The sequence below is a fragment of the Lonchura striata genome, chromosome 7, assembly GCF_050655825.1.
Source record: "Lonchura striata isolate lonStrDom1 chromosome 7, ASM5065582v1, whole genome shotgun sequence".
NCBI classification, from domain to species: Eukaryota; Metazoa; Chordata; class Aves; order Passeriformes; family Estrildidae; genus Lonchura; species Lonchura striata.
This window is the reverse complement of record NC_140709.1, coordinates 21998429-22070517: the sequence shown is the minus strand read 5'-3', so window position 1 is coordinate 22070517 and position 72089 is coordinate 21998429. Positions and strand designations below refer to the sequence as shown.

Here is a 72089-nt window from a genome sequence, read left to right as displayed (position 1 = left end):
TTGGGTTGGAAGGGACCTTAAAGATCATTGAGTTCCTTGCCTTGGGCAGGGACCTTCCACTAGACCAGGCTGATCAGGGCCCCCCCAACCTGGTCTTGAACACTGCCAGGGATGAGGCAAACTCAACTTCTCTGGGCAATCTGTTCCTGTGCCTCACCACCATCTGAGTACAGAATTTCTTCCTAAAGTCTAATCTAAATCTCTCATTTTTTAGTTTAAAGCCATTCCTCCCTGCCCAAGCACTTACCTGCCTGTGTAAAATTCCTACTTTACCTGCCTGTGTAAAATGTTGCTCTCCCTCTGCTTTATTAAGTCTGTTTTAGGTGTTGGAAGGACACAGTGAGGTGTTCCTCAAGCCTCTCTCCTCCAGGCTGAAACCCCCAGCTCTCTCAACCTCCCTGGGAATGCTTTACAACAAGTGCAGCTGGCCTGGGGGTGTTGGGCAGCTGCTCTGGGTGTTACAAAGGCATCGCATTCCAATAAGAGGTTCTTTGTGCCCTGAGATGTAGATACACCAGGTGTAACTGAAAAATGATTTAATGAAAAGTATTTCATGGATTGAAATAGTATTCTGTCCTCGCTGGGGAGGTGTTAAATATACATTTAGCTCTAGGCTAGCAGATGAAGCAAAATAATCTGGTTTACACTTGCTGCAAGTGCCTTCATCTGGAATTTTTTTTTTTTTTTTTTTGGTGTTAAGATCTTTTTGTCTCTGTCCTCTCACTTCTATCAAAGACAGGGTGGCCTTTTCCTTAGCTGATACTCCTAGAGGCCAAATCCACCTGCCCTGACAGCTGAAGCAAGACCACAGCTCACCACACCTTGCCTTGGTATGGTCTTGAAAAACTTAAAGGATATAACATGACATTTTGACTTTTTCTTGTTAGGCTGATTTTACCTTAATATTAAACAAATAATTTTCTTAGAATATATGCATTAAGCCCTCCTTTTTTTTTTTTTTTTTTTTTTTCCCATTAATAGCCCCTGGAGATCTTTTCCTGTTCAGCATGTTTCAGTATGGAAATAGCACGTGCCTGAGATTCCCTGAGATGAGTTTTCCTGGTGGAAAAGGAAGCACGCATTGTGTTGCTAAAAGACTGCCTGGGATGTCTTGTGAGGTTTTGAACAATTTCAGCCTTTGGGCTATTATTGCTTCTTTCAGAAGAGTAATTCAGAGTATTCACCATTTGGAAAAGACATTATGCTTCATATAATGTACCTACAGTACAAAATTAGAACAGGAAAGTCAAATTTAAGCAGAGTCCTTAAAGAATACAAAACATTAGAGGGAAGTTAGGAACTTCCTATTATACAATTCTTCAGTCAGTGACACAAAACTATTTCTGGAAAATCAGAAATTCTTGCAGAAATGGTTGAAAACAGGTAAGTTGTATTATTATTATCTGAGAAATGGAAAACCAGTGACCTGCCCTGGCTGACTAGGCAACAACAGAGATTTCACGGCAAAACCAGAAACAACCTTTGAATCTCAAGGGGGCTGAACTTTCTTCTACTAAACATCTTAAATCTTTTTCTGCCAAAGAATCATAGCAGGAAAAAAAGTAGAAGACAAGCTGTATGTACTGCTATGAAAATGTTCAACATTTTCATAATGTTTGAATGTTTTGTTCAAGATTTGCGAAATCTTGTTGGAGGTTTCATTTGTTTATGGCATAATCTGTTTCCATCACCTACCCAAAACACAAGAAAATGTAGCATGGCAAAACTACAATTGAATATAAATATTTGTTAATGTTATTTCTCTCCCTAGAATTGAACGTTACCTTTTACTAGTTTTATTTATCTCTCATTTTTGAGCCCTTTCACCCTCCCCTGTCAATTTTCTCTGCAGCAAGTGACTGAAGCAGCCAGCCCCTCCACGAGCCCCGTGGTGTTGTGTGAGCAGAAGTGAACCAGGAGAGAGAGGCCACTGCTTGCCAAGGGCCTGAGCTGCAGCCTGGTGAGAGCACAGGAATCTCACTACACATCCTCCTTTGCAGAATACTCACCCAAGGGTTAAACACAACCCAAAGCACCTAAAGAAAGCTTTAACATGTGTAAGCAAGGCACAGACATAGGTGAGTCCCTTGTTAAAGGTGGAAATTTCACTCCATGGAGAATCCTCCTATACTGTAACTCTTCCTAACTCAGAGGAAAAAATAAACCTGTTAGTGATTCCTAAAAATTTGCACTCGCACATGGGTAAAAATACAATGAATTTGGAATGAACCATCTGAAATTATTTTCGAGCCTGCTTGGCAAGCAAAGAGTGTTGTTTTTTTTTTTTCCAAGGCGCTTTATTGAAGGAAACATTCACTGGCCTTTTATCCTTTAAAGTCTGGTATTTACAAGGGAAGCTGCTGGCTGTCTAATTGCAGCTCACAAAAACATCACACAGTCTCATCTAATCTCTTTCAGTGGTTGCTATATTTAGTTTTCTGTGGGAGAATTTACATATACCTGAACTGAATTCTAACTTGGGTTAGAGGAAAGAAAGAAATGAAAAAGACTGAAAAAATCCCTAATATGATTTGAGTGCAATTATTTTCTGAGCAAAAAGGAAAAGAAAACACTTCCCTATGCAGAAAGAAGGACATCCATCCCTACTTTATATAGCAACAAATTAGATCTGGTGCCAGTGACGCCTGAAACAAGTGATAACTTTCCCTCAGAATGGACACTTTGATGGTACTTTGAGTGGGAAAAACTCCCAGTCACACAAAATTATCCTACATATGTAAAGGGCTTTAAGTCAGGACAGATGCATTTTGCAGACCTGCACGATGCTCTGATCCATGTGAGGCTGTGGCTCAGCTGGCCCCCCACAAGCTTCCCCTGCTTTCTGCCTTGCACCTTGATAGCAGCACACCCTGGTTTCTGTCTGGCTTTGGTCAGCAGGAACCTCAAACTTGGGTTGTCCAAAGGAGAGAAAGCTCACTGCTGGTAACAACTGTATAATAAAGTTGCAACAAACAGTCTTCAGTGGGTAAATGCAGGGATCAGTTCACCTCTTCACTGGCTGCTGGGAATTTTATTCACCAAGGTCACATCTTCAGCTCCATAAATGAAGAAAAGCTGTCTGGACTTGAATTTTTCTCTGTATAGAGGAAGATGATCACTATCAATATTTCAAACATTTTTCTGTCCTTACAGTTCTCAATCTGAGCAAATACACATGGTGGGAGAAGAGGGAGATGTCATGGCAGGGAAAGGATGGTTGTGGTATCTTCAGGGGATATGAACCCTGGGGTGTTTTCCTGTGGGGCAAATGTTTCCCCCCATAAGAACATCCCTGTGTGTGGCAACACTGGTAGGAAAGAGAATTTAAAATTCCACTAAGCAATCAAAAGACAGATGAAGATAAATAGCAATTGGAACCAAGAATCTGGCTTTTGCTCCATTTTGTAATGAAATATCTTATAGTAGAATCAACCAAGATGTAGATCAGAAGTAAGAATCTAACTCTGAGTGCTTTTTGCTTTCCAAGCTTCAAATACCATTCATTAGTATTAATAACCTTTTGAAACCAGGTGATTTCCTCTGGGTATCTCTTTACCAATAGACAGTTTAATTTGCAGAGTCAACACATGTCAGTAATACATGAGGAATGCAGGCTAGAAAAAGTATTTCACAAAACACAGTGACTTGTGCTTGCTTTTCCTTTCTAAATGTATGCTATCAGTTTGCTGCCTGGATGTCTGTGATATTTTCAGACTCTCTAACTGTGCATTAAAAATCTAGACAAGCCATGCATCCTTTTATCTTTCAGGTGCTGATTTTTTCCTGGTAATCTTCATGTCATTATTATTTACTTGCTTGTATTTCTTTAACAGTAAATTCTGATTTATTTGCTAACATAAATTAGGTGATGTATGATTATAAAGCACAATAAATTGGGATATTATATGTGCTACATGAAGACTTATTATAGACCTTCCATTTCCTGTAAGTTCATCTTTGACTATTATTATTTCTGTAATTAATACTTTAAAAGATTCTGGTTTATTTGCATTTACTACTGTCATAAGGCAGCATTTAAAAGCAAACTTTCTATTATTTTTTCGAACACAGTTGTGATGCATTGATGCCTTCCTGTGATAGCTATGAAATTTACTGTTCAGCATTTTGTCAGTGTTCCATTTCATGACACTTCAACATCTACCTATCCTTGTTTTATTGGCCTTTAACTCTTTCCCCAATAACATATATCCTAATTCTTTCAGCCAAAGCTTCTGACCCACCAGCTACTTTAACTGTTTTTTATAAAGACTAAACCTGAACTCTTACAATGGTCTCTAGTGTCATATGTTGTTAAAAATATTTTTCTCTGATAGTACCTGAAATGGAAATACAAATTCTAAATATGTACACTCGTCCTGAAATACTTCCCTGAGATACTAGTTCCCTTATAGAACACTGTGTTTCATAACTGCATTTTGAAATGATTTGGTAAACTTTCTCAGGAAATGCAGAAGGCCTAGTGCAGCTTTATTGCATAGGAGCTCAGTCTGTTGTCCATAACAGGAGTTTGGATTTATGGGCAAAAATGCTCTTAATGACACATATGATTTCAGCATACACATTTGCTTTTGATTAAACTCTGTAACACATTGGTACACCCATGTAGAACTGACATTTGTCTTTATGAATCTCATGTAAAATGACACTTTGAGTCATGCATAAGGAATTTACAAGAAGAACATGACAAAACAATGTCCTTTTTGTGAATAGAGCCCATATTGTAAGCTTTTATTGCTTTACCAGTAATACATAATTAAATATGTCTACAAAGTCTGGCTTTGATCCTGGGGCTTTCTTCCCTGGGTTTAAGCTAGATCCAGTTCCTGTGTCCATGATATGACTGCATAGTAGGTAAAGTTTATGCCCAGCCTGTACTTTTAAAACCAACTCTCTTGTGAATTCATTGTTCTCTAAACACAATCCCAAAGAACAGTTTAAAGCTACAATGACATTTAGATTTTGAGTCAAAAAGTCTAAAAAGAGATTAAGAGTGGAACATGATCACTGATGGATGGCAGAGCACACAGCAGCTCCCAGCTACTAAAAGTGTGTCCCATGGAGAATGTCCCTGCACAGCCAGGCTGAGATACCTGCTCAGAGCCACCAAACCAGCTTTGCTCCAGGGCTCCCTCCACTTACACCATAGCTGGAACTCATCCCCAGGGTAGTTGTGGAAAAGCTGAACTGGGGTAAAATAATGTGGAATTCTGTAGAAATAGAGCGAGGATGTATTGAAAATTGTTTGTGAATCTTCATCCCTTCCATGTCACCATATATGTTTTAAACTAAAAAAATTATGAATAACTGACACTTTGTTTTAACTCATCCTGAGCAATCTTTGCTGAGAAAATAAGAACACCTTTGAGAGATGGCAACTAAGTGTATTTTTTCACAGTGAGATGTAGTTTGATTTTCAAAGGTATTCAGCATCTTGAGTTCCCTTTATAAAACCTCTGAAGGAAATAAATACCTATTATATTCTTGACAAAATTTAGTCTCCATTGCCTCTATTATATTTTGCTTCATCATATTTACTTTCTTAGGGTAACTGATTATTACTATTTGATTCAGACTTCTTGAGCAATTAATGCCTCTTAAAAATTTTTGAGGTATCTGCATATGGAACCTGATCCTCACACATAAAATGACTGCAGGTACTTTGACATATTTGGAACAAATTCCCTGTATTGAAAATATTTATAGTAGGATAGGCAAGAGAGCAACTGAAAGAAAGGATTTAAGTGCTGCCAAGGAATGTGTCCAAGTACAAGAACATCTGAAAATTTCTGTTCCATACTTCCAAGGCTGTACTGTCTTACTTGTGACCTTAGAGACAGCCAGACTGTGTATGGCAAGGTGGGGAATAGGAAAGGTGGTGGCAGCAAAACTGAATGAGAGAGACATTAGTGTCACAGCTGAGACATCTGCATCAAACTGAGACATTTCTGTATCACTGTAGAGTTGTTTTTTCTCAGTCGGATGGATGGGAAGAACCAGAGGCTGGGAAATTCAGAAGTACAATCAGAAGCAAATTGATGAGTGTTCATAGTGCTCTTTCTCTTCTGGGGAGAGTGTGACAGCTCTTAACTAAGATCGCAGACTCCTCAGAGCAGCAACCTTCTTGCAGGAAACCATTGCCAGCATGGCCTCTTTGTACTGCAGGAAATTCAAGGGTGTTTGATGAAGTTAAAACATTAATTTATTTTTATGCTCAGGGTTCAATATTCAATTTTCTAATTTTCTCTAGAGAGACAGCCCATGGCACTAGCTCTATTGGACTATGGCTAAAGATAGAGCCTGAAATGGTGCTGATGGCTAAGCTTGATGGCAGAAGAAAAAAACCAAATAAACAAGTGAAAATTAATTCATGTCTCCAGGTAAACACCTGAATTTATGCAATTACAGACATCAAACTCTCTGCATATGAGTTTGAGTCTTCATTTTTGGTGCTGCAAATAGCACATTTTAGAGCCAATGTTTCTCACACCTCCTAGAAGATTGCACTGTCCATTGTCCCTGAAGCTCAGACTTACACTGTTCACACCTGATCATCCTGTATCTGCCTTTGACCAATGTAAGAAAATTTTAACACCAAAACTGAAGCTGTTGTATTAGCAAAAAATATATTGTTTTTTTCTAAAGTAGAAAAATAAACCCCAATCTTAAAGCCTTTTGTCAGACAAACAAGACTAGCAGAGTTGTCCTCAAACTAGGTCTGTGCATTTTTCCAGTTTGACCAATAAATATGCCCCTTATTTCACACCTCCTGAGTGTCAATGTGCAAGGGCTTAGTAAATAATTTCTCTAGAGATCTATCTGCAGTGAACACAGTCCACCTTCACATGGCAGACCTGCTTGCTGCACTGCATTGGTAATTTTCAGAGATGCTTTGAATAAACCTTCCCCTTTCACTGTAACTGTGAATCATGTGGATCCAGGCCACAGGACTGAGACCTGAGACAGATGAATTTCCAAGCTCCCAGGTTTTGTGCAAACAGTACAAGATAGGAAGGATGAGGGTATAGAAATGCCTGTGGAGGACTTTTTGTGTGAGAAGAAAAGAATGGATGTGATGCCAAGAAGATTGCCTTAAAAAATCTTAGATCTTCACGTTTGCTCACAAATGGTGTCCTGGTAACTTATTCAGACTATAATGCTCAGTTTTTGCCCTTCACTGTTTTCTTCGCCATCTAGATCAGATCTTCCAGATATAGTCAGAGCAACATGCTGTAACACATAGTGCTCCCTCTTGACTGCATTTCTGTGCTTATTCTGTCTTATTTTTGCTTTATTTAATTGGACATGCAGTGCTTTTAACTTTTTAAAACCTCATAACAGGGATTACCTATTTATCACCATTTTACTTGGTGAACAAATACATTGCTGGTATAATGGAGAAATATCAACTCAAAATCTTTTGATAAGAGAAACAGTACAAGCCATGTGACCATTCAATTTTTTTAACATAGTTTCTTTATTCTATAGGAAGCTGCACTTTGGGTTATTCCCTCTAACTCCCCAAGCAAGCAGATTGTATGTTGCAATACCAACTTTTTTTCAGTGTGTAGCTTCTTTTTCCAGTCTATTACTTCAGTTTTACTTGGCCTGGATTCAAAAATGTTCTGATTTTAGATTCTTTCTTTTAGTCATTACAGTTCCTACTGTATTGATATATTAACACTGCACCAGTCTTCAGATCAGGCATTTCTTTTGCTAGGTAAGTATTTTCTAGAGTCCAAGGGATGCTGAGCTACTCACACCCCTCCGTGATTTCATTTGTGGATATATCTCTCTCTGTCATCACATTTTCCCCTTGGAGTTTAGGCATGATTGACACAAATACTTTTTCTTTACTTTTTTCTGCATCAAATCTAATACAAGACTTCCCTCATTTCATAGAATTTGTAGTTTCTCATAACTCTTGGTTCTCAGGTTTTTTGAAAAGCAGGCAGGATGCTGAAAGTTGACAATGAATTTAGGGATGACTTATAATATATCTTTATATGTAGGTCTTTTTTTCCTATTATTTTTAATTGAAGATATGTTTCCTCTTAACATCTTAATATACATAATATGATATACATGGCCATAGGAAAACAAAAGGAATAGACTAAAATTTGCCTGGCAACAGGAAAAGCAATATACTATACAACAGAGATATATTTTGTGTAGTGGAAAGTACAAGATTTAATACTACTAATTTAAAAGAAGCTGCACAAAAAGTTGTCTCCTTATAGAAATAAGAATCCACAAGCAGAGTGTGTGACATTTTAACAGTAGCAGTTGAAGCACATGTATAAAGCATGAAGGCTAAAAACACTTCCAGAAAGACCATGGTTTTCCCAGAGGAAAGTTTTTGTTGCACTAATGCCTGGCACTTAAAATTAAAGACAGTTTAAGAAATATGGATAAACCTGAATCAGTTATTTTATTAGGAATATTTGTTTTGTAAAGATTGCAAACATACCTGTGATTTATCCTAGATAACTCACACTGAAACTAATAGCTAAGCCTTGATCTGGTATTTTTTGATACAATAAGAAAAAAAGAACTTTTCAGCTTAATTTGAGTGTGGGTATTTCAAAAGTGTGAGTATTTGCAAACTCAGAAAAAAAAAAGACATTTTCATTAATCCATCCTTTTGGAAACAGTCACACTAACCCACAACCACATACAAATACAAAAATCCTAATGGGACTATTTTCTTACTAAGCCTGTAATAGTTTACATTCACCTAATGGCCTGGGGTTATAAGCAAACTACTCAATTAGAGAATTTAGGCTGGTTGCCCACATATTTTAGAGCAAATTATCCCTTCTCAAATGCAGAACCCCCTATATAAAATGCCTAAACAGTCTTTCCTGTTAAAAAAGCAAAAATACTATTCCCTGAATTCCCACCTTGAGTCTACTAAGTATTTCTCTTTACTCTAGTGTAGCCACTTTATGGAGAAATATTTGTTTTTGCCTCACATACCTCAATCTAGCCCCTTTTGTTGGAATGTTTTTAACCTATCAAGTGGTTAAAAAATGTTAATGCACTTGTTTTTTTTTTTTTTTTCCTCTTCTCAGATGAACATTTGAAAGAGCATTTTCCCACTCTATTGGTGATACTGGAACACAGAGGTCTTCTGAAGGCTGGGAACTTTGGAACTTCCAGGATAAGATCTCCTTCTTCTAAGGGCATTCTGAATTCGAATTATCTTTTAGCAATTACTATTTCTTTTTTAATTTAAAAGAGAGGTTGATGCTTTTAACCTATAAACACCCATTAAAAGTTCCTCACCCTATTATGCCAAACTGCTGCTCTTAATTGTATGCAGCTGGGTGGATCACTGAATTCTCATGTCAAAGACAAAGATTTAAAAAGTACAATTAATTAGGTATCAACTCCTCATAACATACCCATTTCTGACATGAAGATAAGTGGTTTTCCCCATGTGCTGGGAATTAAAGTCTCCCTTGTAGTGTTTGACCATAGCAGGGCACAACCAGCTCAGGCCCATAGTGGGTGACCAGTGCCATGAACCTGGTTTAGGCACCAGAGTGGTTTTGAGGGTGTGGATGAAGGGGTTCCAACCTCTGTTGATTCTGTTCTTCCATGTGTTCTCCTAGTTAACCAAAATGACTTTCTGGGAGATGTAATGTGAGCTGAAGGGACTGTTGGTTGGTGGACGTGTAAGGAGATGAGACACAGACCCTTCTGGAAACAAAAATATTTTATATATGTGCCATGAGTGCTGTCACAATTATGAGCACCAGTGAAGTGCCCTTTCTCTTGTTTGAGATGTGGGGTGAAGAAGGAGGGTGTCAATTCTTACTCTAGGATCTCTCTGAAACTTAGAAATGCTTGTTCTGGGATTCTTGTCAAGAGAGAAGCCTTGTGCTCTACCATAGAGGTTGTAGATGTCCTTGCACAAAATTCTGCTGAAGTCAAAGAGCTCATCTGAAGAAAAAATGTCATTCAAAATGTGAAAATGTATGTAATGGGATGTTAAGTTAATAACCAAAAAACCTTTCAATAAAGATGAGATAGTGAGGAAAGTTCTGAATGTCCAAAGATGACTTTAGGGCAGAGTAGTCTTCCATTTTTGACATGTTTAGCATTTTCAGTTCTAAGTGCCTTCATTTAATGCCTCAAGTAGTCTACTCCTAAAAGTCAGAATCTCTGGAATTTCTTCACTATGGCACCCAACACAAGCTGTTGCTTTGGAAGGCATGGATGTTACAAAATTAGATGAATGGGACAATCTCCCAGACCAATGCACAGTTCAGATAATACAGCAGCAAAGATAAAAGCATATGACATCTTCAAATCTGCTGGTCTTCAAACACTGCGAGGGGCAAGAGTTGAAAGAATAGGTTTAAATTGTCAAATAATTAGGATGTGTGTCATGGAATTAGCAGGTTTCAGTCCTGTATTAGGGGTGGACCCCCTGCCAGTGTGTAAAGCCCTAACAAGTTCTGGGGAAGTATGCAGATAAAATATCCCACTATGACTGATGAGAGATTAGGGTATAATTTAATGCAATACTCAAAGAATAAAGAAAGCATAATTTCTAAACTGAGGAAAGCACTTGTTAAAGAACAAAAGATGATGCCAGTATGAGTGAAAGTACAGTGTGAAAAAGCAAATAATTATTATAGCTATATAGAAATTTATATGTAGTACCAATATTATAAAAATACCACAATTAATTAATTAATTAATGCATATGCTTTTTCTGCTAAAGAAGTGTCTTCAGGAGAGTTTTAAAATTAGTAAGCTGCAGGTGGCTGGTCCATGACAAGGCTGTTCTTTTTTTAGGGAAATCAACAACAGCTACACCAGTGGGGAATCATATACTCAAGAAAATTCTTAACATCACCAGAAAAACAATAGGCAAATATACTTCATTTTCTCTAATGGGCTCATTAAGCAGGATTTATTGTATTAAGATAGAATTTCCTCACAAACAATATGATAAATTACTTACAAAGCTAAGATTATTATCAAAGGAATATACAAGTATTTCAGGACTCAGGATCAGACCAGAAATTCTGGAGCAAACTGGGTAAAACCAAAATGTCCAATCTATCCATGTGATAGAATTCGATTAAGTTTTACTGGCTTTTTACTACAATTTCCAATTTGATTGGCCCTACTAAAGCTAAAATTGAACTTCATATACAAAGCTTATGTGGTTATGTTTGTTATTAACATTGTCTTCCCTGGAGATATTTGGATTTTGTTTAACTGAAAAATAAACAAGTTAAATGCCGAATTGCCTGGCTAAGACAGTTATATGATGTGGTCTTTTCCTTTCATTATAAAGATTGTGAGTTTTGGGATTCATGTTTAGGAGTTTGTGGTTACTTTACTTTAAATCTAATATCATGGACATATAATGTTTTTTTTCAATGTTCTGCTTTTTTCATATAAAGTTCTGTGTCCTGGCCAATTTATGGCCAGACTTATCCAATAAACAACTTTGTAGGAATGCATTTATAGATTGTTAGAAATATGTGTGGTGCCTGCCCTTTTCTCAGCAATAATGTAACAATTTATTTTGACTGTTAATTTTAAGCTATATTATAACAAAAAGGGAAAATAATTTACATACATCAGAAGTTATTTTCCTAAAAATTAGGAAAAAATAGGAAGATTCATAGGTCAAGATTAAAAAAATACTTAGCAAGTATGAATGAATTCCTCTGGCCGTGACATTTAAACCCCCTTGATTTTCAAGGGTTAGACAACTAGCACTTGCTGAAAATCAGATCCCTTGCACTATCCCACCTGAAGCCTTTCTGAGAGTTTTCTTGATAAATCAAAGAGTAAGCAAACAATTCAAATAGGAAAACCTATTATTTGTCAAAGCATATATCAGAGACGTATAATTTACTACATTATAAAATAGGAGAGGAATAATTCTGCTGTGGAAGCTCCCAGGAATCCTAGTATCTAATTTGCTAGCCATGGGTCATTCAAGCATAAAACAGAGACAGCACCAAGGTGTATATCTTCTATACAGAGGGAAAGAAGCAAAAAGCATCCATCAAGATGATATCAATAAGACAATACCACTAATGCGGTAATGTGCCAAATATTGTTATTTTTCACTGGTCTTCTCAAAGTGCTATTGTGTTAGAACTCCTGTGAAAATGAAGGGAGCTTCTGATAATTTGAAGAACAAGATGCTAAGTGAGAGTAACTAAGTTTTCATCATACTTTAGGTTAATAGGTTTGAGATTAGCACCTATCTCTCTTAAAGGGAAGATGATTAAATGAATGTGTAAAACTACTATTCCTCATAAAGAATTTAAGTCAGTGACAAACATAAAATGCATTACAGCAACTTTTTTCTGATTTTCTGGCATGAAAGAACCGATCTAATATTGATAAATGTATATCACTTAGTAAAATAACCCAGATCTAACACAAAATATATTTTTCCCTAAAACAAATGTCCTAGACTTCACTACATGCTATTTGTATTTTCTAGTAACTCCCTGTATTCTCAACAGAACTCGAATTGATGTGCTGCTTCTGCTGGAGAATCAGTCTTTTCTAATGCATTTTATTCTGGTTTACATTGCCTAAACCCCTAAAGTTTTATTCCAAATGTTCTCTTTCCCCGTGCCTCATCTGCATTTTACATTTGACTCATTGCACCTTTATCATTGGCCTTGCTTTTCATTCATTCATTATGGGTCAGTTAACAACTAGAATGTGAAGAGTACCCTGAAAATGTGCAATGAAACCCCAATGCACACTGCTTCAAAATGCCAGTTCCCAAATGTGTTTTTAAAACTCAAGACACATTAATTTTATCTAAGCAGCTCTATGTAGCCAAAAGAGGCTTGAAATGATTTTGAATACTATAATTTGAAGTTATTGGAGTGATTACAATAGAAGTTCGGGTTTTTGTCCAACTTCTAAATGCATTTAATGAAATAAATTCATTTTGACAAAGGGACTATTTTGGACATTCTTCTAATGCAATTAATTCAAGCTCTCTTTCAGACATCTATTAGTATGACATACCATGAGAAAATAATTTTGCCTGGGAGTTTTGCACATGATGGCACTGTAATTTCAGATCTTAAATTCTCTAAACTTGAAGCAGTAATAGTTGTAGCAAAGGATACTCAGTAGCTGAAATATGTTTAAAAATTCTGAACACTTGCAAATTTCACATTCTTTGAAAATTTATTTGAAAATCACGTATGAAAAGACTAGCAGAGTTTCTACTATTAATCATGAACACAAAGCAACTGTTCATTGTCCTTCAGCTTGCAAGATATATATTTGCTTTCATGGGGAGCCCTAATATTTGTCATCTTTAACTGAATGAAATCACAGATACTTTTACATGTGGATTTTATTATAAGAATTGGTTTATAAGCCTGCTATTTAACATGATTCTATGAATTACGAACTGTGATTTTATTTCTTTTATAATCTCTGTAGAGCTTGCCATTACTTTTACGTGTCTGTGTCTGGCATTATGCACCTTTGAAATTGTGCCAGAAATATTTATTGTCCTATTTCTGGCATTCTGGGACTCTTGGTTCCGTTTGGTTTCCAACCAGAACAAGGCTTATTAGCAGATCCAGTTCTTCATACTTTGCTGAAAACAATTTTATATGTAAATTTAATACTTCATTAAAGTAAGCTCTTGTAACAATCAGGAGTATGTATGAAATGCATTCAATGTAGGTAATGTTCTATCTACCATTTGAGCAGTTATCAAAAGCAAAATATATGTACTAATTAGAACTTTCCTTCTCATTGCCTGTCTCCTCCAGCTTGACTAATAAGAGAGCATTAAAATGCAGTCAGGTTGAGCAGAAATGGGACACCCTTCCTGCACTTGCCTGTGCTCTGTACGCACAGGCAGTGCCCTGGAAGGAAGGCTTGCTGCAGTGACAACAACACATTCTCATTCACCCCTTGAATCACATTTACTTCGTTCCAAATTCCATTATTCTTTATCAGGTAAAAATCCTGTTAAGGTCAACAGAAGTTTCATTCAAATTACTTCATAATTTGGCCCTTATTTTGTTGGGGTAGTTTCAACTTCGCCCAGTAGGCATAAGTATATTAAAAAGGCTTTTGGAAAGTATTCTTTATTCCATTTAGCTTCAAGGAAATAGATGTTAATAAAATTTAAGGATGTACTTACATGTTTATTAAATAGGAGGAATCTTGTTGGATCAGAACTCTAATTTGTTTAAAGAGCAAACTTCACCAGGAACCAAAAATGTAACTGGCTTAGGTATTAGTACAGCTCAAATACTTTTAGTGAGAATAATCACACTTTTATTTGGAAACAAGGTAAAATTGATTTAGTATTCTTTTTTAAACAGAACATTGAGTTATTGTTTATATAGTAATTTTTATAACTATAAATATAAATTATTCATTATAGCCATTAAAGGGTCAGAAGCTTGAAGCCATACCTATCACAGAAGGGGAGGTACTTACACATATATAACAACTGCTTCTAAAATTTCATACATGATCTGAAGCATGACTTATCTCAAACAGAGGCAGAACCATCTTTCTTCTTTTTATGTGACAATTTCACATTTGGCTTCTTCTTTTCACACACTAGGCTTCTTCTTTTTGTTCATGAGATCTTAATGGCAGAACATATTAATTTCAGCATTTTATAAGAAATCACTTGCCTAATTCATTGTGCCACAAAAAATAATCCAAAGTTTAATCATGTTCCTAAACATATTGTCAGAGGTGTATAGTACTCAAATTAAGAAGAGCCTCTCATTTCTACTTTATGCTTGACTACCTTCCAAGTATATAGCAGGGTATCAACCAAGAGGCTTAAGACACAAAATATAATTTATTAATTAATTAATGGAATGCTTTTAAATGTGTGACAGAGAAGTAACAGAGAAGTAACCAGTAAAATAACTATAGAAATAATAACAGTGACAATTGTAATAATAACTACATAATCATTAAATGTTATGTAACAATATCAACAGTAACAGCAACAGTAACAGTTGCCATGACAATAACAAAAGTAAGTAGTACTAATAATAGCAATATTATTAACCAAAAGCAAAGGTGTTAATCACAGCAAGAATACTTTATGGAGCGGAAAAGTTGATCTTGGCTTTTTCTGATGACTGTATGCAACTGCTAAGAGATTTTTGTACGAGCCTTTCACTTGATATTACCCCTTCTGACTTGATGGATTATATATTTCTTTTTGAGGTAATAATTTTCTGGCAAGAGTCACAAGCAAAGAACTTAATGAAAGTGATCCAAATGCCCTACATGACAAAATACCGAAAGGCTCAGGGAACTGGATGCAACCGTAAGAATACAGATATCTGAGTACTCCAAAACAGTTGGATCAGAACATCAAAAGAAGCATATACTATTACATATGAAAAATCAATCAAAACTAGGATATCTTTCCCAGTGCTGTTGTTGTAGAACACATTTTTAAAGCACATCTTGTCAAAATATGTCACTGAAGTCACCCCAGCTTAGGCGTTCAACCTTTTTTGTATGCTCTGAAATGATCTGAATGTCAAAAATGAAGCACAACTTATTTGGTTAATCCAATTTTAAGCTTTCTTGAAGCTACCAATTTATATCAGCCTTCAGGCCTCAACTCCTTCCAGCTCAGCAATTCCTTCTACTAGGGTTCTATCTGTCCCTTGTAATATAAGCAATTTTCCCTTGCTCTTTTCACAGTCCTAGTCCTAACTGGAACTTGCAACAAAACAAAAAAGAAAATAGTTTGGAGTCATCATAATCAGTCACATCAGTTAAGAGCTAAGTAGAGGCTTTTTTTACTACAGATATGCCCACACAAAAGTAATGAATTGCATATGTATTTCCTTGCATTGTTAAAAAAGAAATTCTTCCTGTATTGCTTTTCTAAATAAATGGTAAATAAAATATACATAAACATAATTATATTTTTCCCAAAGCTGAATTACATAGGACATTCAAAAATGTGTGTAGTTACTATGTGTGTCATTTATGAAATACCAGCAAGCACTCATCTTGGTAAAGATGCAGAGAAAACAGATTCCAGGCCTCAAGACATGTGGTCCATTGTTGATCAGATTAAATTTTGGTGTCCACTAACACCACGTGCTGTGGTACCTTCCACTGAGGATGGGATGTCAGGATGCTGCAGCCACCCAAACCCAGCACCACCTTTATTCCACCAGTGGTGGTAGAGTGGCTTTGCAGGTGGAGAGCAGAGCTGCGGAGAGCATGGATGGTGTCCCTAACAGCTTGGGATGGTGTCCCTAACAGTTTGGGATGGTGTCCCTAACAGCTTGGGATGGTATCCCTAACAGCTTGGCCTTGCTTTAATCACCACCATGCCCACAGGGCATGAGGAAGTGGCCTGGAGTGGCTGTGCTCTTGAGGAGTCCCTTGTGGTGTACAGCAATGAGCACAGAACAGGCACACCAGGGAACTGTGTCCAAGGCACACCAGGGAACTGGGGTACCCCAGTTTCAGCCTGAGCAATGCAATGTGCCTATTAGGCACCTAATGCCCAATAACTGGGATGTGACAAAAATGGGGAGATGGCATAGAGTACAGTCACAGCATGGGCAGTGAAGCTCATGGTCTTTAGGCTATATACATACCTTCATCTGCTGCAGTCCATTTGCAGTGTAAACAAAGGTTCTGTTTCCCCATCTAAAACTCCCCAGCATCCATGTGGCTTCACCAGCCAGAGAAGTCCAAAAGGGTCCATTTTAAATAAAAAACCTCATGTAAACACAATTTGGCAACACCAAAAAGACAGCATTTTCCAAATGATGTACAGACCCATATACTTATTAAAAAAAAAATAAAAAAAATTGGACTACTAGGCTACATATATTGATAAAATAGAGGAATGCTACAAATGTTACCATGGAAAAACTCTTAATAGCAGTCTTAAGGGGCGAGACCAAAACATTCTAAACTAAGGTTATAGTTTGATTTTAAAAATAAGTTGATTGTTCGGTGTTCTGCATAAAGAGGGACTGAAAGTGCTAAATGCTGTCTATGATGCTGGGGAAAATTCTGAAGATGTACTCTGCTGCTAGACCGGTTATGCAAAGTCAGGTTAAACACTAATCCCACTGATAATGAAGGATTTTGAAGGGAATCTATTTAAGAGTTTTAAATACTCTGTAGGGGGCAGTTTTGAACCAGATTAATGAAAATTTTAAGCTGGCTGATTCAAAGTTATGTTTTTATACTCAGTTTTATTACTCTCAGCAGCTACATGGGCATAATTTCTTTTTTTTTTAGGTAGATCTTGGTGCTTAAGCAAACAGGGAGCTGCATGCTATTGTATAACATCACCCAGCTGAGAGGCTTATCTGCATGTAAGGTTCAGTAATGGTAGCTAACAATACTTTTTAAAAATTACCAGTTACAGAGAACCACAACTAAATAGCAATGATTAGAACTTCATGGCAGAGGCCTGCATAAAAACCATCTCTGGAAAAGGCCCCAAGGACAGAAGCAGAGTTTGGGATCTCCGTCACAATTCTGGTTCAGCCCTGAAATAGGAACCAATTTTGTTGATTCCTTGAAAGCGTTTATGACATTTCTGGAAAAAAGAAAAAAGCAAAAAAATGCATCAGATTCTTGGAGACACTAGTATTGCCTGCAGCATTTCCAAATGCCTTTAAACATGGTACCTTCATTATTTGTATTTATTTTAAATGGATATGAGGCTATACCATGGAAAAATATGTCAGCACACTTCAATGATTTAGCTTAAAAATCAAAATTTAAATCAGTGTGTATCCAGCAACATACCACTTTGAAGTATCAAAGTCAGAATGGACTATTGATCTGAAACAAAAAAGAAAGATATCCTCTCAGCAAAGTGATAATCATTGTCACAAGGATTTAAGTAGAAGTGGCTCTAGAATGCAACCTGAAGAGTAGGAGAGGCTCAGTCACTGAGTCTTTTTTCCACTTGGAAAGGAAGGAACAGTCTAGGCCTCAATGAGAAAAATGAAGTTGTATATGTAGGTGAAGTTGTATATGTAGGTGAGCTCTGTAATCGATAGCCGAGTATTTCCAGTAGAGTCAGTGATTCTCCATTGATCACCATTATCTTGATTTGAATGAAGTGTCTTGAAGCCAGTTCCAAACCCTGATTCACAGCTGAAGTTGTTACTTATATAATACTGTAATCATGTGAGCAGCAAGATTCACACTGAACACTGGTGGGAACTAAACAGATAAGTTCCCAATGTCCAGACTAAGAATGAATCTTGCAGATGATTAGACTCAGCAGCTCTACCACTTAAAGCTTGAAGCTGATTGTGTTGCCTGGACAGGTGATGGGTTATCTTGTTTGTCCTCTTCTGGTCTAAAAGCTTTTCCGATTCTTTTTGAGTTCATGTACAGGGTCTGGCTGGGATGAAGCAATTTTCTTCACAGCAGCCCATATGCTGCTGTGTTTTGTGTTCCGTGACTAGAACAGCACTATTGACACAGCAATGTTTTGGCCATTGCTGAACAGGACTTGCACAGCATTGAGGCTTTATCTTTTCTCATGCTCTGTTCCTTAAAGAGTAAGCTGGGGATAGGCAACAATTTTGGGAGAGGAAATAGCCAGGATAGCACACAGAAACTGGCCAAGAGGATATTCCATACCACATAATGTCATTCTCAGCAATAAAAATGGGATTTCAGAATAAGAAGGTAGGAGGGGGGTTTGTTTTCCAGAATCATCAATTGCTGGAAGACTTGCTGGGCATCAGTCTGCTTGTGGGAGGTGGTTAGTTATTCCCCTTGCATCACTTTTTTTTTTTCTTTCCTTCACTTGCTAAACTTTCCTTTAACCCAACCCATGAGCTCTCTGACTTTTCCTAGTATCTCCCCCATCTTCCTGAGGGGGTAGATGCACTCTTACATGCAAGAAGTTCAACAATGCAGGGTCAGCTGAAGATGTACAGCTTTTGCACTGCAATTTTTACTACAAGGCACTTGGAAGGACTTTCTTCCACATCTATGCACATGCACTTGTGTTAGTGTAATGGTAAAACTTCTGAACAGTGCATGTCAGAAGCACAGAGCAAGTATTTATTCTCTGCTCCTGTGTCCTCTTGGCATGAGGCAAGGGATGGGTGCCTGCGACGTAAAGAAAGCTGATGGAAGTACACCACCAAGGGAGAGGACATTGTGATTACAGTAATGGAATTTAACTAAATTCAGAGTCCTGCTTCTCTCCAAAGACACATGCCGACCGGGAGGAAGGGGACGGTGAGAGCAGCCCTGCGCTGTGACCCTAAGGGGACTCCGCGCCTGCAGAACACACGCGCTCCTGTGCCAGCACTGCTTCATTGGCCAACACCAGCGTCAGGAGGCCTGCAAACCTCCACATGACCGTCTGACCCTCACGCTCCTCCGTTTTTGCATTTAAACACCTTTATTTTCTGTAAGAGAAGAGCGAGAGCCGCAGGAAGCCGGGCTCGCCGCCCGCAGCGCCGCCGGCGGTCGGCGCCTCTCGACCCCGCCCGCCTGGCCTTGGCTGGGCAGAGCCGCCCGGGACACCGCCCGGGCCGGGCCGCGAAGCGCGGCGGGAGCGGCATGTCACGGCACGGCCGGGTACGATCCGGCACGGCACGGCACGGAGCGGTACGGTACGGCACAGAGCGGGGTGCGGAGCGCAGCCCCCACAGCACCGCCGGCCCCGCAGCCGCCGCCCGCCGCGCGGCCCCGCCCCGCGCCAGCGCGCCCCGCGGCAGCGAGGCGCTGATTGGCTGCGGCGCCCGCGCGGGGCCTTGTGGGAGCAGCGGCCGGGCGGCGCGCTCTCCTGCGGCGGCGCTGGCGGCGGGCGGGATGCGCGGCCCGGCCCGCGGCAGGTACGCGATGGCGGGGGGCGCGCGGCCCGGCCCCGAGCGGCTCCGCGGTGGGAGAGGGGCGCGGGGTGACGGGTGAGGGCCGCCCGGCGCTCCCCATAGGAGCACGCAGGTACCGGCCCCAGGGCACGAAGCGGGGCAGGGCGGCAGGTGCCTCCTCCCCGCTCCCTCCCCTCCTGGCCGCGGGGAGCGGGGCGGGCTGGGCCGTGCTGCAGCCTTGAGGAGGAAGCCCCGGCGGCGGGGAAGGGCGGGGGCGCCCCGGGCGGTGGCGGGGAGCGGCGCGGCTGTCCCGGCCGGGGCCGGGGGCTCCGCTGGCCTCGGCCAGCGCCTCCCGGCCCGCCGGGCCCGCGCTGGCCGCCGCCCGCCCGGGCCGCGCCGGGTTGGGTTTCAAAAAAGAGCGCCTGACCCACCCACTTGTCGCTCCGTCGCTGTGCAGTCCGTGCGGGAACTAATTTGCCTTTTTAATTGAGGCCCTGCAAAGCGTAGGGCTTCTGTGGGATACGTCCAGACTAAAACAGCCGAAAATGAGGTTTAAATGGAAAAAAGTTTAGTTTTTTGTTGTAACTGAAGTGTCCTAGGACAGGCTAGCAGTAGGTGGTGGGTGATGCTCCTGGTTTGGTTTTGCTTGTTTCCTTGTCCGCAGCGCTCAGCTGGAGAAACTTTTTTTGGTCCCAGTAGAAGTTTCTGACGCCAGTAAATTTTGAGTGAACTGCGAGCAGAACTAGAGATTCAATTTGAAAGGTAGAATTTGTGTTCTTTGTAGTGGTAAATATCTAAAAATACTTACAAAAAGTGGAATGACTAAGTTGGCAAAAATATCTATTTCAAAAGCATTGCCTGTTCCTTAAGGGGAGACGTCTGTATGACTGTATGCAAAACCTCGATTACAAGTTTTAACTTCCTTTTTTTTTTTTTTTTTGTAATATGTCTTCTCTTGATGTTATCCAGTCTTGCATTTCAGCATGTCAGTTATTAAAATTTACTTGGGAGACTGCGTTTTGGAGAACTTTAATCTTAAAAAACATTAACAAGCCTGAAGAAATTTGAGACTGACTTGATAAAAGTGTAATGAGATCATGAAGCTATTTTCTCCACCTGGGTGTATGGGTGTGGATGACTTAGTGGATTTATGCCTCTTTCAAAGGAGAAACTTTTTCTGCTCTGGTCTCTTAGTCTGGCACTTCTCCTTTTTAATAAATAACTTGAATGTTTTGGGAGTAGAGGAGCTGCTATAAATATTTTTTTGAGAGAGTAATGTAATAAAATTGATAGTAGTGTTTTCTTAAGCTTCTCTGTTTTTTCCATGCGTGTGTTGTCTGTTTTAAACTCAAGACAGTTGCAGCTGTCTTACTTGTGTGTTGCATCAGTGATAATGTGTGTGGAAATAAGTCCAACTGCTCTACTTAGTCATTTAAATGCACAGCTCAGTGCTAGAATACAGTCTTCAGAAGGGAAAAGTCCTGTGCAATAATTTGTTGTTTAGAGCATGGGAAGGAAGTAACTTGTGGATGATTTCTTGCTGTGAATAGTAGGATAGATATTAGTTGTAGGTTTGTGGAGTGGCAGGTAAGGAGGAGAGTTTGAAGCAGTTGAAGACACTTTGTGTTGTCATGTCAAGAAGAACAGAGGGGAAGAAGGAAAGCATCTTAGCCACTCTATAGTAATCATAGAAAATTTTCCACCTCCTCATTGACGATTCAGTGACTGAACTGTAAATGTGAATCTAGTGGCCCTAATCCCTTAATATGTCATTGGGGAAGGGTTTTAGTAGCATTGCAGACTTGCAGAGCAGCATCTCTAAAGCCTGTCATCATTTTAGCTCCTGCAAAATCAGATGCATAGTGACACTTGTTGAACCTGTTTCTCTTCCAAGCATTTGCCAGGTATTAAAAAAAACAAAAACAACCTTGCATAGTAATAGTACTGTGAATGTGTTATTGCTATAAGTAAGAGCCACCAGTTGCTCAAGGATAATTTGTTCCCAAAAGTTCCTCTAAGACTTGTAGTGGAGAGGTTCTCAAACTATGGTTTGAAGGCAAATGGCACACACAAAGGCCATGTGAGCATCTCTGTCTCTCTACGCCCACAGCTGAGAGCCACCATTGCTCCTAAGGGCAGTGGAAATCCTATCTACCTATGTGCTATTTTTTTAATGCTAGGGAAACAAGCTAGATTTGGGAGCCTTGTGCTGGCTTTACAGACTTCTCAGTTGGCTATTTGACACAGTATCTTTACTGCAAAACAATGTAAAAGCTATCTCTCTGTAGTAATATCTGGGAAGAAAGTGTAAGCTCAGATGTACTGCAATATCCATAATGGAAAACCATGCTTGTAATGTAAAGTCACATTTGTGTAAAATTCTTGGTGTTAGATTGTGTGTTAAAAAAAAAAAAAGACTGCTCTTCTGCTGAGGTGAGTTGCTGCAGTAGTGATTATTTTGAGAATTTGTTCGAGTCCAAGGGGTAATTGCTTTTTCCATATCTCTACCCCTTTGTGCTACTAATTTGGTAGCAGTGGAGATAATTTGCCCATTTGTTCTAGCTTCGTTCTTGTGGCATTTCTGATATGGATTTCTTTATCTTTAAGGATTGGTTTCTGACACCAGTAGGATCTATAGTACTGAAGTCCTTGGCTTTCTTAAAAGATAAGGAGGTTATCAGACTACCGCAGTGTTTGTGCTAGTATATATCATATACATATTAAATTGCTCTAACGGCCTCAGATAATTTGAAAATAAATTTGGGTTGAAATATATATTTCCATTTTTGGCCAAAGGAAACTTAATAAGCAAGATAATGATCACTTATATTTCTGTCTACCTAGATCAGTGCTTTGTTTTATTAAGTGTTATCATTTCATTCCAGAGTGAAAAAGGTTTGAGTCCTGGTTGGGATTGAGCATTAGTTTACTCTCAGGGTTGTTTTGAACTGGCTACTTTTTTGTTAAATTGTATATTAAATGGATGGAGAGAAAGTCTGCCATACTAAGTCAACTATCTTCTAATGGGAAGTTGCTACTATTTTGTTTCAGGAGCTTAGACCCAGATCACCAAAGTAATGTTGTTCACGGGTTCCAGGTTTGCCTAGGGTGAGGTGAGCTGCTCTTGCCCCTTTGGATGGAACTATTTTAGAGTTATTTGATGTGCTGATGACTGGATTGTGAGTTGTGCAAGGAAGACCTGCCAATGTTGTGCTTTTGTATAGCAAATGAAATCTTTGAAACTGGTTCTTTGAACTTAAAACTGAGTACACAGCACATTCTTGTTGATCAGAGCATAAGAAGGGAATAGATTTATTTGAGAAATTTTCTCATGAACAGGATGAGATGTTAACAGCGTGTTAATGTGGAATGCCTAGAGTTGCAACTAAAAAGGAATACTGAGTTATGCTTAGGGGCAGCAGAGGAAATAACTGGAAATCAGTATCTTAAATAATTGTGCCCAATACTAAGTTTCTAAAATTGTTTTTCTGCTGGAGTATTTTGGTGACTCTTTTTGCAATTCATTTGTGTCTGTATTTTTGAGAAGTCCCTGCTGGTTAAGTATTTCCAAAATAAAAATAACTTTGGCCACATCTGAGCTGATCAACAGACATACAGGATGGCCTATGAATCAGAAAATTGAATTTAAAAATAGCACATGGATAGATAGCTGGACAATGGCTTCATACAGTATTTTGATTTCTTAAGATGTTGGAATGAATTTGAGAATCTTTGATTATGTTGTTAGATTACTCCTAAGTGCTTAATGCTTTATTTCTAGCTGTGAATTCTTGTAGAAGATTGATAGCTCTGCCAGCATTTGTCCACAATAGAAGATGGGTGGATTAATTTCAAGATGGAGGGTAAGTAACATTGTGTAACAATGTAATAACCTTTAGTCCAGAAGATGGTATTATCTAGGACATGTTGACTATTAATGCTGGCTGAATGATAGTGCTGAACTTTTTTTGTTAGTATGTCACTTAAAAGTCCAGTAGTGAGATATCATGACCAAAAGTATTCTTTATTAAATCACTAAACTGTGAAACTCTGCTGTTGTCCTTCATTTCCTTTGCAGTACCAGTCTGCCATTGGATTGTTTAACTTAAAAAAATAAAGCTTTTAACTCCTTCTGTAAATCTAAATTATTTTGTGGTGCATCATTGGGATAGAAACTGCAGCATCTGTGACTTGAAAGATTGGTGACCTAGGTAAAAATGGGTATGTGCAAAATACAGTTCTGGCTGTTTAAACTAATAATTTGGTATCTACTTACTCCTGTACAAGTCTGTCTTTCTATCTTCTTTTATTGGTTGTTGAGTGGTGTCCTGAGTTTAGGAGGAAGAAGAGGCTTTAGGTTTTTGACTACTCTTCTGGCAGGTGCGAGTTGCTTGAGTCTAGGTTTGCCTTTGCTTATTAGCAAGTGACTGCAAAGTCTTCCATACAAAACTCCATTAAAGGTGAAACTTTAGGTAGACTGTCAGTTTTGTATAATAGAAACTCACTTTCAGGAATATACAGTGTGAGCTATGGCTTTGGAATTTGTCGTGGGGTAAGATTGTGGCTTGATAATTCTCAGATATTAGGAAAGATTCCTAGAAGGTGGATTTCCAGTTGCTCCTATAGGGAATTTTACTGGTCATGACAGCTTTTATTTGCAGGTGCTTATGTTTTATTTACTCCATGTGTCCTTATGTGGAATGAATAGTAATAAAAAGTTGGAGTACTCGGATTAGGGCTTCCTCTCTATATTCTGTATTTTGCCTATTTCTGCCACTCATCAATTCAGTTCTTGTTTTGCTTTCCACCTACACATTCATTATTGCTGTAGAAGCATTATAGATTTTTATTTTTTGTGATGTAGGAGAGGAGCTTTCAGATAAGAGTAATGCCAGCTGTAAAATAATGATTCATTACAGTCCCTTCTATTTGTCACACTAAAGTATTATGGGTATGCCTTTTTGTTAGGAAACTGTTAATGTACAGTAATCCACAAAATACCGAGTTTTTAAACGTGAGATTAATATCTTTGTTCTTTCTCTTGTAAGCAGGCAAAGCCTTCCACTGTAGAAGTATTAGAAAAAATAGATAAGGTATGTGTTTGCTTTTTGGTGTTTTGTTTGGTTTTTTTGTTTAGAAATATACATCCATTTTGCTGGCCATATATTTCTCTCACATTAGGTAAAATACTCTCATGAAATCGTAAATTATTTTGGTAATTATTCCAGTAGTAGAGATTCTGCATATCAGAGGAATTGTTATAATTTCTCCCCTTACTGTTAGGCATTTAAAAAACCAATACTGTATAATAGAGAAAAACTATAGGGCAAGTATTTATTTAGAGAGCCTGAATTGGGAATGAGTATGAAGCTACCTTGATTAAACAATTCAGTTTTAACTAATTGTTTAAGTCCCATGTAAAGGAAAGTATCACTAATGCAAAGTTCCATTTATCAGGTCGTTTAGAAAAGCTTCAATGTATGGTTTTATGTGCAGAAGTTACAACTCTAGTGGTAGTTAGTAAGGTCAGAATAGCTGGATAGATTGTTCGGTAATCTATTCTGATTTTTCACCAGCATTTGTGACACAGATATCTGTACTCTGTGGGGAAATTAACTGTTTTGAAATAGACTGTTGATATGTTTGTTTTCCTTTTAATGAAACTGAGTACTTTTGTTGTCACTTGAAATACAGTCAAAATAGTTATTGTAGCAGAGCTTGCTTGATCACTTATTAATATACCAGAAGCATTGTACAGATGTTCATGATTGCACTCTTAATGTGAGGAAAGTACTGAGAAGAAAACAAGTAAAATAGTGGAGAGGTTCCAGCAACTCACTATGTTAGTAGAAAAATGTCAGAGGTATTTAAAATTCCACAGGTACCTGATGAAAGCTTTAGAATGCCGAGTGTGGTTAGTAGTGAGTTATGTGACAGTAAAGATTGCCATAAGGTACTGGTATTTTACAAGATACTGGTATTTTTCACTTGTCCCAAATATACTAATGCATTACAGGTGTGAAAAAGTGCTGATTTTTAACTTCTCTTACCAATTGCTAATAAGGTGCAAGTGGCCTGTATCATAGCCCTGTTAGTGTGGAGTATTTATGCTATGAAAGTTATCTTTGGGCAAATATTGTCATTTATCAAAGAGCTGCTTGACTTTTCTCATCAAGTATCAGATTGATAGGGCTGATTTTAACAAACATTTGAAGGCAGCTTAGTAAAGCCTCTTACTAATTGCACTAATAAGGCCAAACCCTATTTATTTGCAGGAAATACAGACATTAGAAGAATTTAGAGAAAAAAATCAGAGGCTACAGAAACTATGGGTTGGAAGGCTTCTTCTCTACTCCTCACTTCTTTACCTTATTACTTGCTTAATTGTATATTTGTGGTGTCTTCCTGATGAATGGACAGCAAGGCTGACAATGACACTTCCATTTTTTGCGTTTCCATTGATGTAAGTAAATATGCTTTTTTTATTTTCTAACTGCTGTCTCTTTTATAAAAAGAGATGGAAAATACATCTCAGCAGGGGTTTGGGTTTGCTTTGACAATTCTTGAGATGTCATAACTTGCTGAATTTTTTCTTCTAGAAAAGATTCAAGTAGTTAGGCAGATACTTTCTTTGTGGAGAATGTCTCTCATGGGTCTGGGTTTAGTATAGAACTAAGTCTTATCAAAAGATAAGAGCACCTAAAGTTACTTGGCTTATCAAAATTATACTGGGGCTACAGAGCTGTGTCTGAACAGCTGTAAGGTAATTTAGTATAAGGGTTTTATTTTTACTCTGTTTCTTGGGTTTTATTTTTGCTGCAATTTGAGAAGTCACATTACTGTACAGAAGTAACCAAAAGTATGTCACCTACGCGTAAAATGTAGTGTACAAACCTGGGAAAATACAAGAATGAATGGAGAAAGTTAGTTTCATTAGTGTTAGTGTTAGGTATTAACATTAGTGTTAGGTGACTATTAACAGAGAATGGACTTGAAAGGTAATCACCCTAAGTGTGTTGAAAACTACTTTTACATAATTAGCTTTTCTGAAAAATCATTGTTTTCTTCAACAAGAAACTATACAGACTTCATTGTGTGTCAACTAGAGAAAGTATTGCCTTTGTTTCACTGAGCTTATCTTGATGCTGCTTATCTTGATGAGTGGCTTTTGTTGTCTAAGAAATCTACTTTTCTAAAAGTAACAAAATGGGCACCCATCTCACTGAACAGCTGGTTTGCTGCCTCCCCGTCCTCCCAGACCATCAGGGAGGTGGGAGCAGCCTACTGAGCATCTTTCCTACCGACGGGGAGTGCAGTGCATTGGCTAATTTGCTGAAAGGAACACAAGTACTTCCATTTGTACAGCACCTGTGTATGAAGGGATGGTTTGTAGATGTCCTAGCTTTAGACTTGAAAGGCAAAGTCAAAGTAAATATTTGAGGCTTTGCAAGTTTGATGAGTGTGGGTCAGCATAATGTAACATGTGGAGAACCCCCAAGGTGAGCATGCTTTTTTTTGTATGTCATACTGCATTATCTCAAATATACTGATATGCTGCTGTTGTGGACTCCTGCAGAGGGGATACATGAGCAGCAGGATCTTGAGTGGAAAGGATTAATATAGAAATTAGAGCTCAAATTGATCTTTGCCAGTAATATGAATTAATTTTGTTCCTAAGGACAAGCATTTAAAAGTCTTTGTTGTTAATATGTGAGGCTTCTTCACGCTGTTAGGAAAGGCCTGTAAAAGAGAAAGTATTACCAGCCTCCTTTCACATAGGTGTGTTAGAATTAGTGTAGAAATGAAAGCTTTTATTATTGAAGGTGATGGCTTCTAGTGCTGTGGTTTGAATTTACATGTTGGACTTTTATTCTTTAGTTTTTCTTCCAGTTCTGCTTATTTTTCTCAAGATGGCTTCCTGTAAAATTCTGATTTAGATGTCAGCTTACTAGCACTTGGAATCAGTCTGTTGTTCTCTTATGACTTGCAACTGTTTATCAGATTTTTTTTTCCTTAAGCTTTTCCCCTTCAGCTTTTTTTGGCAGATATGAATGGCAAGCAGCTGCCAGCTTGTCTTTGTTCTAGGTCAAGAGGTGACTCCATGCTGAATGCCTGGTGCCACCCAGTAATAGCTCTAGAGATTTTTCAGACCTAATCAAACTGGAGTATGTCTGCCTTTTCCAGCTTGCAGTCAGTCACCAAGTTATTTCTGCCTTAGGTCAGTCCCTCAGGGTCTCAGCAAGTTACTGATGTTGGTAAAGGAAGTTAAGTTTTAGGAATATAACTTCATTAACTTTAAATGTACACTGAAATGCCCGAAAAGTTGAAGAAATATGTTAGCATTTTAGAAGGGTGCTCTTCTTGAACTGATCTTTTTTTGAACTACTTTTAATTTGCATGTTGTGATTTTCATAGAAATATCTATTCTTTTTTGTAAAATTGGTTGAAATGGTCTGCTATTAAACTTTTCTCTCAGATTTCTTACTGAGGAAATGCTTTTTTATTTAATGTCTGACTTCATATTTAGAATACAGCTTTAGGTAGAAGACTATTAAGCATACATTTAAAAAGAAATAATGCTTTTGCCTGTGTAACAAGGTATTTAAGGCAATTTAAGTCCTGTAAACATTTATTTCTTTTGGTACTTTATGAAGACACATTTTGTGTTGTGTAAGTGGATAAATCCACCTGTATTGTTAGATCAATTATTATAGCACACGTTTGAACATGGAATACTTCATTTTTCTCTTACCTTGAATAGGCTGCTTTCAGACTCCAGGTGCCTCATCCAATTTGCCTAACTTGGGCTGTGTTGTTATTGCTTGAAGGCATTTTTAACTCGGCAACTGTTGTATAAATACAGAAGATGTTCTTAATAATTAAGGCATTATGAAAGCTCTTAAAGCCTTTTGCCTGCTTTCTTATGCATGCTTTTAGTCAGATGACCTTTCTAGCCTTTAAGATTGTTTTTTTTCTTAAATGAAATATTGCTAATTTAGGGTCTATTATTTAATTAACATTAGGAGGGTTTTGTATACTTGGAATAGCTTGGTGTATGAAGTTTGCCACTTGGCTTAGACTGAATAACTTACCAGGAAAACTGTCAGCTTAATATGTAGAAGCAATACCAAGCTTTAAAACAAATGAAGTCCTGATGATTGCAGAGAGACCTGTCAATTGTAAAATGGTCATAGATCAGTTTAACTTCATCTTGACATAAACTGCTCCAGCTAAGTTAGCTGAAACCCTACAGAAACTGAGTAGACTTAGGGCTTTCTAAAACCACTAGGACTCAGGTCAGTTAATTCTGCTTGGGAGAACATTTGTACAATAGCTCTTATCTCATGGTTTTCATTGGTATTAGAATTCTTCCCACAAATCTCTTGGCCTTAATTTTGGGCCTCAACTGCTAAGTTTCTTTTCTTTGGGTAAAATGTATTCTAAATCTATCAAATAAGAAGTGATGACTAAGTAATTTTCAGCTGAACATTTTTTAGTAAGTGATATTGCTGCTGCTGCCTTAGTATTTCTGCCTTAAGTAACAGTTAATTTCAATGGAGAAGATGCTTTTATTTAGAGCAATATTGATGTCTTATTGACAAGATGCTAATTGAATCTTTAGTTTTTTATATGAATAGTGTTTGAAGGTTTCTGTCCTTTGTATTTGGAAAATAAAATTTCATCTGCTAAATGTTTGCTAAATGACTTCAGAAATGGTTACTGTAATGTTTTTAACTAATAAAATTCTTCTTTTTGTTCTAAAGAATCTGGTGTATAAGAACAATGCTCATTTTTTTCTTTTCCAAACGGACAGAAAGAAATAGTAAGTACTTTTTCCTTATGTTATTTTTTTTTTGAATATGTGGCTAGTTGAGAATAATGCTTACTCTAAAAATGTAAATGCTTTTGATCATTTGGCTTCCAGGAAGACAAGAGAAGCCTTCTAGTTAATATTGAAGTAGGTAGTATTAGCTCAACTTTGTTCTGCCACATAGTTCATGAAGGAACAGGAAGGATCTTCTTAATCTTTCACTTCACTTATAAAATTGTGCTATCTCCTGTCTTTGCATGTGTCAAAAGTGTAATGGAATAAAATATGGTGTAGAAGTAGGAGGAAGAAGAAAGGAAATATAAACAGTAGTAGTAGTTCCCATGATATTTGTGTCTCACAAGTATTCTAGCAGTCATCTGTTAGCCTTATACAAAAAGGAAGAGATTTATAGCAGATGTGTCTAATTTATTTGTCAGGATGTCTTTTCTCTCCCAAGTTCTCCAAAGCATACTTACATTATCCTGAGTGGGAAAGGTATAAGTGGGTGTTTTTCTGCTGTTTTGAGAGCTAAGGAAAATTGGAAGTCATGTAAAAAAACCAAAAGTAATGGAGGTTTTCAAATATATATAAAAAGTTGTTAAATTTTGCATTAGGATGAATCTGCATGCTATTTAAAAACAGCATCTGTGGCACTTGTCTGCAGTATTTAGAATTCATTTGAGACTTTCCTTGAAAGCAGTCCAGCCTGTAACAATATCTCATGGTGATGTGAGCAATAATACAGGAAAACTTCAGTGTTGCACTGTGTTTTATGACTTGCAGAGCAGCATGATGTATTTAATTTGTGACAGCTTACAAGTTAAACATCACTTTTAGAATTTTTCTTAAACTGAATGTTTGCATTTGATATGCAAGCACAGAACATACATTTTTATGTAGAAATAAAATTGTCCATATATTATGTGGTGCTGTGTGATTCATTTCTGAGGTGAAATGAACGATTTGCATTTCATGGGCTGAATAAGAAAAAAAAGTATGTTTTTCTAGTTTGCTTAAATGTCTTTATTGCTGTTTTGAGCATACAGGCAAGTCTAGTGCTTTTGTTGAACTTGTGTTTAAAGGGTTTAGTAGATGATAGAACATGACAAAAGGGATTATTTCTGTGTGGTCCCAGAGACTGGATAAAAATGAAGTGTTTTACCTCAGAGATAAAAGTCCTATATTTGAAAAAGAAAAATTAGATGTAGGATTGAAGCAGTAAAGCAGAAGAAAGTGTAGCTGAGAGAGCAAAGTGTCAACCAAGTTGCTCAAAGCCAAATTTTTATTCTGGGATAAGTTAGTATAACATCCTGAGACACTGGAGGAGGTTATTTAATACAGTAAACCTCTGTGCTGGATAATTGGTATACACAAGATTTGGGAATGATGCTCTGAGTGAAGAAAATTAGTAGCTAGACTTCAGGGAAGGTGATGCAGAGATTATGGAATTTCAGTTTTTAGGACTGGTCAGGTAAACAACTGTTAAAGATATAGGCTGATCTGTCCCAAAGCTGGAGAAAATAAATGAGGTATATTGCAGGTATTGACTTCCCTAGTATGAATTCCTTTTTTTCTGTAGGTTTAATTAAGAGGAGATATGTTGGTTTCTTGAGAGTACTTTGCAGTAATTGCCATTTGGCCATGTTTAAAGGGCAGGTGTTTCTTGAGGTTCTTGTTGAGTACAGGAGGTGAAGTGATCAGAAACACCCACACTTGAAACTGATTGCATTGCTTTGTGGAAGGCTATTCTTGAAGATGTTCTAGGCATTTCTGTACCAAAAGCACTTGCAGTTTCTTGAGAAAGCGTTAATAGCTGTCTGTGTTCTGTTTATTTGGGCTTATGATACCACACTGTATTGCAATGCATTTTAAGCTGTTAATCTGTGTGAGGCAATGTGTGAGACTGTGTTCTAATATAAATGTAACATTTGGTGAAAGGAGGTATCTTAGTAATTTGAAGGTGCACACTTTGTAGAATTGTCCATCCCAGGATTAAATATTGTCTTTTTCCATGTCCTATTAACAAATGTGGGTGATTGTAGTTACTCTTTTATTGCCCAAATAATAACCTTTCCAATATGTGCGTGCCAGTTGTAGTATTTTGCACATTTAATAAAGAGGTGTATTTGATCAAGATGGATTTCTGCATTCTGGAAAAATTCAAGTAATTATTTGTTCCCTTAATTTAAAGTAACAGTTTTCTTGAAGTAACTTTGAATGATATGGAATACGTATTTGTAAATAGTAAAAATAAAGGGTGTTTGGTTGGTTTTGTCTTGTAGTTCTATAAAGTTCTAAATCTGAAAATTCTTTAAATCTGAAAAATGGGTAAGATTAGGTGTGTTTTTACAGGAAGTAAGCTGCCCATGTTCAGTAGAACTGAGAAAGGGTAAAAAGTTGTAGTTTATTTTTAAAATCTGTTGCTGTGAAAAAAGGTAGTAGAAAGCTAGTTTGGTGAGAGAGTATCTTCTGCGTTAGGTGATGGTTTATTGCAGTGAATTTTCCAAGAGTGTCAGGCTCCAAACATTGACTTTCAGGAGAATCCCACATGCATTTGGCCTTTCTTCTCTCTCTTCCTCTTAGACAGGTTAGGTGTTGTGCCTACCTGTTGTACAAGTCTCTTAACATTTTGTAGTAAAGTGACCTTCTGGTAGCTGTTTTTACAAAACTGGGGGCTTTGTTGTAGTCCAAGAGTATACAAAGGGTGAAACAGATTGAGCTTTGAAGCTTGGAATCAACCTGGCATTTGAAACTAGTATGTGTTAAGAGGTTTATGTGAAATACTGAAGCCAGTAAATCTGGTACTCAGATATATTAATGCTTAGACCTCAAGCTTTTTTTTAATATTTTGAGTCACGAGATTAAATGTGTTTGGTCCATTGTTGTACCAGTTTTAATGTAGGTCAAAGCAGGGCACTGGCTAGAATTGGTTTGCTTAATGAGGAAATGGTACATAAAATTTTTTAATAGTTATAACTGTGAAGTGATAACAGTGGGCCATAATTTATAAGCAGGTTCAGCATTTTAAGTGATTTATTTTCACATAAATCTCTAGTTATTTTATACGAAGTTTACTGATGTTTAGAGTTGGTAGTGGTCAATGCATAATTTTTCCTGATTTCACAAGGTAATGTCAATGTTTAGATTGTGCTGAAATATCTTAATTTATATTTGAAAACTAATAGATAATGTCTTTCTTTTAGATGATGCTCTGGAAGATTTGAAATCCCAAAAGAAAAAAATAGTAAGTAAAACTTCAAGAAAAAATGCTTGTTATTGTTCACTAAAACTGGTGTATGCCAGATATTTGTAAACAAACTTGATCAACAGTTAATCTCACTAAGAAAAAATTAGGATGGACAAGGTTCCAAGTCTTGGATAACCTGCCCTCTTGCGAAGTTTGTAACACTGAAAGCTGTTTCCTCTCTGTTTGCACTCCATAAGGAAGCTTGTTGAGAGAAGAAGCTGTTTTCTTACATGATTGGCTTCACCTGCCTTGTAAGGCAAGACTTTAAAACTGCCACAACCCAAAGACTCTCTGCCCCCCCGACCCTACCCTGCCAAAGCAACTCCTTCTCCTTCCAGAAATTCCAAAAATTCAATTATGAGTCTTTGTTATTAATGAGTTTCCCAAAGTGTCCACTTCATACCTTCTGGATTTTGCCATGGTAGCTGAAATAATAAAAAACCCAGAACAAAGGTATCAAAAATGAGATGACTCAGAGTCTGGTATTATGTCATGATCTATGTTTTATCACTTTTAAAATGTGTATGTAAAAAAGGTAACCTGTAACTTAATTATGTCATTGTCCTTTGGTAAAGAGGATTTGCTAATATTTAAATAGATGTGTCGTTTGCTTGTAATGGTGATACAAAGGGGTTTGAGTGGCTTACATTTTCTAGGAAGGAAAAACATAAGCATGACAACTATGTTAAGCTTATTTTATGAAAACTGCTTAACTGAAATCACTCAATGTTTCAAATTAACATAGTCATTTGGTAGCCTTAAAGGAAAAGCTCTTTAAAGAGAAAAAGCACAGTGGAGAACAAAAGAGTTTTTGGAATCTTAACTGTAAAGTCTTCATTGTAGTTTTCTGTAATAATGAATTTTTTTTTTTTTGTAGAAAGACTAGTAATACTGAATTTTTGAGTGTGAGAAGCAATTAGGACAAAAGGCATTGAATAAAAGATTAATCAGGAAAAACATAAATGTGTATTTTTCAAAACATCAAAACAACATACTGTAGAAGAAACAGGATGAAACAATGCACAGTACAAAAATGGGACAACTGCATAAATACTTCATAGACAATACTGAAATTATAGTGTTACTATGGAGAATTTAAGTCTGGGAGTATAAATTGCCATGAGTATATAAGCAAGTCAAGCTTTAGTCATTAAAGACAAACTTCTAAATAGGATTAGTGAATCTGAGTTCTGGGAAGTCCAATAATGTGTAAGTCAGCTATTTTTCAGAGTCAGTGATTATCACATGGTCTTGTGGGTGTCTTGCTCCTAGCAAGGAACCAGAAACACAGGACTTACTGCAACCTCTTGAATCAGTGCAGTGTTGGTATTTTTCACTCGGGAGGTTCATCGTAATTTAAGATAGTCAGTTAAGCATTAAAATTAGATAATTATACATAAAACAGAATATGTTGAAATGAGCTGAAAGGGGATGCAGGTAATAAGACAGAATATAATTAGTGTTTTAGATAAAAACACTGAATCAATTGCATTCTGTAAAATTTAATTTTGGTAATTCTCAGATTTGATTTTGTTTTGTTTGATTAACTTTCTTAGGAGTGCGTTTGGCTAATTTTTAGTAAAACAAAATTCAAGTGAAATAATGGGGAGAGAGGATTTTTTCCTCTTGAATTCTGATTTGCTGCTGAGTTTGCAAATAGGATTACTTACTAAGAAATTTACATTGTCCTCAAAGTATTTAGGATAAGTAAATTGTTTTTCCTGTTTATTTGTAATGCAGATTGTTGTCTAGGCACTAAGCCTGCTGCAACATCTGTGCTTTTTCACTTTGTTGCAGCTCAGCTACTTAATTGCTGGCTAGATCTTCTATTGAAGACAACTGTCCTCTTGAAAAACCTTACAGTACTTGTGTTTTACAGTCCTGTGGCCCACCTTTTCCCTGCAGACATTGCTTGTGTGCTGAAGGGACATAAGGTGGTTACAGGGCTTACCTGTAAATGGTGTAAGCTCCTCATCTGCTATAATGCCCTGGTGGGTTTGCAGTGACTGCTTAATAGAAATTAATTTCTGTTTGACTTGTCTTCTGGCTTTGGTGACTTAGTCAAAGTCACGTGGGTAAAATACTTGACAAATACAGATAATTCATCTGGAAATTACCATTAGTATTGTCTATCCTGTACTTTGACTCAAAGTTTGTGTAATATTTCTCACAGAATTGACTGTGCTGTTTTTTTCCTAGTGAATACTTTAAAGCTTGTTCAGTTATTAAGGGGGGGTAGGGACTAACTTAAATAGCTGTAATTAAGACACTACTTCAAGATACAACTTTGTTTCCCTTCTTGATCATAAGGAGGGATACTGTGGTTGTGTTTGTGACTGTTTAGCTGTGACTTTGGCCTCTGAGTTTCTCAGTTAATGAGGATGAACATGGGTAGATGAGCAAGTTCAGAGGGTTAAGCATATTAAAGCAAGAGTACAGGACATGTATTAAGCTGGTACAGCTGGGAATTAGTGGAGAATTTACCTGGAACAGCAGTCTTAAAGATGGGCTAATTCTTAGCCTGAGGACAAAGTTGTAAAGCTAGTATAGTGATTACTATGCTAATTTTAGAATTAAACTTTGCTGAAGCTTGCTCAGGTACTCTGAATACTAGGCTAAGTGTAATATTAGACTTCGACAGATTGCCAAGCCGGTTCAGGTAAGAGTTTAGAAATTGCATCTGTTAATCTAGGAAAAAATACCAAAGTATTCTGATTTCAAGGCTGTCTTGGAGTTACATTAGTAAGCATATGAGTTCTGTTACTTGAAATAATTACTCTCTAATCAACTTTGTCTTCAGCCTTCTAGGTGTAGACAACTATTGATATTTTGATAACTTGAGTATGTGATAAAAGCTCTGCTAGGAGTTGGTTCTTGTATAAGCCCAGTTTTGTCTAATTGGTAAATGCTAGAGTACTGAAAATACGCAACTGGAAACTCAAAATACAGTTTAAAATCTTATTTACTGACAAAGGCTCAGTTTGGTGGTTTTAATGTTGGCGTGGATCTGTTCAAAGTATACTTCATTACTGTGACTTAAATAATGCATTTCCAATTTTAATGAAACTTTTGCTACGTGTACTGGTATATTTTAAATGGACTGAAATGAGTTTTGTGGCTTTGTGTGAACATAAAGAAGGACGTCCTCAAATTTGGGTTTGACATACCAAGTAATTCTCAGTTTATGAACTCATGTAGTAGTATGATGAATAATGAATGGTTTGCACCATGCCAGTATTTAAGTCTTTGGTTGCTAACTTACCTTTACAAGAAGCCTAAAATACATTACTTATACTGTTCAATTTAGGCAGCTGATGTCATTCCCACAGGAATTCTGTTTGCCTGTTGGGAAGGAGTTTATCCATACAATTGTTCACAGGAAGAGAAAGTGGTACCATGCTTCTTTATTAAGATCTGAATTATGTTTCAAAATAATGTAACTGTTGTTGCAAAACTTATGTATCCACAAATAGTTACTATGCTATCTAATACTGCTGTGGCAAAAAGTGCTTTAGATAAAGAAAGTGTCAAGTGATGGTGGAGCATTCTGTTTTTTTTCTCCCCTAAAGGTCACTTTGCCCTGCAGAAAGTTATTACTCATTTTTCTTTTTGGCTGTACAGACAATAGTATGCATTTAATGTTCATTGATGTGAAGTGAATTGGGTTTTTTAAATTTTGATTTGGCAGACAAATATTAGCACTGACTGTTAATGCTTCCCCAATTTGCAGCTTCACCTCATTAGCCTTACCCCTTTGTATAAGTCTGTCTTACAGTTTTTACTTTTATAAGCAATAAATACTTTATTTTTCCTATTAGGTCATTAATTCTGCTCTTATTGCACTGTGTGGCATTTATTTTACGAAGTTAGTGGGTTAACTCCAAAGTGATGCTGAAATACAAGTATAGGAAATTGATTTTTACTTCCTTCTTCACTCCCTTTTGTTTCAACAGTCCTTAATTAACAGCCTGGATAGTATTCCTTGCCTCAAACTTCAAGAAATGTGTGGAGGAGTGAGTGTTAAATGAATAAACAGTATTTCATTTAAATGGAGTGAATTTTTATTTAGCTTCTGAGGTCTGTTTGTAATCCTGAGGTCTGTCTAAATGCAAAACTCCTGCACAGTGTATGCAGAATAGCTGAAACTTTATTTTCTCACCAGCTAAATAATGGCATAAAATTCATGTTAACCTGCACCATTTGTTATTTTAGCAGTGATAAATGAGTTTGAGATAATTTAATTTTTTGACCACCGACCTTTTCAGTTTTGCAGTTTATGCCAACAGCAAACTTCAGAACAAGCTAAGTCCCCACATTTAGCTGAACATGGCCATTAGTCAGCTTATCTAGGAAGAACGGTCTGCTTAAGATACTGCAAAATGTAATATAATTTGTATACATATTAGGTATTTGTCATAACTTCAGCTATCTCAGTTTTAAAGTTAAGCTGCTTCTGATGTTGGCTGTTAACCACTGAAATGATACTTTACTAGCGATTACCTTTTTTAATTAAGCCCATGTATTAGTTATAAAGCCACTTGAGTGCATTGTAAATAAAATGTTGTAATAATGAAATCCTTTAATTACACTCCCTAAATATGCATAGTTCTCAGTAAATTTTTTTATTTAAATTCTTAACATGTTCCTTTTTCTGAGAAGCAGTAAAGATGTGGATCCAGCCTTTAAAGTCATTTGAGCAAATTCCATGGCTGTTCTCTAGTTAGTGAGTTTTCACAGCATTTGCAGCAAGCTAATTGCTTCTGCTAATAAATAATCTAAAATCGATGCTGACAGCAGTTAATTGGCACAGGGACTTTATTCTGTAAAGCACTTGGCTAACGACCTTCCTTAAATTAATAGCATTAAGTGCTATGAGGAAATAAATCTAAGGAATTGCCTGTCATTTGCTTGTCATGTCTAATAACTTCCAATAATGATGGCTGATAGATTTTTGCACATTCCATTATTGAAGTTGGTGCTTGTAATTATTCTCCTCATTATATGTAAACAATTAGCAATATTTGGTGTTTCCTTGCAATAAAGCTGTTAAGTACAAGTAGTTCATTAGAGTTTGGAAACTATTTTTGAAAGCAAAATTTATTTTCCATTGAATGCAGCAAATCTTCAGGTATCTGAAAAAGGTACTGGTGGTTCATGGATGAGCTTTGGCTTTTGGTAACATTGATAAGATGCTTGTAAATGGGAGGCTGTAGTGGGGGGAAATATTTTGAAAAATTATCTATTGATGTGTGGAATCTTTGTTTCCAGCTTGAGGAAGTAATGGAAAAGGAAACATACAAGACTGCTAAACTAATCCTTGAAAGGTTTGATCCGGAATCAAGTGCAAAGGTGAGTCTTGTTATTGATACTGGTGTAATATGAAAGGTACTATGGAGCTGAGCATTCAGATAATGTTATATATAATTAATTGGCAGGAGACTGAACTACCATCTGGTGGAACATCTGCAACCCCAAGACCTGGACAAGGTAATAGCCCTGTAAAACGGGTGCTCTTTAGCATAGATACTCATCTTTCACAGCAATTTCTGGTCTAGAAGTCTGTCTATGATAAAATTTGTAGATCAATTGACCTTTATTTAGGGTTAATAGACTGTTCATTAGGCTATGCCCATTACTGTTCTGTATTTTTCAGGCAGGGGATCTATTACTAAAGCCTGATTTTCTAGACAGCAGGATATTTAATACTGCTTGATGTTAAAGCTGAGAGAAAATGAACTTGTGACATACTTGCAACTTTTCTAGAATACTAAGGTGTTTTCAAATCTTGTGCAATGTTCATTGACTTAGCTTTTCAGTTGTGTTTCTATTTATGGCTAGTTAGACCTTTCCTAATGCAGTACTTAAGCTACTTCTATTAGGTGCCTAGAGAGGAATGAGAAGCTGGTGCATAATTCAGCTACTTTTTAGTTGCAAAGAATGGACAGTTCTTTACTGGTTTACATTGTTCCATTTAATGGTGCCTTTGAATAAAATAAAAACTTGCATGTGTTTCAAGGAAGCCTTGTTTCTAGATTGACCACACGAGTTTCAAAACTCAGAAGATCTCACACATAGTAGAATGCCAACATTAAAAATGTTGTATTTATGCAAATATTTATGCAGACAGTCAACAGTTAATTTTTGTTAAGGTTGAGTGTAATATGCTGTAGTTAAACTGAAATGCTTGTAGGAACGTAGTATAAAGGCTGCCTGGTACTCTGATACTGAGGATTGTACTCGCACTTTAAGACCAGTCTTTGTCATTAACTTGTTCTTATAACCTGAGAGGGCTGATGCTCAAAAACAACTGCAGAATCTGATATGCAGGGTTTTTCATAAAATACAGATTGCTTTAGAATTTAGTATTAGAATTGTCAACTTTGTATTTAACTCTCGTGGGTAACCAAATGTCTATTTTTCCTATTTTTTGCTCTTGGAGTACTCCTTTTGTTCAGTGCAGAGCACCTGGATTTACTAGCAAAGATGTTTATAAGCTGCATCATCAAATCTTCTTGCTTAGCTTCAAATCGCCATGAAAATATTTTAAAACTGTCCTTACTAGTTGACATTGACAGTCAATAGTTGAGTGCAGTACCTCAGTAGTACCTCCTCTGTTGTCCTAGACACAACAGCTTTTTTTCAAGCTTGCTCCTTACCTGTCTTTCCCATACTCCATTTCTACAGCATTCATAGTTTTGTTCAGACTGAAGGGCCATTCTGACACCCTGTTATTTTCTCTGCCTTAATATACAGCTCGTGGGTGGTTGCCAAGAATTTTCTGCTATACCCATAATGTGTAGGTAGTGTCTTTGGCTCTTTTTAAACTCTGTATAAAATTCATCCTTCTTGAGCTGTGCTAGAAATTACTCCAGTAGCAGGGTGACAGATCTGTTTGCAGAATGCAAGTAACATTGACCAGGGGATGAAACTGCCTGAAAATGTGTGTTTCTATATAGAAATCTGCAGAGAATTATCTATAAATTAGACAGTGATAAGTTTTTAGTCATTCTGGCTTTATGAAGATAGAACAGCACTGGTTTTGAAACTCCTTAGGGGGTACATGACTGATCTCTTCCCCTCTACCCAGGTTGTGTAAGGAGCAGTGATGAGAAGTGAGTCGGTCAGTGTCTATTAATTAGTCTTATGTTTGTTTAGGTTCCCAAAGCGTAGTGCCCCTGCTTTTGATCCAGTCAGACAAAAGCAGATCAGTTGGATCCCACATATGCTGTGTTGTGTTGATTGTGTCTTGACTGTTGTAAGGGCTGGGAGGGAGAGGTTCTGAGAGAGTTAGAATTATTTCTGAGAGACAGTCACTGTAGGCTGTGGTCTACGTTAATAAGTGTGGTATGAATAGATATGTGAAACAGTTGTTGCTGAGGAGTTTACCCATGCTATCTGTGCTTTGAAGTTTTTATTTAGAGCTAGCTGTAAATTGGTCTCATGGCTTGGTGGAAGGAATCTTTTAGTGCAGTTTCATTTGCAAAGAATGCTTTCTGAGACTGTCATGGTATGAACCAATAACCTCTAAGTGGGGATGCCACTGAGAAAATATGCAATTGTCTTTCAAACATTCAACTTTTTGAGGTGCATGGGCATTCATGCTTGATCCTGAATAAAAGTGTAGTTTAGCTTTGGAAAGAATTTTGGCAAATAAATGTTGTAAATTGTCATGGCTTATGGTTGGATTTTATGATCTTAAGGGTCTTTTCCATCCTAAATGATTCTATGAGTCAATGTAACTTTGCTCATATACAGCACAATTTAGGTTTTTTTTCCGATCTGTCTTCTAACACATTGAATTTGGAATTGGTGCAGCTTTTTGCCCTGTGTAAGTGGTTAGTCAGACTATTCTATTTTGGAGGTGTGTTATAGTTCAAGAGAGACAAGCTATGCTTGCCTTTGACTTGTGAAATTATGGAGACTTAATTTCCAAATACTTACTAAATAATACTTGTTATATGCAGTAATTTTTTCAATTCTTAGCTATCAAAAAACCTACTAGGTTATTGCTGTTCACACTAAATATCTGCCCAAAATTAATATCAGCTTCTGTTCTGTGCAGTATATAACTTACTGTAACTAGATGACACCTTTATGTGGTTGTGGTATAATTTGGTGCATGTAGTATGTGATAGAATTAGAGTGGTTTAGAATAATAAAATAGCTTTTAGCAAGTTAACATTAAAGCTTCCCTGACCTTCTCTTTACTCACTTTGGATGTAAGCTAGCCAAGCAACAGAACTCATTTTCTTGAGCTCTGTAACTGAGTCTTTTTGAAAAGGTGATAAACAATAACCAATATATATAATCAAGTTGGACAATGTTGTGTATGAGGCAGTTAGTTAGTTTGTATGATTTTTCCTTACTGGTTGAGATGAACGCTTGCACATCATACTAATTGGTACAAAGGTTTAATCAGTATTGCATAATAGTTGGTTCTTGGAAAAACAACTGGTAGCAGCCCAATTTTCCTGTGTGTTTAGCTCTTCTCACAATTTTTGTGATTTTGACATGTACTGCTGAAATAAATAATGGTAGTTTTAACAGATCATTTAGATCGATCTTGTATTTTGCATAAAAAACATCACAAAATCCAGAAGGAAAGGAATTTGAAAATTTAAGTGCAATTTTATATGTTCAGAAATGTTTTTTAGGGGGTATAGTTAATGAATATATACTTTAGTACTTTGGCCATGGAGGAAAAATAGTGTAAGAATATATTTGCAGTGAAATATTTATCAGCAATATCCTGTTGTTGGTACCTGCTCTTTCAATTTTGCAAATATGACTGTTAGCAGGGCTGTATTGTAAATGAGATCACACTGTGACCTGAACAAAAAAGTAATGCAATAAAAGATGGTTGCAGGCTGTGGGATGGATATAGGCATGAAGAGGAAGGAAGAAAATGCTTGGTTGGTCTTGGGTGCTAAAGCCAACAAGTTACATAAACTGTATATTGACCTGTAATATAGCTCTATGAAAATAAGGTATTATTCTTTGCAAAAATCAAGGTGTTTTGAGTGAGGAAAAAAATAAAATAGTTATGCTTGTAAACATGAAACATGTCACTGCTTCACCACTGCAGTAGTGTAATAGTCTTTAAGAGCTCATACTGAATCATCAGTTGAGTAGATAGCTCTTAAGTAATGTGTCTGCTTATGTCTGAAGTGTCCAATGCTGGTAACTGCAGAATTTGAACTGCAGTGTGTTTGGAGAATAAAAGTTCCATTTTTAAGCTATTTTTCTGTTTTCGTGCCATTGACTTTTGGATACACAAATATCATTACTGAAGAAAATCCTTGGAAAACGTAAAAACTTCATTAAAACTACATTAGCAGTAGCTGTAACTTGTGTTAGTGTTGAGGTCAATGGACATGTTCCTTTAGCTAAGTTGTGCAACTTGGAATTATGGAAATCTGGAACTTTGCAAAAGGCAAATTTTTAACATGTTGCATCTTGAGGTAGTTTGAGAAGTATATAGATCATATTCAGTTACTTCAGAAGATTATTAGGGCTGTTATTGTGGAAGGACAGAGCAGGAATTAGGGGAGTTCATGGGTAAAGGGCCTCTATGTGATACTAAAATGATGAGACAGGGCTGCACTCTCCATGTCCATGACAATACATTTATGGATCTTGGGGATTGTATCAGGAATGAAAGCCTCAGAAATTCATATTTGTGTGTTGTCACTGAATAACATCTGCAGCCACCCTATGAAAGGAGGTACTGGAATGGATGGGCTGGTTGTGCCAAGGAGAGCATTTCTCACTTTCTCATAATGCATATTCTGGTGACTTCTCTTACTTGGGGAGCAGCAGTATGTTGGCAAGTTCTCTTAAGTATGAATCACAGAATAGAGTGCAAGTCAAGTGAACTTCTAAGTGAAGGGGGGGGAAAAGGCATTGTGAATAACCCACTATTTTGTGGAAACTAGCAATGAGTCTTGCATTCTTAACTCTGTAATGAAACTGAAACTACTGAAGCATATCTCTCTAATACTTACTGTAAAGTACTGGTTCAGCATCTTTATAGGAACAGAAATATGGGGAAAGAGTCATTAAAGTGGCAGTATCTTTGTAATTGAAAGTCGTTTAAAGAAGACTTGCCAAAAATGACCCTTCAGAAGGAATGGGCAAGAGGGGCAGAGCTCTTGCAGGTGGCTTGGAAATTGCTTATAAATAGTGTATTATGGGCTCAGAATAAATGTGAATATAGCCATGACCTATTGAAACAGACTCAGTGCTCTTAAACAATTAAAATTAATATGCTTAAACCACATGATCTAGAAAGACAGCCTTCAAAATGTAAAAGTAACATCCATATGTAGTACAGTAATGGTCTTGGGCATTTTTTATATACAACAATAATAAAGAGGGTTTTGTAATGAAAAAATAATGGATTAAGATATCTTTACAGATGTTTAAAATGATCTTGGAACAGGTGGAATTAGGCTTTATATTTATCACTCTTTTTTTTGTGCATATGTGGACCTGAGAAGACTTGAGAAATTGCCTACCTTTTAGCTTAATTTTTGAAACTAACATAGGACTGGAAACTATAACACAAACTTAACTGTAAATCATAGGTTTTAATCAGTATTTTGTATTTGGAGATGGGCCATGCCTGTTGGTCAGATGGCACAGAGAATGCAGTCATCCTAGTGCAGTAAAACTTGAAAGGTTACTGCTTATGTCTCTCACAAAAAAATCTTGAAGACATGTGAATGGGGAGGTTTATCATAGATGAATTCTTACTTCAGATAAAACTCTCAACACAGGAGCAGTTTTCAAACGAGAAGCAAGTCACCAAGGAAATGCTGATGCAATCTCTGTAACTACCTCACCAATTAATCCTGGTTTCCAGATTCTGAACAGCTGAAATAGTGAGGGGGCAAACATACTTGTTAAAATCAAATTAAAATACAGAACTTTCAGACTCATTGATGTAATTTGGACGATGAAGTTGTGTGAAGTAATGCAGCCATGCACATGATGTGGCAGGGGAAAACTAGTGATTTACTCTGCTTTGTAGGAAACTTAACTAGATGTATTTTTATTAAGACTGTAGTTTTTAAACTTGTAGTTTTTAAAGCAGTGATTCCAAAGAATTTTTAATTCTTTCTACTCTTGTGTATTAGTCCTATTTATATGTAGAGATAAGTAGGCAAGACCATAACCTATGTATGTAGCAATTTTCATGGCACTAGATTGGCTGTATTCCCACAGAACTGTTACATTTGACCTGGTGCTTCAGTGATAACAGCTCTTTCTCAGCTGGTGCCAGCTGAAGTAGCATGCTCACCTCCTCCATCCACAGCAGGAGCTTAGCATTTTAGTGTTGTACTTTAGGGGACAGGGATTGTTCCTTCACACTCAGCACACCCATTTTCCAGGGCTGGTTGCCAGTGGTCCTGTAAACTGCCTGCTAAGCATTAAACTCTTCCAGCTTGACACAAGGTCAGCAGATAAAATCTCTCTAATCTTGAAACTTGTGGAAGTGATTTTAAAGTCCAAATGTAGTGTTAAATTCCATTTGTTGTGAAGGAAGACATGCAAGGTGGCTCAAAGTGACATGGTATTATAAACTAACTCTGTAGGGTATTACAGCTTTAGGTGTGTACTGGGGTGTCCCTGTAGAGACTAACCTGCTACTTGTTAATCATGTAAATATCTGCAGACCTAAAGCAATGGTTACATTTCTGTTTGATTTGTTGCAATAGTGTGTGAATGTCAGGCTTGCATGACTGTCACAACATTCAAACCGTGGTAGATTACTCTCGTGATATTTGGCTTCATGTAAGAATAACTGAGGAAATATTTTTCATAACTGTGATTTAATAGTAACTGATAGTGGTGTGAGAAGAGGTAAAAGTGGGCATGTGTTCTGGCAGAGCCCATTCTTGTTTTGTGAGAATCCATGCAGGTGGTTTGACGATGGGGATACTGAAACAAGCAAGTGAAACTATCACCTGAATGAAGCATTTCCTTTTCTTCTGGTTTTAGAATAGTTTCATTTATCCAATCTGATTTTTTTTTTTTCCTAACTTTGGGCACCTAACCTGGACATAGTGGATACTGAATGGTTTTGGTCCCATGGAAAGCTAAATACTTGGAAGCATTTTTAAGCCATGGAGTAAAAAGTGGTCAATTCTATACATTGTTGTTTGATTCTAGATGTTTGTGTGTCCAGTGTTCTGCCTTAGCAGATACTATGATTCTGCTCTCTAATTTCCTTCTAGAAGAATTTTGCCCAAAGTATTTAACAGTTATGACAATTGAAATACAGTATTCTATCTGGTATTTACTTCTATGACATGCTCAGATGATGTTTAGTTTTAGACCTTCCTGGTTTTGTTTGATTCTGTAATTTGCTAATTGGTGTAACAATATTAACACACTTTCAGTAATATCTTGCTCATGCTAAATATTAAATTCAGTATGTACATATTCTTGTTAGAAATTCGTCAGAGGACTGCAGCTCAAAGAAATGCTTCTACACCCCCACCTGTGACTCCTAAACAAGGCTCTCCGAAGTTCCCTCTTCCAGCAGCTCCTAATCTGCAGAGAGACAGCCCAGCTCCGAGCGGGCTCCCGGAGAGAACTGCTGCGCCATCCTTGCCGTCCAATGTTTTACCAAGGCGCCCTGGATCCCCTGCTACTTCAGTGCCTGGAATGGGTAAACACAGCACTTAATGTTATTTACAGTTTATATTGTTTTCTCTGGTTACCAATAAAAGAGGCCATTTTCAGACAGTATGGAAATGGCATTTCATTTGGAAATAGCAGAGCAGTTATCTGATTAAGCAGGAGTTCCATATTCAATTAGCCATAACTCTTTACAGCTGGCACCTTTTGATGCTGAAACCTATTGCATGAGCTCATTTAACTGTTATGGCTTCTTTGTTTAAATGGCAATAAAACTTTGCAGTATTCTGTAGTCAACAATATAGCATACCTTTTTATGTTCTTAGTTTAGAAGAGCTCTTTGCTTGTATAAATCAGGTGCAGAGGAGAACACTTTCAGAATACATTCATGCTTCTCACTAAACCCTGCACATATTTTTTTAACATAGATCTTGACATTTAAATTTTTACTCTAGAAGGTATAGTCATGCAGCCTATACTCGCAGATTAAAGTGTGGAATACCAAATACAGCAGAGAAGTTGTCTGTGTTGTAGCTGAATACTATAATGGAATTGTTGTTTTGCTACAAGAGTCCAGAGACTAGCAACGGGTTGAAATCTGGTATGAATGAGTAGTTCTTAAAATTTGGTTTCATATTCTGAAAGTGTTTTTCCCTTGATTTCTTATTTGGTGTTTAGATGGGATGGACTTTTAATAAATAGAATATGAACTAAATTGCATTGGAAAGATTGCAAAATTTGAGCATTTTGGGTGGGCAGCACCGTTCTCATGTTCCTTGTGGGTGGTAAAGCTGTGTGTGGGTTTGTGCCAGTCCTTTTATTCTTTGTGGGATGTTTGACAAGTTGGATCACAAGGCAAGAAAGGAGATGAAATGCTGTCTTGAATATAGAAGGGGCACAGCTTGCCAAGGATCTCATGAGCACCACTTTAATGTGGAGTAGTTCTTTGCTCAATGTGCAGGGATCAAGAATATTTTTATCTGCCCTGTGTTTCTGATTTTTACTTGAAGCTGCTTGAGTTTTACCAACTGTATGTCCTTCTTTACTGACTTCCATGATACAATCAAAAAGTAGAGCTGTAGATTATATATTGATGCCTGCTCTCTAAGCTCTTGGGGAAACTTAATGTTAAAATGCCTTTTCCTGTTGTTTAGTGTAGTGGAATAAACTTGTCATGGAAAATGGTGATATCCCTTCTCTTTAGATTCCATTAAGCCTTATTTGATGTTAGTAGTGCTTTACTTGTGTTATGAAACTGCTAAATTTGTTTTTATCCCTGAAGTGAACTGTAAAGACAAGTTATTAGTAAGTCTTGATTATCTCAAAGTACCAGAAATTAGCTCCTTGCACCAGGAAATTGGTCATTTGGTTGCAAACCACATTTACTGATATCTGATTACCAAAAACTCCATACTAGGTTTAAAATTTCATGCTTCTTTTTAAGGAAGCTGACTGGAATAAAGTATTAGCTGTATAATAGCTTTATTTTTAGGGGAAGATTCAGGCACGTTAAATAAGCTGGATGAAATTCAGCCTTTACTGCATAAATGTTTTAGAGGAAGGAGGAAAATAAAGTAACTGACTTGTTTGAAAGGACAGTTGCCAAGCTTGTGATATAAAATTTTTAATGTAGTTTTTGTGATAATGCCTTACAGGCACTTTTCCCTTCACTAAATAACTGGAATTTTGACCTAACACATTACTTTGCCATAGAAAACAATGGGAGCCACTGCAATTGTCAGTTAATATGGAAACCCTCTTTTTTCTTGAATTTTCCCTAACTTTCCAGGCATATAAAAATCTCAGTCATGTAGCTGTAGTGAAAAGTTCAGAAACTCAGTATCTGTAAGAATAATATGGCATCTAAGTTTATGCATGGCCTGCAACAAATATGAATAGCCTTAATTATCTTTATTTTACAGAAGATTAATAATTCATTTTTGTGGTACTATATTTCGTAGGGGAGAATCAATTTAACGTGTATCACCACAGAGCTTCCATATGTTTGAAAATTAATAATCAGCAGGTAGTTGAGAGTTTGCCAAGCTTTGCAAAAATGACCAGTCTTTCTACAATGATTGCTTTTGATGTTTATATTAATTACTGGTGTCCATAACAGCATGAGAACTAAGATGGTTGGTTTGAGTTATTAGTAGGCAGGTAATTGAAGTTGTTGTTGGAATATATTCTGATGCTTCATTCTAGGTAACTTTATTCAATTTTTACTTTGTTTATTGACTTTTAGAAACTTCTTATATTGGTGATTTACAAGTCATATGAAAACTTGGTCTTCTGAATAAAGGTCTAAGTAAACATTTGAGTGTAAACCAGGTATTAAAAAAATTATTCTAGGGATTTAATTTTATTGCAGAATGTATCAGTGCCTTTTTCTGATGGAAGTATTGGATCTTTCAGGTTTCTGTAGAACTCAGGAAATTAATTTTGCCTGGCCTCTGCTTTGGACAGCAATAGCAGAATACAGTTTATATTGCACCGAGTTTGTTCTCTCTTGCTGCTGCAATGGTTTTCTTGATCTAGGTTCCTACTTGTGGACAGAATACAGGGATAACTTGGAAATCCATTCACTGATTCTTATCTCCTGAATTAATTTCTCTTGTTTGTGAAAATAAGATCTATTTTAAAAAACATGTGTATTGAGTATGGAATTTTTTTATACTTAATTGATGGATTGTAAATTGCAGTGTTTTCTGAACGAGTTTTCTTGTGCTGCTAGAAATTAAGACAGTCTGTTTAGGTCAAATATCCAATATTGACAAGATGTGTCTTGAAAGATGTGCTGTTAGAATTAGTACAGCCTTAATGTCAAGATTAGTCTTGTTCTATGTGTAGCACTACAAGAGGGCATTGCTGAAAATATTTGATTCCTACAATATGTGGCATTGAGCATGAGGTTTACCACAAAGTATTACAATCTGCCCTTAGTTACCTTTTCCTTTGTTTCTTCTGTTTGTGAAGATTTAAAGGTAGGAAGCTTGAAATAATTTGCTGGCAGTTACTTTTAGTGCTATACTTAAGCATGAAGCCCATTTTGGAACAGGTTATTGAATAGCAAGACTTGCTGTGTTGTCTTTACCCTGGTCTGGAGCTGAAGATTTACAAGGGGTAGCTGAGATACTTGATTCATTCAGCCTGAAGAAGAGGAGAGACTTCACTGTGGTCTTCAGCATCCTCATGAGGGGAAGCAGGGGGGCAGGCACTGATCTCTTCACTCTGGTGGCCCAAAGAAATGGCACAAAGCTGAGTTGGGGAGGTTTAGGTTGGTTATCAGGGAAAGGTTTTTCACCCAGAGCACTGGCATGGGCTCCCCATGGAAGTGGTCACAGCACCAAGCCTGACAGAGTTTGAGAAGCATTTGGCCTGGGCTCTCGGGTACATGGTGTGATTTTTGGGCCAGGAGCTGGACTCAGGGATTCAGATGGGTCCCTTCCAACTCAGCATATTTTGTGAATACTCTGCTTAGGAGGTGCATGTTACATGCAAAACATGTCTATGTTTATCAAGGTGCTAGAAGCTATGACTGTGCATGTCCTCATGCTAAGTTGCTATAAGAAAACTAAATCTAAACAATCCTGAAAAGCTTGAAGGCTGCTTTTTTAAACACAATATCTTTCAATTAAATGTCCTTCTGAATTAATTCAACATACTAACAAACTATACTCTATTAGTTGTCCTTTGGATTAAAAAAAAATCCTATTTTGCATTTTTAGACAATGTGTCTAATCTGTTTTACTTTTGTATATTGAGACAGTTATTTTAGTTTGTGTTACCCTTTAGCTTCCTTTTATTTATTGGTCATTATGGGGGATTCTGTGAAACATGCATCAAGAAGAATGCTGGAAACATACAGCAATTTGAAAAGAGAATTGTTGGCTTACTTCTGTAGTCACTAAAGGCTTTCTTTTAAGCCATGCTGTTTCTATATCTGTTTTTACTGTATGGAGTGAGAATAGTTACAAGCCAGAACTCTTCTCAGAAAAAACATTGCTCTCTTTTTGCACTTGCAGTATTTCATTTCCATGAATTGCATATACTTAGTTCATACAGGACTTCAGGTTGCCATGTGCTCATGTCACTATGAAATCTGCTAATACTCACTGATTTTTTTTTTGTCTAACCATCTTAGCTATATTGAGCCTGCATAGGAATTTTGCATTTTTAAAAGTAATTTTGTCAATGGTTTAAACCAAGTCTTATTTGTAAGGTGTCACAATTTTGTCTTGGAGTGACTTGAAACTGAACTGTTTTGTCCCAGCTGGAGAGTTCTGAAAGACTGGTTCATTGTCTTACTCAAACATTGTCTAGTTAGTTTTGTGGACTTTAAATGTAATTCATAAAGGTATTATGGGAATAGGTTTTAAGTGTCCCCATCTCTTCCCCAATTAAATGTTCCCCTTTCTTCCTGCATTATCTTACACTCAGGACTGTTTGTTGGAAGTACTGTAACATAATACTTCTGGTGCTTAAATGTAAAATGTTTCCTCTCCACGCTTAGTTACTCGAATGGTCTCGTTGGAATGAATCAAACTGGAGTTTCTTATGTTAGCCCTAGTGTATTCTGTTTTAAGGCTGCAAGAGAAAGTAGACATAAGAACTCAAAGCAATATAAATGGAAACTGGCAGTTTGCAGTAGTCTTGTACAATGGACTAGACTTTTTAAACTTTATGGAAAGAGAAACTTGTGTCAGTGTTCTGGTTTAAATATAGAGGTGAAAAAGAACCAACCATTGCTCTTAAAGGAGTTTAATTCTGATAGTGGTTTGTTAAATACAAGAGTGAAATAGTGTCTTTATAGTGGCCTTCTGGCTTCTTGGATTAAGCATAAAGCTGAAAGCATCCAACTAATCATTAACTGTGGGATTACCAAAATGACAAACAGCTGGACAGGTTTAATGTGTAGACTCAATGTACACTGAGGGTATGCTCATGTGGTATAGTAATTACACAGAAATCAGGGGGTGTTCTGTGGTGACATCTTCATAAAATCATAGAATGGTTTGGATTTTAAGGGATTTTAAAGATAATTTCTTTGAAACCTCCATGCCATGGACAGGACACCTTCCAGCAGACCGGGTTGCCCTGATATCTAGTTCTTCTACTGTTGCCATTGATTTTGGCAGATTTGTTGGTGTAAACTACAAGAGTAAATTTGCAGAGCTGAGTGTATATGAGGAGAACTTAGTTAAGTTGTTCTTTCTTAAAAAGCCTCTATTTGTTAACCATCAAATACTATTGGTATGTTAACTTCTTTAGAAATTAAATAGTTTAATTACATATCCAAAGTGTAAAAATTGAGTGATTTAATAAAATTATAAGCTAAACGAGCAGAAGAATTTTCAACTATTGTGGATTGAAGAATCTTGCAGCTTTCCTGGTGGACTAAAAATTATGCCCATGTGTATTAAATAGCTGCAATTGTTTTGTTACACTAGCACATGCAATAAAATATAATACATTTTTATACAATGGAAAATAATTTTTGATATAATCCATGTTCTAGGTCTTCATCCTCCAGGCCCTCCTTTGGCAAGACCTGTTCTTCCTCGAGAAAGAGGAGTTGTGGATAGAGTTATTGAGTATTTGGTTGGTGATGGTCCTCAGAACAGGTAAAATGTTCTTTAAAAAATACCTAAACACTTCGGGGAAAGCAAGCTTCTTAACCTTTTTGTTTAAGCCATATCAAGTTTAAAAGAATTATAAATGAACTTGTCCCATAATTTTCATGATTGAGAAATGGTTCTTTCTCAATGCTTCACTTGAAAGATCTTTGCAGGGAAATATTTAAGCAAACCTAACCTCTGTTCTGAGTAATATTAGCTGTGTGATACAAAGAAAGATCTGTGTTCAAGTGGGTGAATGACTTATATTTTGAACTAAAAAAAAGAAAGCATTTGCCTCAGCACTTTAGCTTTATATCTGTTATAAATGTCTTTCAGATTGCCTTCAGAACTGTCCAAACTTATCAGAACTGAACATATTTACTATGGTTACTTTTCATATTAACTGTATTCTAACGAAATAAAAGCTTAATTTGGATGTTATTTTCTGACACTGATGATATTAAAAATATATTGAACCATAGTTTAAAGTGTAGCTGAGACTATTTCACTGTGGTTAAACCAACTTCAAAAAGTACTATTTAATCTACAAATATAGTTTGCTTTCAAGGTTAATAATTTCATTGTAGAAATCACCTTTTGGAAGAAAAGGTTTAAGGTATTAGTCAGTATGTAAGGTAAAATGCTTCTCCCTCCAGTGTGTTATTACTTAAGGATATGTTGCTATATATTATTAATGTTTTCTAGGTATGCCCTTATATGTCAGCAATGTTTTTCTCATAATGGTATGGCTTTGAAGGAGGAGTTTGAATACATAGGTAAGAGCTAATCTTTTTTAGACTCTGTTACTTGGCTAATGTTTCATAACAAACATGCAGCATACTTCATTTTGGTTGCAGCTGAGTACTTAGCTGACATTGTGAAGTGCCACTCCATGTAGGGACATTTTTTGGTAACTTATTACTCTGTTTTTTAAGATTTACTTCAAGACTTAGAGAAGTACGTTATTGCAACCTTCAGGTCATGGATTTTATGTGTAGAAAACTATTCAGTAGAAATAAGCTTCCTCCAATGCATCCCTGAACATTGCTACTGGCTATGAATGGTTCTCAGAAGGATTTTATGTTGAGAAACTATCTGACATGAAAGTGTGCCTCTTTTACCAGAACTTAAACTAAATTTTCCTTTGGCAGGAAGATCTTGGGGACGCATTGAAAAAAGAGTGGGAACAAGCCCTAGGGGCCTATATGTCAATTTATGGCTGACAATAACTTAAGACAGACACAGCTCTTTATTGAACACAGATGTTGTATATTGCCTGCTTTCTACCACAAGTGTAAGCCTGATGCTTAAGAAACTAGGGATTCCTAGATAAATATTCTATTTAATTTTGTTTTGTTTATTTTTATGAGTAAATATACTGCATTGTAAGAATAAGTGAAATGTTTCCTATGAAACCAAAGTAGTCTATATCTTAGTTCTCAGGAGTTCACAACTCAACTGTACCAGAAACTGCCACCTCCCCCCTTGTCTTGGTGAGAGTGAGGAGGACAAAAAGTGTTATTTAAAGTATTAAATGGTATCCAGTGCTTCTGAAAAACAAAACTGCTTTTTCTTAATTAAGCACCAGTAGAGCAGAATGCTCCTCAGAAAGCAGAGACATGCCTTCTGGAATTCTTAACATCTCCTAACACTTCCTAACATCAGAGTGTGAGGAAAGCGGTGTCTCAAGGGTAGGAGAAAAAAAATAATCTGACAACTTAATTCTTTTATAGGAAAGAATAGAACAACACCATGTGGCAACACCTGGTGCTACTGAATTTCATTATTTTGTTCATTGTGGTAAAATCTTTCACAGTGTTGTTCAATACTCAGTTCAGCAGAGCTGAAAGTAATCAGGTTTGTAAGCAATTGTTTCAGCAAATGTCTGCTGAATTTAAAAAAACTTATATAGAACAACTTATGTAAATTTGGTGGAGATGTTGTCTGGTACTGATAGTCACTTAGTTAACTCTGGTTTTAGTATTTTGGACCATCAGAATATAGTGTAGGAATAAAGGTTAAATGTGAAGTTAATTAGTGAGGCTGCTTACTGGGTGTGCTTTGTGGTGTAGCATTTAGATGTGCCTACTGCTTCTTCCTGAATCCTGCAAGAAAAACTAGACCTCAAGCTCCACGACTTCCAGACTTCAGTTTTGAAAAAAAACAAACTACAGAATTGCGGTCTGAAACTGAGCCTCTAGAACCTAGAGAGAGAGAGCCCCAGGAGACTCAGCAGACAAAAGGTAAGTGCTATTCTCATGAAGTCTGCTCTTTTTCAAATGTCTAATGCAATTCACTGTCATCTAGCTCTCTGTTGAGCCAAGTTTTCTCGTAAGAATGACAACAGCTGAAGTACTTAAACAGTGCTCCAACAGGGTTCCTGGTGAGTTGATCAATGACTGAAGTCTGACAGTGTTACATTTAGTCAATGCCCTTAACATGCTTTAGCTTTTGATCAACCCCCAGTTGGGTAGGCAGTTGATCTAGGTGATTGTTGTTGGTCCATTCCAATTGAAATAGTATTGTTTATTCTGACTTCATAGAAGTGCAGTTTATATTTTTCAGTTCTTTTCTCTGCTCCTAACTTAGGTTGTTGATAGTAGTGTACCTGTACCCTAACATTTCTTCTATTTGTCATTATCTTGTGCAAATGATGGCATAACAGATTATCTCACTCTAGTGTTACTGACAAAGGGATAGAAAAAAGCACTGTAGATTACAGAAATAGTTAAGGAGGGAGTATGTCCCAAAGTAGTTAACTTTCACTGTGTTTGGCAGGTCATTTGATTGAGGTGTGTTGGAATTTCTGCCTTTGTTCCTTTTGCTCTTTTCCTCAGGGCAGGAAAATCTAGTAAAACTGCCTTGTTTAATTTCAGGTAGTTCAAAGACAAATTGTCAATTTTAATTTAACATAGTTCCTTTTGAGACATTTTATAGTCTACAGATACAGTAGGCATCTGGTGTACAGCCAACAGGAAGATGCAGTGTTTTAAAAGACTCCAGAAATCATAATTTCAGACCAGAGGATCTCCAGTTAGATGTGCTGTTAAGTGCTTGATGGCACTTTGTTGGTTTAAGCAGGGATCCTGGAAGAAAACTATCAGATAATGTGCAACTCTGAGGTTCAGGCTAGAAACACACCAACTGTGGGAAACTGTCAGAGTGTAATAGAGTGCTTCTGCTTGATTATTTAACAGAGAATACAAAATAACAGTTGGTGTTATTTTCTGGCATGGGAAGGCTGCACAAAACCAGTCGGGAAGTCCTATTTAATGGTGGCAGTCTCTGGACATGGTCTCATGAAGAGTGCACTGTAGTGAAAACTTGGTTTCTTTTCCTGTACCACAGTGCATTCTTACCTCAGTAACAGTGCTGTTATTGGAATGAAAGTAAGACTGAAATCAAGTGGATGAAATGGAGACATTGAAAATATCTCATTTGCCCTTAAATCACAGTGTCATTTTTTTTAGCAAGGGGAGGGTAGATTAGTAACTTCTTGGACTTCTGAACGTAGAAGATTCTTACAGAAAAAGGCACACTTTGTTACTGGGATCTTTAAAAGTGTGCTTGTTTTCTTCTGACTCAAGCAGTGGAGAGGTCCTTCAAGAGGGATACTCAACTCTTGAAGGTATGTGCCTCACGGGTTTTTGAGTATTATCCGTTACAGCAGGTTTTTAGAGAGAGCTAAGGAGATCTGCTTGCTAATCAATCTGTTAATATCATTGAAAGAAATAGTTATGAAACTATGCCTGTAATGGGTCTGAGCTGCTGAATCAGTCTGTAGATGTTGTCAAAAATGTAAAATCTGAAGAATCACTGTGGGATTGCTATTAAGCGTTTCAGATGTAGGAATCAAAACTGTGAGCTAAGTTGCTTTTTGTGGAAGCAGAATTTTATCAAACATTTCAGCAGAAAAATAGGATGGATTTCTTGCAGAAAATGATTTTACCAATTTACCTTTAACAAAAAAAATTACTTGGTTTCTTTTTCTTATGTGGTCTTGTATTAATGTGCTGCTTAAAAACATCAGGAAAAGAAACAACAGTGGGCTTCATTGTCCAGTTGTCTTTTCCTGATAGGAAGTATATTGTAAGATTTTGCACAAGAAGCATAAGAAATAAGTAAGTGGTATACAGACTTTTGGTTTCTAATGTTAAATAGCAGATCTTTTCTGAATATTTATTCTTGAAGATGATACAAACCATTCTGTTTTGATAATTACTAAGCAGCCAGAAATAAAGTTGTATATTAGTATTTTACATAGCTGTGAGAAGTGTCTTGTTGATTTAGAGGAGGCCAGTGCCTTCCTGTGACTTGCCACAAAGGAATCTCTTCTGAATTAGAATATTTTCACTAAATCACTTCTTCCACTGGAACTGTAATATGAAACATAGCTGATAACATGCAGTTAGGTTTTATTAATAAATGAACACATTCCTTGATTGTAAGTTTTAAGGTATGAAGCTATCATTAAGGTAGAGCTCTAGGGAAGGCTTTTGTTCACCACAGCAAAATAGCTGCTGTCATAGCAAGAATAGAGAATATATCTTCACTTACAGATGTAGACAAACATTAACATCAGGAAACCAACTTCACCACAACGCTGGCAACACAGGGGAGTACAACTCTTATCTGTAATTCATTTATACCATAGCTGTATAGCTCAAGGAAATAGCAAAGTAATGTGATAAAGAAATGCTATAAATATTTTTTACCAGTCAGCTACTTTAGCTAATGGGTGGAGCATGAAGCTGAATCTTTTTTTCAGTTGTGTGCTCATGTAGTGACCAGCATGTTACATGCATCTCCTGTGGATAAGAGATCTGAAGAATGTTTATGGGAGAGTGCCATTGACACTGAACTTGAGAATTTTGTTTTAAACCTCTGGAGAATTGAGTCATCAGCTGTCAATCTGGTGCAGATTACTGGCGCAAACATCATGCTTCCTTATTCAGCAGATCAATGTAGGAAATTTTAGTACTAGAGTGAAACAATAAACTTCAGCTCTTTTCTTACCTTTCCCATAAATGGCTTGATTTTGATCTTCTCCTCCTATCAAAGGCTAGTTGGTTCTCTTATGTACTTATCCTAAATGTATAAATGCTTGGATCATACTGAAAGAGCCAACAGGAAGCACTTTTAGCTTTGATTAATTTTGCTTTGCCTTGATTTAGTACTGTTATGCTGTATTGTTGATTCAGGTTTAGCATTTCATAATATTTTGAAACAAAATTGAAAAAAAAATCGACTGCATCAGTCTTTTGTGTTGAATGTCTGGTCCTGATATTTAGAGGTCTTCATTAGATGAAGATTTGAACTTCATCTGATTTGAACTTCAGACTTCACCACAGTGGTCAGCACTTCATGGACTACTTTATGTGATGTCTCTAGATTTGTATGGAATTCCTTGACCATCTTGCTAAAATATTTTTATGATTAGTTAATACTGTCACTTGTAAAGATTCTTGGAATACAGCAACTGCTAGTACATTTGAAAGGGTTTCCATTATAAAGGCAGGTGCAGAAACTTGGCTTGTTCAGCTGGAGGGATCACAGTAATGATCTCTGCCAGGAATAATGGCATTTCAAGTGTGTGCTCATCTTGAGTTCTACCACAAATGGAGCTTGGCTTTGGGCAAGTGTTGCAGAAATCTTTTTTAGGAATAAAACTGATGGAAGACAAAGGACTAATATATCTATAACTCGATTTCTCAAGCAGACATAGGTCAGCTCACCTTGACTCTAATAATTTGTAAACAAATTCTTTTGATTAAAAAAACATGTTTCCACTCAATCATAGTTCACAGTCAACCTGCCTTTTTGGTAGGACACAAAGGGTAGAGAGAATGCTGTGCCATTATCTGACTTGTTTCAAAGGGTTCACAATAGCTTTCTCTGACACCAAAGCCATTAACAGGTTACTGTGAGACACATGTTCTTTAAAGGCAGTTCAGACATGTGGGACTATGTAAAAATCTATCTTAAAGGGGAATTGTAGTAGTAAAGACAACTTGTCCCAAAGCTGCTTGAAACCACGAGCAGCTTTATTTTAGAGCAATTACACTGTTTTTATGAATTCCCACTTAATAGACATTTTCTACTTAATTTAATAGTGATGCACTATTATGATTTCACTGATTACTCAGTGAAATACTCTCTGCTACAAGAGGAAGGGTGGCTGACTTCTTACAATTATTAACTGCATATGCTTTCTAAGTACTAAGCATTAAGCAGGAGTGTTGGGAGGAAAAGCTGCTGTAGTCAGGAGCAGGTTTTTTAAGGTTGCATTGTTGCAGCTCTTAAACATGCAGCAAGCATAGGGCTGTGTTTGCTTTTAAGATTATGTGTATGAAGCTACATTCTTTGGTTAAATGATGGATTAAGTATTCCTGATCAAGGACAATTATATTTTCTTTTGTAATCTTTTTAAGTTTACAATCAGAGCTTTCACTTGTTGGCTTCTGCTCTTACAAAGACTTTATTCATATACTATTTAAATCAGGTTGACTTTAGGCAAGCTTTCCATTAATTGCTGTGTTTAAAATGGAATCACTATATATTTTTAATGAAGACTGATCATGTTTGTGGTTGGAGTTACCATCACTTACTCTGAATGTGTTGGCTACTCATTTAAGGGACCTACTCTTTAGTTTCTTGTAACTTTCTCAGACTGAATTACAAGACCAAAATTTTCCATGTTAATTTGTACTATTGTATATTCTGAAGAGTTTCAAGAGTTTGAATTAGTTTACCCAAGAACATGTGAAGGGAGAAGTTATAAAATACCTGACAATCTTTGTTTAAATAAGCAGTGTCTCCATAACTTTTAGTAGAATATAAAAATGAAAGCACCTTTGTGTTCCTTTCAATATAGTTAGAATATGCATTTATTCAGGTTTTTTTCTTTCCATTAGAAGCTTTTTCTGATGGCTGTGATTATTCCTGGGTTTTACATCAAAGATGTTAGAAATGCTTGGCATCTTTGTGATCAGACTGAGCAAACAGTCTCTTTCTTTGACTCTAGCCTGAAGACTGGCAATAAAGGAGTGCAACTCAAGTGTGGAGGGATTGGAGCAGGAAAATGCACAAACTTATTCATAGAATTCAAAGCTGAAGAAGAAATGCAGAGATGAGACAGAAAGAAAACTGACAGTTGGGAGATAAAGATTGAGCACAGACAGATATGGGATCAAGATGGAAATTAAGGAGCAGGAGGAGAGAGTGGGATGGTCTGGAAAGTAACTGGGGACATTCATTTGCTTGGGCAGAAATAGGAGGGTTGAAAAATTTTGTAACAAGAAGCCAGGGCAGGTGTTGAGCAGCCTGTGGTTGAGAGAGCAGGGAAAGAATCAGATGAGTCAGCTGCAGACTTGCTAAAATGAAAGATCAAGTCTGAGAAAAAGATGGAGAAGCTGGGCTGCTCTGAGCAGTCTGAAATGAAGCCTGGAACTAGCCATGTAGGTTTGTGTGGAAAGAGAGGTCTTAAGTTCTTGAAGACAGATGGCATTTGTACAAGGGCTGCTGGACAGGGGTGTGCAGCAGCTCTTCTACTCAGTCATGGGCCCAAGAATCCAGAGCAATGGTTCTAAAACTTTCAGCAATGCTTGAATTCTCTATCAGCCTGAAGCAGTCTGATTACTTTCAGACTTTTAGCCAACATGTTTTGATCAACATGAACATGTGGCATTTGACAGACACTTTTCCTGAGAGGTTGGTATTGGGACCACTGCTGCTCGATATCTTTGTAAGGAATATGGACAGTGGGCTCGAGCACACTTTCAGCAGGTTTGCTGATGATGCTGAGCTGTGTGGTGCAGAGCAGGGATTGCATCCAGAAGGACCTTGAGAGGCTTGAGAGGTGGGACTGTCAATGAAGTTTAGCAAGGCAATGTCTAAGGTCCTGCATCTGGATCAAGGCAATCCCAAGGACATGCTGAGCAGAGAATGAATTGAGAGCAGCTCTGAGGAGAAGCCTGTGAGCATATTGGTTGGCAAGAATCTCAGCATGACCTGGCAATGTGTGATTGCAGCCCAGAAAGCCAATCATGTCCTGCCATTATATTTGGCATCAGATATGTTTAATTTTGTTTTTCTTTTTCTTCTTCCCCCACCTTGCTTAGCTGTTTAGATGCAATTATTTTTGTTGTAGTCATTGCTATCTTAATATGTTGAATTATTAGGCTGTTCTAATTTTAACCTAGGGGTTTAACTTTTATTGTGATTCTCTTCCCCGTCCTACCAGGATGGCAGGAGGGAGGGTGGGGAGTAAGCAAGTGTCTGGTTTGCAACCCAGCTGCAGGCTGGGTTAAACCACCACAGGCCCCTGGCATAAGAAGGACACACTATTCTCCTTTGGGAGCAAGTCTGGAGGAGGGCCACAAACAGGGTCAGAGGGCTGGAGCACCTGTTCTGTGATGACAGGCTGAGAGGGTTGGAGCTGTACAGCCTGGAGAACAGAAGGCTTTGGGGAAACCATAGAGTGCCTTCCAGGATCCAGAGGGGCCTCAAGAAAGCTGGAGGGACATTATCCAAGGCCATATAGTGATAGGGCAAGGCAGAATGGATAGGAACTGAAAGAGTAGGTTTAGATTAGGTATTGGGAAGAAATTTTTCCCTGTGAATAGGGATGAGACACTATAACAGGCTGCCCAGAGAAATTGTGGCTGTTCCATTCCTGGAAGTTTTCAAGGCCCAGTTGGATGGGGCTTTGAGCAACCTGCTCTAGGGGAAGGCTGGAATTAGATTGATCTTTAAGGTCGCTTCTAACACAAACCACTCTATGAAGTTAGAAACATTTGATAAGGCTAATATTTTTGAGCTGTAATTTTGCATCAATTTTGCACACTATTCCCCTTCACAGTATGCATTAGTACTGTATAGTATTGAGTAATACTAGTCAATAAATCAACTGCCATCAGCAATACCATTCTACAGTAACTTTGTGTCATTTAATGCAACTCTGCGTTCAGTTTTTCAGTGCTTATGCTTTCTTCAAAATATGACTGACTTCTCATATGCTACTGAAGTCCTGTTGTGAAACTAGAATTTACTTCTTTAGAGGCCTTCTTTAGAAGGCATTTCTTGAAATAAATCTTTTGGATCTTAAAAATGTTTGTTATCAAAGATAGTCCCACCCTGGATAAGCAGTAAGTATACTCACTCCTGTGCAATCTTCCTGCACTACCCCTGGGAAGACAGAATATGTAATAATTTTCATTGGCTGGTTTGATATATTTTTTTTGGGTTTTTTCCCCCTGATTATCAGACTTCTTATGATTAAAGTAATTTCCATCAAGAAGAATGTTTTAGTTTGTGTACAGGTTGAACCCTTATTAAAAAAAAAGTAAACAGTTGGTGAAATTGACATTACCAAGGACAAGGAAACGGAATTCCCATAATATGTTTTTAACATCTCACTTTAGTAAATAAGCTTAGAAAGCTTCTGTTGAGGATGAACATATGCAAGTAATGCATAGTATTTTCCTAGTGGGAGCTAAGCTCTTTTCCATAGTATTTTTTTTCCTTAAATTTTAATTTTTTTACCTGTGACCATCTTAGAAAAATCAAAGTTTTTATGGGTTGAGGACATTGTGCAGTTACTAGTCAAAAGCAGAATGTTCAATTTGCTTTTTAAGAATATTAGCTGCCTCTCAATTTTTGGAAATGGCTATTTTGTCATTTTTCTTTTCACAGAACCTGAAGATGTGGCCCAGCTCGTTGAGGCAGATGATAAAGCGCCAAGTTCTGAGCATCTAAATGATAAGCTAGCTGAAGAAGTTGAAAAAGAAGCAGAAAACATTTCAACAACTGAAGAGGCTATTTCAGAGTCTGCTTCAGCAGAACAAAGTGAAGAATCTTTAATAAAAGCAGAATAAAATACTTCAAGTGCCTTCTGTAGCTAGTTTTTAGCTTTGTTCATGCCTGTTGTTACTATTCAGGTGAGCTTTTTTTAATGGTACAACTTAAAAATCTTGCTTGGGCCTCAACTGCCACAGTGTGTCAAAGCTATGTGTAGAAATGGGTATTGTAAATTAAGCATGTCTCTTTAAGTTAGCACATAGAATATGTAGTTGGTTGAACTCTAACAGTTGTAGCCCTTGTTCAGTTTGCATATCTAAAACCTTCAAAGTACAAGCTTTGCTAAGGGTGACTTACAATTTGACATCTCTTTAGCTGTCACACATTAAGAGCAATTACTAATGGCAATTGACCTAGTAAGTTTGGTCTAGTGAGCTTAAGATGCTTTTTAATGCTGCCCTGTTAAAATGGATCGAGTACATGTTTAATACACAGATGTTTACAAGCTAAAGTGTCATCTGACATTTGACTTAAGCATATGGAAGTGTCAATGCAGTGGTGTTAATATTCATTGTCTAACTTCTTGACAGAATTCATTTAAATGGCACTTGGATAAATGGCATCTCCTTTGGTGTTTGCGTTGCAGATGAACCAGAGGCACCTACTTGCAAAACTGTTTTGTGTTTACATAAAATATAAGAAGTCTCTGCACTTGATTGTACTTGAATACAAAGCACTATTTATACCTGTACTATAATGACAAGATATAAGTGAATTTTGTGCCTTTGTGTATTTTGTTAAAGGAAAATAAAGACATCTAGCAGCAATACTTGCTTTGTGATTCCTAAAACTGAATAGAATTAATGTTCTGCTGTATGCACTATTCTACAGTTACTTTGTGCAAGTTCAGAAGGAATGTGCCACCTTAAAAGGAGCCATGTCTGTCTGTAGCTAAGGTGGCTTTGATAGAGTAGAAATAGATCGCTGATGAAAAGGGTAAGGTGCACGTGCATTTGCCAAAAGGCTTTTCTAACTGTACCTAAAGCTTGTTGATACTATTTAATGTTACAATTGCAATGAATATTTGCTGCTGGATTACTGAAAATGTATTTTCTTCTATTGCGTTACTTTTTAAGCTAAGGACACTTGTTGCACATTTCCTGTTAAATGTAACAGCTGGCTTCCTGGTTTAGAGGTTTTCTGGTATCTGTGAGGTACCTAAATCAATCAGATTTTTTTAGAAATAAATGGTGAACATATGTGACTTGGTTGATTTAGTAATATTTACGATAAAAGTTCTATTTGTGTTGTGTACCTCCCTACAGAGAGAGGCAAATTTCAAAACCACTTTTAATCTAATGTCTTTGTTCCAAAGGGAAATGTTTTTACACTGTAAAGACAATAAAATCACTCAATCTTAGTACTTTGAGAGTCCTCTACAAGAAAAGCATGGTTCTCAATGTGACCTTAGTATCCATGCTTTTATACAAGACATAATTATTACATGAACAACGATTAATTTTTTGTCTTGGTTACTGCTTTATTTTCTGATTCTTTGGGGATAGTTTAGAAGCTCAGCCTTGCATCAGTCAGAAACAAGTGTAGTCTGTATTTAGATTAAGGAGGAATTTTTTTTCTGTTTCACCATATTAATTGCAATTAATATTTTAATTAGTAGTCTTAATAGACAGAATGTAGGCATGTGATTAAAGGAGTACTCATAGGCCTATACTTATGTGAATAATTAGCAAAAAAGCATTTTATGTGTCTTAGTTGGGAATACAAAGAAAACAGTCCCTTTTCAGGACATGTCTTACAGTATGAGAAGAGTACAAGGTACGAAGTGGTAAGGGAAATCAATTTTTTAACACTTTTAGAGAATATATTTTAGATTACAGAATTTATTTAAAATGGAAACAATTTTGCCTGAAAGATGGTAAAGCATACTTATTTTTTTGTATGTTGCTAATCTCTACACTGCATTTTGTGCCTCACTGAGTTATCTGCTTAAAGGCTTATTTCTTTGGAGAGGAAAAAAAACCACAGACCATGTGAGTAATTCAGTATGGTAAATTTTTGATGTACTTACATTATAAGTCATATGGGAGATGAAGGCATGAATTACTGTCAGTTCAGAACTTAAGGTTACTCTAGGCACAGATATGACTTCCTTTTAAAAATGTGCATCTGAAATGTCTGGTCTTTTGTAGAGTAATTTCAGGTCCTCTCCATGACAAGCAGTAACTGAGCTGTAATGCATATAATATCTCTAGAATTGACTGAGAAAACTTGATATTGGACCTACCTTGGGACATGTATATTTTCACATGTCCTGCTTTTGCCAAAGAAACTGATGTTTCTTAGGATTTTAGGAATATTAACATTTTTTTGAAAAAGGAGACTTAGTATTTGGAGGGGGGGTGGGGAATTGTTTCTCCCAGGATTCTTAAATGTGACATGAGCAACTTTACGCAGAAGTGATTGGTACTTTTTTGTTTAATATATCACTGAATATATCAAATATATCAAGTAGAGACAGCCAACCAGATGTGAAAACAAATACTTTTTAGAATATGAAAACTGCTTTGTTTTCACATAAATACCTACAACTTTTGAGTGCAAGAAGATTTAGGTCTGTTTTAAGTGCATGATAGAATTGTCCTGAAAGACTTTCATACTTAAAAAAAAAGTATGAGCAGTCTTTTCCATTAACTGCATGAGAAGGCTGGAAGGTTGATAAGGATGTCCTAGAATTTTGGTAGAGAAAAATCTATTTTTAGCTTTCTAATTTTTCAGGGTTTTGGGGTTTTTAAAGCAGCTCTAATAAATGAGGGCCCAGGGTTAATCTGTGGATGAATTTAGGCTCACGATGATGCATATGACTGTTATGGACTGAGCTTTTCTCATTTTACAGTAAGCATTCACATGTTACTCCTGCCAAGTGTGGTTGCCCCAGTCCTGATACAAATATGGGAAGAGGATTCTGTTTCTGCAGCAGTTGCTTCTTGTGTACTGTAACTGTGGCAATAGTAAAAGGCACCTGTCCAACAGGAATTGAATCCAAAAATACCTGTAAATGAACAGCAGTAACCACACTTAGTCGTGTCTTAGTAACACTGAAATAACCTTGGAAGTAGGAGTATGTAGACAAAAAAACTACAGCAATTGTTATATTTAATCCAGTTGCAGTTTCACTCTTAAGAATGACGAAATGGAAGAAAGTAGAGGGAAAAAATTAGAGAAATACTGTGGTTCCACATTTTGTCTTCTGACTTCTCCTGTACTCAAACTTCAATTTTTTTAGAAGTACTGAGATTTCTCACAGAACTAGACTTGTATGATGTCATAGGAGCCCCCTTTTCTTTCTGCAGCCAGGATGAAAAGCAAAATTGAGTGGGGTAGTGATGTAATATTTAGCAAGCTTGTTGATGTAGTGTTTTTATTGACTCTGGAATTTTTTGAATAACTGTAAAAATGTCCTTTATTCACTTAGAGTTTATAAATTGGCTGTGTAAAAACTCTGCCACGAAAGACAAATGAGTGTTCTAGTTCAAAATAAATTGGAATTACGTGGTCAAATTTACATTTTACTTTAGAAGTGAGTTTAAAAAGGCAATAGTATTTAAAATTCTAATACGTCTTTTAAACGAGAGCACAGTTGATTGCCCTTGGATATTTTGAATTAAAACATTAAGTGGAATCTTGGTATGGCGATTTCTTAAGAAATCTGTTTAGCCTCCATGCAGGAAAGAGAAGCTCCCAAGGAATGGAAAATGAAGGTAATGCAAAAGCTGATGGTTTAGGAATGGTTTAGAGATTATCAAAAGCAAGTGACTTAGGGTGGTTATTGTTGCCTTGAAGCTGAGAAGATTGAACCCCATGTGTTGCATGAGTAGAAGCTAATGGAAGGATTTAATGATGGAGTAAAACAATTGGGGGAGAGAAGGGATAATGTTTTTTTTTTCTTTAAGAAGCAAGACTTAAGAGATAAAAAAGATGAGCTTGAAGAGATTTTTTCAGAAAATGTAGTAGGATTTGGCTGTTACTACATGGCAGTACATAACTCAGGTTACTATCATGTTCCTATGTCGGAAATAATAAGGATGGAATTGACAAGGAATCTTATTGGAGAATTTTGTTTGCTTTTTAGGGGTAGTTCCAGAATAAGCATATGACAATAACTTGCTAGAAAAAAAGCTGTCTAGCTATTATGAGAGACTTTAAAAGTTTTTTAACCTTCAAAGCCTAGGGTAAACACATCTCTGTTGGTACATGGTTCTGAACTTGGCAACATGGTTTTGTGGTGCTGAAGGAGTGAGTAGGCTAGAGGAAACTTTCATTATTCAATAACTAAGTCTGCTGTTAAAAACTTAACAAGTCTTTTAATTTTTGTAAAGTCTGAACACATTCAGTACAAGAGTACTGGATGTAAAGACAATTTTAAATAAGCTGCTTCTCCTTATTTATTCTGCTTCTGGAGTGAGATTTTAAGTATTCTACAATGAGGAAAACTGTTTGTGGGGTAAGGGATGTCCTGTCTGTGAATATTGCACTAGAACAGTAACCTTGAAGATTCATTTTGTGTCTTTGGCAAATAATCATTTGACCAGTTCCCTGAGTGTTCTCAAGCAACATCTGTAGGCCTTCATTTCCTTCCATGTCTTACAGACTTGTTTTGGTTTAGTTTGGTTTTTTTCTCCTAAGCTCTCTTAAGAAATCCTTTCCCGTCCAGTCACGTGAAAGTTAATGCCTCAGATGTCAGCATGTCATGTTTCAGTTCCGTTCTAGAATTGGTAAAATTCAAACCTGTCCAGATTTCTGGTGTAGTGAGCCTCTGAAGGAGACTCACTACACTAGTACAGAAAACATATCTGTAATACAGGCTAATTTAAGAAAAGGCTGCAGATACATCCAGACATTAGAAGGGGAGAGTAAGTTTTCCAGGAATATAGATTAGAATAAAGAAAATTCCTAATCATTTGGGCAAATATCCTTGCAGGAGGGATTAGATTTAAAATGAGAGGGCAATAAAAGATTTCTCCATGACCAGTGGATTTGTTTGATTGATGGCATATGATTTCTGATAATTGCTTAAGTATGTAGTTAATGGCAGTATATGGGTGACAGATTTTTCGTGGTTGTCAGGAAGTTTTGATTCACTGGCAGGAAAATGTATGTGAAATGATTACTGGTCTTTGGCAGTGCTCCTCTCTTCCATGGTGTGGTCTTTAGGTGGAGTTCAAATCTCTCAGGTTTGTGGAAGGTGATGAAAGCAAGGAATTACAGCTGGTGGGGTTGACTGGCATAGGGTTGTTGACTCCAGATCCTGGTGTGTAGTCATGCACCAATGTTTTTGTCAGAGGACAAACTGTAAACTTCCATCAGAAATGTGTCCTAGTTGAGATTGTCTGGTAGTCTGAAATTCAGTGTACTTCCTGCTTTGGATTCTTGTTGTTTGTAGGAAAAGAATGGCATCCCTGAGTAGATGGGAATTTCTTAGCTTTGGGTTTTTACTAGACATTTGTTTATACTATAGATAAAGTTCCAATGGTGCTTAACAATGGGAACTGCTACCCCTCAGCGTCTAAAAAAATAAGAAATTGAGTTGTCCCTTAAGATCACGAGTCTCAAGGAATTTGACTTCACCATTGCTTTTGATTTGTGGGCCTCTCTGGGGTCTTGTCAGGTCACATTCAATCTTTTCTCTGAAAGAATAACGATTCTGTGCCTCTGTGAAGAATAAGACCTAGAGAGGTATGTGATAGGCAGGATAGTGAGAAGGGCTTTAAAATGAAATGTATTGATTATACAATAATTTGTTCCCAAACCATGGGGTTTTGAGATTAAAGCAAACACTTGAAAGATTCTCAATAGATTATTTAACTTTGCAACAGTGAAAAATCTAAAGCACTGTATCATATAACTTTCAAGGTTGCATAAAATCAATTTGATCATGACTTAAATTTTTGGGTAGAAGGGGATGTCTTGACCAAGTCTTGTAATACTGGTTACTTCTCACAGTAGTCACTGTGGGAATAAATCTATTTCAAAGCTGCCACTGTACATACCTAGCATTGTACTGCTAGGATTTTCAGTGAACAATTACTAATGTTTTTCAGGAGGGCTTCATAACCCTTTGCCACTGTAAAATCATGTATTCTCCTTTTGTTGTGTGACAAAAATAATTTTCAAAAGGGAGATTGCAACTGCTAGAAAGGAATACATGCAGCAAAATCCCGAGATAATCAGATAAAGGAGAAATCAAGGGGTGTATATACTGGAGAGCTGACAATTTTGGATGTTCAATTTGTAAATTCAAAGTCATCTCTAGATTTGTAAACTTATATTGAAATAATCATTCTTTCTCTCTTTCTCTCTCCATTTTGCTGCCGCAATGAAAATAGAGAAGCTGGATTTGTAGAAAACTCAAGCAACAAAGACCTTCCAGCTCTTCTCAAGTGGTCTGCCCTCTAATTCCTTGCATCACTTCAAGGAGTTCTGCTCAGTTGACGAAACTTAATTTTGACTTGTTCAGCACTCAAAAACCATTTACAAAACCACCAAGAAAATTCATTTTAAGAAAACTGTTTTGAATGATGTTTTAAAGGAAATGTGAAAGTTGTTATTTCTTTAGGAATGTTTGTACTTGCATTTTTTGTATATTAAACTTTTATTTGAACAGGAGTTCCTGTATATTTATAGATGCTATTGTTGTAGTAGCCTTGTTGCATTAGTAAAAGGTATGTGTGCTTATGTACTATAAATATTATCTTTAATCAGAAATATTATCTTTAATCATTCTAATCCTAGATGTAGCCTTGACTATACATCACCTGCACTTGAAATTCCATTAAAATCAATGGCAAAAACATTAATTAGTGTGAATTCTTAGGCTCTAATAGACTTCCTGAAATGTCAGGAAGTCTGTCTTAGCTTTTCTGCTTATAATAGAGAAAATATTTTAACTTGTGCTCCCCTTTTGAAACTCACTGGCTTACCAAATTTTAAATCAAATGAAATTAAGTTGCATAGCTTGTTATTTGAATATATGCTGGTTTTGCTATGTATGTAACTTCTTGAGGAAAAAACGGATCATGAAAAAGCTATTTATTTACCTGAGCTTAATTGATGATTTGAGGTGATAATTCTGTTTAATAGTTCCTTCTGTGCTGGCTGTACTTAATCAACTTGAATTTTGTAACATAGGACATATGAGGCCCCCATATGTTCCAAACAAGGATGAGGGGGCCCCTGCCTCTTTAGTGCAGTCCCTGCCCCCCCAGTTGGACTGGCATATGTAGGAGAAGAAAGTTGTTCAAGGTTGAGTAGTTTCTGATAAGACCCATTTGTCTGTGCTGTAGCCAATTGTGAGAACTCTTGGCTCATGGCATGAGCAGCCAGCTCTCCACCCTCAAAGGTCAGCCTGGCACAGGACTACAAAATTTTGTGTGCTGAAGTAGAGGCAGGGAAAACCTGCCTTGATTCAGGATTGAAAATATGTGGCAGCTTCAGAGAGAATTGTGGAGTTGTGAAGGTGCTGACTTTGGCCCACGATTCCATAGACATTTCAGGGTGGGTATTGCAGGTTTTATTGTATCTAAATGTGATTTATGTCTTTATTCCTCCATTATTGTCCACAAGGCACTGCCCTGTGTCACAGGCCTGTATTACCTAATTTTTTCAGACTGTTTCATTTTCATTAGCACAGCTGCTTTAGCTTGTGATCAGTGTACTGCATCTCACTGATAAGCTAAGAGGGTATTAGATGCACAGAAGTGACACGTAACCCTGTCAGCCTGGCTTGATTGACCCCTCAGCTTCCGAAACATGGGTTCTTTTTTTTTTTTTTTTTTTTTTGTTAAATCCAAGTTAACCTGCATCCATTTTCACACAGATTCCGGGTAGTTTAAAGGTTGGTCGGATTCGAATATTGCTCTTTCAAATTTGATAATGTATGAGTACAGAACTGTGACCTTTGATACGTAGTAATACATCAACATGACATGAGCAGTAAGTGCAGCAATTACCTTTACTACGCTTCAGATTGTGTTTTAGTTGTCATCTTGCATGCAATTATTTCAGAGAAAAAGGAATGCCTTTAAGTTAAATATTTTTTGCAAATAGCATAAGTGCAGAAATTAATCTCTGGGGACTTCCTGATTTACAGGTAAATGTTTTCAAATGGATCTTGGCTTTTAAATTAACATTGTTTTAGTGGTAGAAAGGAATCTGGTGCCATTGACTTTTATAGTACTTTTTTTATCTGAAAGAGTTTCTTTAAACATTGTTGTTGTGTTCTAATGTAATCTAAATTTCATATTCTAATTTATGGCCAAAGCCTGATCCTGCAGGCAGTTGACATGTCACTGTGTTCATGTTGCTCCCGTGATAATACTCGTGAGTTGGTTATGTGCATGGTAATAATGCAAGTTTACATGCTTTTAAGTGCCTTTCAGAACATCAGAGCATCTCAGATGTGCATCACATACTGATTTAAGAGGCTGTTTTTAGGTGCCCCAGCAATGTTTCATCTTTTTCCTGAGCAGATCAAGATGCATTTGGTTTATTTCCAGATGTTCTTTCTCACTTGTTATAAATTATTTGGATAATAATGGTGCACAACCACTACCTGGTAGTGCTATAAAAACACAAATCAGTACTCCTTGCCAAAGAGCATAAGGCCTTGAGAGGACTGATAGCAGTTGTGGTTTCTGTTCTGTGAACTAAGAATCAGAAAAAAATTATTGTGTCATTCTGAGCAAGCAATTGAGTGACCATTGAATGGTGACTCTATCAGTGTTGTCTGTCACAACCTAAACTCAAAGGGATAATTTGAAGTAGAACTTCATGTTCTTGTAAAATATCTGCCTCATCAGCAGCCAAGCACTGAGTGGTGTTGGTGTGCCAGAGTTAGGCACTGAACTTTAATTCAGGAGCTGGGAAAGGGCTTATTTTGTTTATATTAAGGTGAAAGCAACACCTTTTGGAAAGGCTTTCTTTCAGCTGTCAAAAATGTAAACCCCTAGCCCCCAAAACCATTTAGCCATTCTGGGTCTCAGGAGGCAGCTGTCCCCAGTGGCTGCTGTGGAATAGGGACAGAAAGGAGCCACTCCCTTCCAAACCTACCATGAGCAGAGGGGTGCTTTTGCTAGGCTGGCTTTGTCTTTTAATTCCTGCCTGGAGGTTGCTCACTTGCTGTATGTGTGCACTTGTTATAGATGATAAAACTAAAAGCTTTTCTAATGCAACGCAAAGGTGTCTTTCTTTTGCTCACTATTTTCTAGCAAGTAGCTATTGTGGTGTTGTATGTCCGCAGGGAGTAAAATCAAAACAAATTTATTAGATCACCATATAACTTACTCCTAATCAAGATCTTGACCATGCAAACTGTTTTGCAAAGCCTCAAGGCAGGTGCTACCTGGGGACAATGTGCAAACGTGTTTTTGTTTAGTTTCTTGTTGATTTTTGGCATGTACCACTTAAGGGCACTTAGACCCTTAATTCCTTTAAAATATGCAAAAAAGTAGAGTTGAGCTTTTTTGCTGTCAATAAATTTTAAATGTTAATAGTCAGTAGTGAGTTACTTTGGGAAAAAAAAAAACACCCAACCTACTTTTCTACAGTGTTTTCAATTTAAAAAAATGTAAATACTGTATATATGGAAGTCTTGGGTCTATGCTGCTGACTTAGCAGGTGATGGCAGCTCGGGGGGGAAGTTTGTTTTTCAGCTGGGGCTCCGTGTTCTGAGTAAGTTCCTTAGGCTGCAAGGCTGCCCTGGTGCAGATGGGTGACACTGCATAGAGAAGTGCATTGGTTGCTTGACTACAAGTAATAAGGGGATAACAATGGCAGCTGCTCATTGTGTGTCATTATTTGTTGATTGTTATTTGCTCATGCTGAATTTATTACTTCTGGTAACAATTTCAGCCTCTTTAGTTTTCTGTATTGTATATTATTAAACACTTTTTTTAAAAGAGCTGACAACACTGGTACTCCCCAACAGTAGGATCCTTTTTATAGTATCTATAAAATATTTCCTTTCTCTCATATTTTAGAGAAAGGGGTGAAGGTAATATTTTTTCCATGATTCATACTATAGCAGTATGACTAGAAGTATTTATTTTTCAGAAATGCTAGGATTTTTGTTTGTTTCAGCTATTTGCCTAGATCTATGTGATTCTGGGGCTTTTTAAAAAATGGTGAATGATAGCCTGGTTGCACAATGGATTTTCTTTTTAAGGCTTATCTTAAAAGACCTAGCAGGTTGCAATGGTAAAATCCTCTTGGAAGGAATTGTTTGAATTATTGAAGAAATAGTAGGCAGCTGAAATTATGGACACTTAATGGAAAGTACTTGGCTAAGACTGTGTACAACATCTTGTGAATACTCCTGATACATCATAATAAGGCATTATATTTGTCTAGTCATGAAGTCTGATCTATTTGATTTTAAATCTCAGATTGTGAGATTAATCCCTGATTCTGAGTAAGTGTAATGATTCTGAGAGCTGGAATATTGTTTGCCATTGTGAACAGTACTGAAGGAATCTCAGAATGTATAACATAATAGATGCCATTTTGTTTGATTTTTTTTTTCCCTAGGCCAATTTAATTTTGATTTATTTGCCTCATTAACCCAAGAACTCAGAAAATTGAACGCTACCTGAGTGAGGTATTATTAACACTAGTGAAATGTCTTCAAATTCACTTCATGCTTATAAATTAGTCTTTTGAAAGCATTTTAAAGGCATAATGATGCTGTAGTGAAAATGTACAGCATCGTTTAAAAATTGCAAAATGCTTATTTGATTTCAGAAATAAGACTTGGTCACCTGACTTAAATATATACTGATCTATTATTTATGCTTTGAAAATAGAGCTGATAAAAAGGATAAGTGTTCTTGATATTATATTTTGTCATATCTAGCTAAAAAGATTGAAATCCAGAGAAACAATTTTCTGAAGAAATGAAATAGTATGCCCTCCTGAACCCCTGGGGAATATAGCCTCTCTGTTTGCTCAGAATACGAAGCAGTAAAACAGTATAAGTAAAACAGACAGCCCGTGTCACAGTCCTATTTGTACAGTCTGGAATGATGTTTTAAAAACATTTTCTA

At 36.9% G+C, this 72089-nt stretch overlaps 1 protein-coding gene across 12 annotated transcripts; it reads left to right on the top strand.

The window, feature by feature from the left end:
- The first annotated feature begins 19822 nt into the window (after positions 1-19822).
- LNPK (lunapark, ER junction formation factor) lies at positions 19823-70220 on the top strand. Of its 12 annotated transcripts, XR_014956726.1 has the most exons (15): positions 19823-19877; positions 20518-20615; positions 23635-23716; positions 24902-24946; positions 26129-26316; positions 29618-29676; positions 32868-32908; positions 38180-38260; positions 38347-38398; positions 45369-45587; positions 51075-51180; positions 51880-51950; positions 53247-53417; positions 60868-61112; positions 67377-70220. XR_014956726.1 is itself a non-coding variant. In XM_085585115.1 (14 exons), the coding sequence occupies exons 3-14, from the start codon at positions 23690-23692 to the stop codon at positions 61047-61049; spliced, it is 1239 nt and encodes a 412-aa protein (XP_085441241.1). In that variant the 5' UTR covers positions 19823-19877; positions 20518-20615; positions 23635-23689; the 3' UTR covers positions 61050-61799. The 12 variants fall into 12 exon arrangements, 8 of the variants coding, with proteins under 8 accessions (XP_085441241.1, XP_085441237.1, XP_021408199.2 ...); XR_014956728.1 differs by lacking the exon at positions 20518-20615 and having other exon boundaries at positions 24905-24946; XR_002467481.4 differs by lacking the exon at positions 20518-20615.
- The last annotated feature ends 1869 nt before the right edge of the window (positions 70221-72089 follow it).

Coding starts and splice junctions, on each gene's coding strand:
- LNPK (XM_021552521.3), top strand. CDS start 23,690: ATGGGTGGATTAATTTCAAGATGGAGG. Junction 38,261..38,346: donor ATCCGGAATCAAGTGCAAAG/GTGAGTCTTGTT, acceptor ATTAATTGGCAG/GAGACTGAACTACCATCTGG. Junction 45,588..51,074: donor TACTTCAGTGCCTGGAATGG/GTAAACACAGCA, acceptor TCCATGTTCTAG/GTCTTCATCCTCCAGGCCCT.